General features: G+C 50.8%; 2 protein-coding genes across 2 annotated transcripts; one reads left to right on the top strand and one right to left on the bottom strand.

Annotated features, from left to right (window-relative positions):
• Positions 1-12973: 12973 nt before the first annotated feature.
• Positions 12974-23399, top strand: AGMAT (agmatinase). The gene is made up of 7 exons (XM_040326778.1): positions 12974-13352; positions 16491-16693; positions 18298-18346; positions 19741-19936; positions 20115-20294; positions 21546-21630; positions 23059-23399. The coding sequence occupies exons 1-7, from the start codon at positions 13012-13014 to the stop codon at positions 23130-23132; spliced, it is 1128 nt and encodes a 375-aa protein (XP_040182712.1). The 5' UTR covers positions 12974-13011; the 3' UTR covers positions 23133-23399.
• A 5901-nt stretch (positions 23400-29300) lies between these two features.
• Positions 29301-53417, bottom strand: DNAJC16 (DnaJ heat shock protein family (Hsp40) member C16). The gene is made up of 15 exons (XM_040326759.1): positions 53301-53417; positions 46006-46195; positions 44775-44841; positions 43593-43926; positions 42354-42538; positions 42165-42269; positions 41564-41722; positions 39889-40019; positions 38672-38852; positions 38385-38567; positions 36015-36091; positions 35690-35770; positions 35493-35591; positions 33615-33782; positions 29301-31980 (listed from the first exon to the last, which is right to left on the bottom strand). The coding sequence occupies exons 2-15, from the start codon at positions 46170-46172 to the stop codon at positions 31581-31583; spliced, it is 2337 nt and encodes a 778-aa protein (XP_040182693.1). The 5' UTR covers positions 46173-46195; positions 53301-53417; the 3' UTR covers positions 29301-31580.
• Between the last annotated feature and the right edge of the window lie 18672 nt (positions 53418-72089).

The following is a 72089-nucleotide window of genomic DNA, read 5'->3' as shown; positions in this document are numbered from 1 at the left end:
TGTCTAAACCGCTGGCAACAAAAGTAAGTACACCCCTCAGTCACGTTTGAGTAAATCTTTTCATGGCCCCCCCCCCCCCACCCCCATCCCTCAATTGTCTCCCCTTCCTGGAATGTCCACAGCTACATATCATCCTATATCATGTACATACAGTGTCTGACAAAAGTAAGTACACCCCTCACATTCCTTGTATCTTTTCATGTGACAACACTGAAGAAATGACACTTTGGGCCGGATTCAGATACAATGGTGTATCTTTCCGGGTGGCGTAACGTATCTCAGATACGTTACGCCGCCGTAAATTAGGGCGCAAGTTCCGTATTCAGAAAGAACTTGATCCCTAAGTTACGGCGGCGTAACGTATGTGTGTCGGCGTAAGCCTGCCTAATTCAAATTTGGATGATGTGGGCGTGTTTTATTTAAATTCACTGTGAGCATGCGCACTGGGTATTTGACGTTTTTTTACGAACGGCGCATGCTCCGTTCGTGAAAGAATCCCAGTGCGCATGCTCGAAATTATGCCGCAAATCGTCATTGCTTTAGACGTGAACGTAAATTACATCCAGCCCTATTCGCGAACGACTTACGCAAACGACGTAAAATTTTCAAAACTCGGCGCGGGAACGACGTCCATACTTAACATAGGATACGCCTCATATAGCAGGGGTAACTTTACGCCGGAAAAAGCCAAACGTAAACAGCGTAAAAAAAAAAATGCGCCGGGCGGACGTACGTTTCTGAATCGGCGTATCTACATCATTTGCATATTGGACGCGTAAATCTACGGAAGCGCCACCTAGCGGCCAGCGTAAATATGCAGCCTAAGATACGACGGCGTAGGAGACTTACGCCGGTCGGATCTTAGGCATTTCTATGCGTAACTGATTCTCTGAATCAGGCGCATAGATATGACGGCGTAACTCCGTTCTGAATCCGGGCCACTGTATCTACAATGTTGTGTAGTGAGTGTACACGGGGGAGGGAGGGGTGTACATGGGGGGGAGGAGTGTACACAGGGGGGAGGGGTGTACACGGGGGGAGGAGTGTACACGGAGGTAGGAGTGTACTCAGGGGAGGGAGGGGTGTTGTGTAGTGAGTGTACACGGGGAGGGAGAGGTGTACACGGGGGGAGGAGTGTACACAGGGGGAGGGGTGTACACAGGAGGAGGGGTGTACACAGGGGGGAGGGGTGTACACAGGAGGAGGGGTGTACACAGGGGGGAGGAGTGTACACGGGGGGAGGGGTGTACACGGGGGGGAAGGGTGTACACGGGGGGGGAGGGGTGTACACGGGGGGGAGGAGTGTACACGGGGGGAGGAGTGTACACGGGGGGAGGTGTGTACACAGGGGGGGAGGAGTGTACACAGGGGGGAGGGGTGTACACAGGGGGGAGGAGTGTACATGGGGGGAGGGGTGCACACAGGGGGGGAGGAGTGTACACAGGGGGGAGGGGTGTACACAGGGGGGAGGAGTGTACAGGGGGGGAGGAGTGTACATGGGGGGGAGGGGTGCACACAGGGGGGAGGAGTGTACATGGGGGGGAGGGGTGTATCTACAATGTTGTGTAGTGAGTGTACGGGGGGGGGGTGTTGTGTAGTGAGTGTACACGGGGAGGGAGAGGTGTACACGGGGGGAGGAGTGTACACAGGGGGAGGGGTGTACACAGGAGGAGGGGTGTACACAGGGGGGAGGGGTGTACACAGGAGGAGGGGTGTACACGGGGGGAGGGGTGTACACGGGGGGAGGGGTGTACACGGGGGGGAAGGGTGTACACGGGGGGGAGGGGTGTACACGGGGGGGAGGAGTGTACACGGGGGGAGGAGTGTACACGGGGGGAGGTGTGTACACAGGGGGGGAGGAGTGTACACAGGGGGGAGGGGTGTACACAGGGGGGAGGAGTGTACAGGGGGGGAGGAGTGTACATGGGGGGAGGGGTGCACACAGGGGGGGAGGAGTGTACACAGGGGGGGAGGGGTGTACACAGGGGGGAGGAGTGTACAGGGGGGGAGGAGTGTACATGGGGGGAGGGGTGCACACAGGGGGGAGGAGTGTACATGGGGGGGAGGGGTGTATCTACAATGTTGTGTAGTGAGTGTACGGGGGGGGGGTGTTGTGTAGTGAGTGTTCAGCTTGTATAACAAATAACTCAACACACAGCCAGTAATGTCTAAACCGCTGGCAACAAAAGTCAGTACACCCCCTAAGTGAAAATGTCCAAATTGGCCCCCAATTAGCCATTTTCCCCTCCCCCCGGTGTCATGTGACTCATTAGTGTTACAAGGTCTCAGGTGTGATAAATTTGGTGTTATCGCTCTCACTCTCTCATACTGGTCACTGGAAGGACAACATGGCGCCTCATGGCAAAGAACTCTCTGAGGATCTGATATAAAGAATTGTGTCTCTACATAAAGATGGCCGAGGATATAAGAAGATCGCCAAGACCCTGAGACTGATCTGCAGCCCGAGGGGCCGGGACCACCCAGCAGTATAACAGGACGGGTTCCCCTCCCCCGCCTCGCCATGGTCCTCCGAGGAAGGTGAGGTCACGTGATCAGCGTCATATCCAGAGGTTGTCTTTGGGAAATAGACGTATGAGTGCTGCCAGCATTGCTGGGGGAGGTGGTCAGCCTGTCAGTACTCAGACCATACGCCGCACACTGCATCAAATTGGTCTCCAGAAGGAAGCCTCTTCTAAAGATGATTCACAAGAAAGAGACAAGCAGACTAAGGACATGGATTACGGGAACCGCGTCCTGTGGTCTGATGAGACAAGATAAAGTTATTTGGTGTCAGATGGTGTCAGGCGTGTGTGGGGGAGGGGCCAGGTGAGGAGGACAAAGACAAGTGTGTCTTCCCTACAGTCAGGCATGGTGGGGGGAGGGTCATGGTCTGGGGCTGCATGAGTGCTGCCGGCACTGGGGGGCTACAGATCATTGAGGGGACCATGAATGCCAACATGTACTGTGACATACTGAGGCAGAGCATGATCCCCTCCCATCAGAGACTGGGCCGCAGGGTAGTATTCCAACATGATAACCACCCCAAACACACCTCCAAGACCCCCACTGCCTTGATAAAGAAGCTGAGGGTAAAGGTGATGGACTGGCCAAGCATGTCCCCAGACCTAAACCCTATTGATCATCTGTGGGGGGGAGGGGGAGGAGCGCAAGGTCTCCAACATCCACCAGCTCTGTGATGTCATCATGGGGGAGGGGGAGATTCATTAAAATATTAATTATATTATTATTATTATTAATAATAAATAAATAATAATGCAAAAAAAATGATAATAATAACTGCAGATAGATCGGGGTCCCTGCAGATAGATTGGGGTGCCTGTGGATGGGGCGGGTTCCCTGTAGACAGATCGGGGCCCTGCGGATGGATCTTGATCCCTGTAGGCAGAGCAGGGTCCTTGCAGATGGATTGGGGCCCTGCAAAAGTATTGGGGTCCCTGTAAAGAGATCAGAGTCCCTGTAGATAGATCGGGGTCTCTGCAGATGTATTGTGGTCCCTGTAGATAGATCAGGGTCCCTGTAGATAGATCGGGGTCTCTGAAGATAGATTGGGGTCCCTGTAGATGGGGTGGGGTCCCTGTAGACAGATCGGGGCCCTGCGAATGGATCAGGGTCCCTGTAGATGGGGTGGGGTCCCTGTAGATGTATCGGGGTCCCTGTAGATAGATCGGGGGCTCTGCAGATGTATCGGGGACCCTGTAAAGAGATCGGGGTCCCTGTAGACGGATCGGGGTCCCTGTAGAGAGATCGGGGTCCCTGTAGATAGATCGGGGTCTCTGAAGATAGATTGGGGTCCCTGTAGATGGGGTGGGGTCCCTGTAGACAGATCGGGGCCCTGCGAATGGATCAGGGTCCCTGTAGATGGGGTGGGGTCCCTGTAGATGTATCGGGGTCCCTGTAGATAGATCGGGGGCTCTGCAGATGTATCGGGGACCCTGTAAAGAGATCGGGGTCCCTGTAGACGGATCGGGGTCCCTGTAGAGAGATCGGGGTCCCTGTAGATAGATCGGGGTCTCTGAAGATAGATTGGGGTCCCTGTAGATGGGGTGGGGTCCCTGTAGACAGATCGGGGCCCTGCGAATGGATCAGGGTCCCTGTAGATGGGGTGGGGTCCCTGTAGATGTATCGGGGTCCCTGTAGATAGATCGGGGGCTCTGCAGATGTATCGGGGACCCTGTAAAGAGATCGGGGTCCCTGTAGACGGATCGGGGTCCCTGTAGAGAGATCGGGGTCCCTGTAGACGGATCGGGGTCCCTGTAGAGAGATCGGGGTCCCTGTAGACAGATTGGGCACACCTGCTGATTTTTTGAGAGGGGAATGAGGGACACCTATCAGCAAAAGTATGCAGGCATAGGACACACCCCTTGCCACGCCCCCTTAAAGGAGAATTACACACAAAAACAGATAAGTTAAATCCAACAGTAATTTTTTTTTCTCTTCTTTTACTTTTATATTTGTTTTTGAAATGTATCATTTTTTTGAAAGATAAAAAGTGCATTTTATATACAACTCTACAGAGATCAGAGCTACATGAGGGACAGATGAGGGGGGATGGATGGACAGAGGGATGCAGGGTCGGAGGGACGGAGGAACCAGGGCCGGCCCCACTATGGGACCCGATGGTACCATTGTACCAGGCAGCACTTTCAGGGGGGCAGCAAATTTTCTGGCTGCACGCCATCCCATTCCGCCAGCTCCACTCTCCACTCCACTGTGGGGCTAATTGCCGCCCGATCGCTCCTCCCGTTCCGCTCTCCGCTCCACTGTGGGGTTAATTGCATGTATAGAGCCATAACAGGTCCTCTTTATACTCCTATATACATGTATAGAGCCATAACAGGTCCTCTTTATACTCCTATATACATGTATAGAGCCATGACAGGTCCTCTTTATACTCCTATATACATGTATAGAGCCATGACAGGTCCTCTTTATACTCCTATATACATGTATAGAGCCATGACAGGTCCTCTTTATACTCCTATATACATGTATAGAGCCATGACAGGTCCTCTATATACTCCTATATACATGTATAGAGCCATGACAGGTCCTCTTTATACTCCTATATACATGTATAGAGCCATGACAGGTCCTCTTTATACTCCTATATACATGTATAGAGCCATGACAGGTCCTCTTTATACTCCTATATACATGTATAGAGCCATGACAGGTCCTCTATATACTCCTATATACATGTATAGAGCCATGACAGGTCCTCTTTATACTCCTATATACATGTATAGAGCCATGACAGGTCCTCTATATACTCCTATATACATGTATAGAGCCATGACAGGTCCTCTTTATACTCCTATATACATGTATAGAGCCATGACAGGTCCTCTTTATACTCCTATATACATGTATAGAGCCATGACAGGTCCTCTATATACTCCTATATACATGTATAGAGCCATGACAGGTCCTCTTTATACTCCTATATACATGTATAGAGCCATAACAGGTCCTCTTTATACTCATATATACATGTATAGAGCCATGACAGGTCCTCTATATACTCCTATATACATGTATAGAGCCATGACAGGTCCTCTATATACTCCTATATACATGTATAGAGCCATGACAGGTCCTCTTTATACTCCTATATACATGTATAGAGCCATGACAGGTCCTCTTTATACTCCTATATACATGTATAGAGCCATAACAGGTCCTCTTTATACTCATATATACATGTATAGAGCCATGACAGGTCCTCTTTATACTCCTATATACATGTATAGAGCCATGACAGGTCCTCTATATACTCCTATATACATGTATAGAGCCATGACAGGTCCTCTTTATACTCCTATATACATGTATAGAGCCATGACAGGTCCTCTTTATACTCCTATATACATGTATAGAGCCATGACAGGTCCTCTTTATACTCCTATACATGTATAGAGCCATGACAGGTCCTCTTTATACTCCTATATACATGTATAGAGCCATGACAGGTCCTCTTTATACTCCTATATACATGTATAGAGCCATGACAGGTCCTCTATATACTCCTATATACATGTATAGAGCCATGACAGGTCCTCTTTATACTCTATATACATGTATAGAGCCATGACAGGTCCTCTTTATACTCCTATATACATGTATAGAGCCATGACAGGTCCTCTTTATACTCCTATATACATGTATAGAGCCATGACAGGTCCCCTTTATACTCCTATATACATGTATAGAGCCATGACAGGTCCCCTTTATACTCCTATATACATGTATAGAGCCATGACAGGTCCTCTTTATACTCCTATACATGTATAGAGACATGACAGGTCCTCTTTATACTCCTATATACATGTATAGAGCCATGACAGGTCCTCTTTATACTCCTATATACATGTATAGAGCCATGACAGGTCCTCTTTATACTCCTATATACATGTATAGAGCCATGACAGGTCCTCTATATACTCCTATATACATGTATAGAGCCATGACAGGTCCTCTTTATACTCCTATATACATGTATAGAGCCATGACAGGTCCTCTTTATACTCCTATATACATGTATAGAGCCATGACAGGTCCTCTTTATACTCCTATATACATGTATAGAGCCATGACAGGTCCTCTATATACATGTATAGAGCCATGACGGGTCCCCTTTATACTCCTATACATGTATAGAGCCATGACAGGTCCTCTTTATACTCCTATATACATGTATAGAGCCATGACAGGTCCCCTTTATACTCCTATACATGTATAGAGCCATGACAGGTCCTCTTTATACTCCTATATACATGTATAGAGCAATGACAGGTCCTCTTTATACTCCTATATACATGTATAGAGCTATGACAGGTCCTCTTTATACTCCTATATACATGTATAGAGCCATGACAGGTCCTCTTTATACTCCTATATACATGTATAGAGCAATGACAGGTCCTCTTTATACTCCTATATACATGTATAGAGCTATGACAGGTCCTCTTTATACTCCTATATACATGTATAGAGCCATGACAGGTTCTCTTTATACTCCTATATACATGTATAGAGCCATAACAGGTCCCCTTTATACTCCTATATACATGTATAGAGCCATGACAGGTCCCCTTTATACTCCTATACATGTATAGAGCCATGACAGGTTCTCTTTATACTCCTATATACATGTATAGAGCCATGACAGGTCCTCTTTATACTCCTATATACATGTATAGAGCCATGACAGGTCCTCTTTATACTCCTATACATGTATAGAGCCATGACAGGTTCTCTTTATACTCCTATATACATGTATAGAGCCATGACAGGTCCTCTTTATACTCCTATATACATGTATAGAGCCATGACAGGTCCTCTTTATATTCCTATATACATGTATAGAGCCATGACAGGTCCTCTTTATACTCCTATATACATGTATAGAGCCATGACAGGTCCTCTATATACTCCTATATACATGTATAGAGCCATGACAGGTCCTCTTTATACTCCTATATACATGTATAGAGCCATGACAGGTCCTCTTTATCCTCCTATACATGTATAGAGCCATGACAGGTCCTCTTTATACTCCTATACATGTATAGAGCCATGACAGGTTCTCTTTATACTCCTATATACATGTATAGAGCCATGACAGGTCCTCTTTATACTCCTATATACATGTATAGAGCCATGACAGGTCCTCTTTATACTCTTATACATGTATAGAGCCATGACAGGTCCTCTTTATACTTTTATATACATGTATAGAGCCATGACAGGTCCTCTTTATACTCCTATATACATGTATAGAGCAATGACAGGTCCTCTTTATACTCCTATATACATGTATAGAGCCATGACAGGTCCTCTTTATACTCCTATATACATGTATAGAGCCATGACAGGTCCTCTTTATACTCCTATATACATGTATAGAGCCATGACAGGTCCTCTTTATACTCCTATATACATGTATAGAGTCATGACAGGTCCTCTTTATACTCCTATACATGTATAGAGCCATGACAGGTCCTCTTTATACTCCTATATACATGTATAGAGCCATGACAGGTCCTCTTTATACTCCTATATACATTTATAGAGCCATGACAGGTCCTCTTTATACTCCTATATACATGTATAGAGCCATGACAGGTCCTCTTTATACTCCTATATACATGTATAGAGCCATGACAGGTCCTCTTTATACTCCTATATACATGTATAGAGCCATGACAGGTCCACTTTATACTCCTATATACATGTATAGAGCCATGACAGGTCCTCTTTATACTCCTATATACATGTATAGAGCCATGACAGGTCCTCTTTATACTCCTATATACATGTATAGAGCCATGACAGGTCCTCTTTATACTCCTATACATGTATAGAGCCATGACAGGTCCTCTTTATACTCCTATATACATGTATAGAGCCATGACAGGTCCTCTTTATACTCCTATATACATGTATAGAGCCATGACAGGTCCTCTTTATACTCCTATATACATGTATAGAGCCATGACAGGTCCTCTTTATACTCCTATATACATGTATAGAGCCATGACAGGTCCTCTTTATACTCCTATATACATGTATAGAGCCATGACAGGTCCTCTTTATACTCCTATATACATGTATAGAGCCATGACAGGTCCTCTATATACTCCTATATACATGTATAGAGCCATGACAGGTCCTCTTTATACTCCTATATACATGTATAGAGCCATGACAGGTCCTCTTTATACTCCTATACATGTATAGAGACATGACAGGTCCTCTTTAGTTCTCATGATATAAAATAATGGATGTGGGGGCCTTTTAGTTGGCGTGATTTTTTTTTGGGGGGGGGCAGCATTTCATTCTTGGTACCAAGCAGCACAAGGTCTTGGGCCAGCACTGGGAGGAACGGTGGGACGGTGGGACAGAGGGACGCAGGGACGGAAGGATGGAGGAACGGAAGGATGGAGGAACGAGGGGACGGAGGGGCAGAGGGATGGAGGGACAGAGGGACGCAGGGTCGGAGGAACGGTGGGACAGAGGAACGAGGGATGGAGGGACAGTGGGGCGGAGGGATAGAGGAACCCAGGGTCGGTGGGATAGAGGGACGCAGGGTCGGAGGGATAGAGGGACGCAGGGTCGGAGGGATAGAGGGACGCAGGGTCGGTGGGATAGAGGGACGCAGGGTCGGTGGGATAGAGGGACGCAGGGTCGGAGGGATAGAGGGACGCAGGGTCGGTGGGATAGAGGGACGCAGGGTCGGAGGGATAGAGGGACGCAGGGTCGGTGGGATAGAGGGACGCAGGGTCGGTGGGATAGAGGGACGCAGGGTCGGAGGGATAGAGGGACGCAGGGTCGGAGGGATAGAGGGACGCAGGGTCGGAGGGATAGAGGGACGCAGGGTCGGTGGGATAGAGGGACGCAGGGTCGGAGGGATAGAGGGACGCAGGGTCGGAGGGATAGAGGGACGCAGGGTCGGAGGGATGGAGGGACGCAGGGACGGAGGAACGAGGGACGGAGGGATAGAGGGACGCAGGGTCGGTGGGATAGAGGGACGCAGGGTCGGAGGGATAGAGGGACGCAGGGTCGGTGGGATAGAGGGACGCAGGGTCGGTGGGATAGAGGGACGCAGGGTCGGTGGGATAGAGGGACGCAGGGTCGGTGGGATAGAGGGACGCAGGGTCGGTGGGATAGAGGGACGCAGGGTCGGAGGGATGGAGGGACAGTGGGGCGGAGGGATAGAGGAACCCAGGGTCGGTGGGATAGAGGGACGCAGGGTCGGAGGGATAGAGGGACGCAGGGTCGGTGGGATAGAGGGACGCAGGGTCGGTGGGATAGAGGGACGCAGGGACGGAGGGATAGAGGGACGCAGGGTCGGTGGGATAGAGGGACGCAGGGTCGGTGGGATAGAGGGACGCAGGGTTGGTGGGATAGAGGGACGCAGGGTCGGAGGGATAGAGGGACGGAGGGATAGAGGGACGCAGGGTCGGAGGGACGCAGGGTCGGAGGGACAGAGGGACGCAGGGACGGAGGGATAGAGGGACACAGGGTCGGAGGGACGCAGGGTCGGAGGGATAGAGGGACGCAGGGTGGGAGGGATAGAGGGACGCAGGGTGGGAGGGATGGAGGGACGCAGGGTCGGAGGGATAGAGGGACGCAGGGTCGGAGGGATAGAGGGACGCAGGGTCGGAGGGATAGAGGGACGCAGGGTCGGAGGGATAGAGGGACGCAGGGTCGGAGGGATAGAGGGACGCAGGGTCGGAGGGATAGAGGGACGCAGGGTCGGTGGGATAGAGGAACGAGGGTCGGAGGGATGGAGGAACGAGGGTCGGAGGGACGGAGGGATAGAGGGACACAGGGACGGAGGGATAGAGGGACGCAGGGTTGGAGGGATAGAGGGACGCAGGGTCGGAGGGACGCAGGGTCGGAGGGACGCAGGGTCGGAGGGACGGAGGGACGGAGGGATAGAGGGACACAGGGACGGAGGGACAGAGGGACGCAGGGTTGGAGGGATAGAGGGACGCAGGGTCGGAGGGACGCAGGGTCGGAGGGTCGGAGGGACGGAGGGATAGAGGGACACAGGGACGGAGGGATAGAGGGACGCAGGGTTGGAGGGATAGAGGGACGCAGGGTCGGAGGGACGCAGGGTCGGAGGGATAGAGGGACGCAGGGTGGGAGGGATAGAGGGACGCAGGGTCGGAGGGACGCAGGGTCGGAGGGATAGAGGGACGCAGGGTCGGAGGGATAGAGGGACGCAGGGTCGGAGGGATAGAGGGACGCAGGGTCGGAGGGATAGAGGGACGCAGGGTCGGAGGGACAGAGGGACGCAGGGTCGGAGGGACAGAGGGACGCAGGGTCGGAGGGACGCAGGGTCGGAGGGATAGAGGGACGCAGGGTCGGAGGGATAGAGGGACGCAGGGTCGGAGGGATAGAGGGACGCAGGGTCGGAGGGATAGAGGGACGCAGGGTCGGAGGGATAGAGGGACGCAGGGTCGGAGGGATAGAGGGACGCAGGGTCGGAGGGACGCAGGGTCGGAGGGACGCAGGGTCGGAGGGTCGGAGGGACGGAGGGATAGAGGGACACAGGGACGGAGGGATAGAGGGACGCAGGGTTGGAGGGATAGAGGGACGCAGGGTCGGAGGGACGCAGGGTCGGAGGGATAGAGGGACGCAGGGTGGGAGGGATAGAGGGACGCAGGGTCGGAGGGACGCAGGGTCGGAGGGATAGAGGGACGCAGGGTCGGAGGGATAGAGGGACGCAGGGTCGGAGGGATAGAGGGACGCAGGGTCGGAGGGATAGAGGGACGCAGGGTCGGAGGGACAGAGGGACGCAGGGTCGGAGGGACAGAGGGACGCAGGGTCGGAGGGACAGAGGGACGCAGGGTCGGAGGGACAGAGGGACGCAGGGTCGGAGGGACGCAGGGTCGGAGGGATAGAGGGACGCAGGGTCGGAGGGATAGAGGGACGCAGGGTCGGAGGGATAGAGGGACGCAGGGTCGGAGGGATAGAGGGACGCAGGGTCGGAGGGATAGAGGGACGCAGGGTCGGAGGGACGCAGGGTCGGAGGGACGCAGGGTCGGAGGGATAGAGGGACGCAGGGTTGGAGGGATAGAGGGACGCAGGGTCGGAGGGATAGAGGGACGCAGGGTGGGAGGGATAGAGGGACGCAGGGTGGGAGGGATAGAGGGACGCAGGGTGGGAGGGATAGAGGGACGCAGGGTCGGAGGGATAGAGGGACGCAGGGTCGGAGGGATAGAGGGACGCAGGGTCGGAGGGATAGAGGGACGCAGGGTCGGAGGGATAGAGGGAAGCAGGGTCGGAGGGACGCAGGGTCGGAGGGATAGAGGGACGCAGGGTCGGAGGGATAGAGGGACGCAGGGTCGGAGGGATAGAGGGACGCAGGGTCGGAGGGATAGAGGGACGCAGGGTCGGAGGGATAGAGGGACGCAGGGTCGGAGGGATAGAGGGACGCAGGGTCGGAGGGATAGAGGGACGCAGGGTCGGAGGGACGCAGGGTCGGAGGGACGCAGGGTCGGAGGGACGCAGGGTCGGAGGGATAGAGGGACGCAGGGTGGGAGGGATAGAGGGACGCAGGGTCGGAGGGACGCAGGGTCGGAGGGATAGAGGGACGCAGGGTCGGAGGGATAGAGGGACGCAGGGTCGGAGGGACGCAGGGTCGGAGGGATAGAGGGACGCAGGGTCGGAGGGATAGAGGGACGCAGGGTCGGAGGGATAGAGGGACGCAGGGTCGGAGGGATAGAGGGACGCAGGGTCGGAGGGATAGAGGGACGCAGGGTCGGAGGGATAGAGGGACGCAGGGTCGGAGGGATAGAGGGACGCAGGGTCGGAGGGATAGAGGGACGCAGGGTCGGAGGGACGCAGGGTCGGAGGGACGCAGGGTTGGAGGGATAGAGGGACGCAGGGTTGGAGGGATAGAGGGACGCAGGGTCGGAGGGATAGAGGGACGCAGGGTGGGAGGGATAGAGGGACGCAGGGTGGGAGGGATAGAGGGACGCAGGGTCGGAGGGATAGAGGGACGCAGGGTCGGAGGGATAGAGGGACGCAGGGTCGGAGGGGCTTTGCCCCAAATCAGGGAAAGTCCCTTGAAATCCGGGACAGTTGGGAGCTCTGGGATCGGGTTCCCCAAGGGTCTCAAACTGGTGGCCCTCCAGCTGTTGTAAAACTACAAGTCCCATCATGCCTCTGCCTGGGGGAGTCATGCTGGTAACTGTCATTCTTGCAATGCCTCATTGGACTTGTAGTTTTGCAACAGCTGGAGGGCCACCAGTTTGAGACGCCTGCGAGTTTAGGACTGTGGGCGGGGCCTCCAGAAGACGTTACAAAGTCACGTGACGAGGAATTTAATACCCCCCCTCCCCCCCCCCCGGGGTGTCCTGTGTCTTTATTTAGGGAGACGGGAGGCGTGTTGGTGGGCGGGGCCCCATGGGGCAAAGGGCCCGGAGGGGGAGGGGGAGGGGGAATCGTACTTTGAGTCCAGGAGACAGTACAACCGTCATGGCCAATCTCCGGAGAATCTGCAATCTCCTCCGGACCTGTGGCCCCCAGGGGCCCGCCTGTGGCCCTCTGTCCCCATGGAGGCAGTCGGTGGCCCTGCGATGGTCCTCGCGTTTCTCGGTGGCGCGGCCCCCCCACAGGTGGGCGGAGTTCCGGGGAACCCCCCGGCGGAGCCTTTCGGACAAGAAGTTTAACGCCCCCCTGAGCGCGGAGTTCGTGGCCCGCCCCTCGGGGGTGTGCACTATGATGAAGCTGCCCTACCAGGAGTCGGCGGAGGGGCTGGACGCCGCGTTTATCGGGGTGCCGCTGGACACCGGGACCTCAAACCGACCCGGAGCCAGGCGAGTACACCCCCCAAAATCCAGAGATTCCCCATCAGATACGGACCGATCAATATATAATCAATACCCAATCAGATATTTATACGATTGGAGGAGGCCGACCACACACACTACAACCTCTGCAATCCCCTCCATGATCACCAATACAACCTGATTGTACGATCTCCTCTACCATCCCCCATACAACCTGATTGTACAATCGCCTCTACCATCCCCCCATACACACTACAATCTGATTGTACAATCCCCTCTACCATCCCCCCATACACATTACAACCTGATTGTACAATCCCCTCTACCATCCCCCCATACACATTACAACCTGATTGTACAATCCCCTCTACCATCCCCCCATACACATTACAACCTGATTGTACAATCCCCTCTACCATCCCCCCATACACATTACAACCTGATTGTACAATCCCCTCTACCATCCCCCCATACACATTACAATCTGATTGTACAACCTGAACGGTCACAGATTGAATTCCACAAGCTCTCCCATGACAACGATCCGAATTCTTCTCTACGGAGACGGTTCAAATCTCCACTCCGAGTCTCCCGAAGCTCGAAAAAGTTCCAGCGCTTTTTTTTGTAGCTTTAAAAGGGCAGATTTGCGCGTTTTTGGCGTCTTTGTTCCCATAGAAATTAATAGAAAGCGATTTTCTGCTCGAATGGAAAAATGTATAAAATAAATACACAAATAACTAAAACTCATCATAAATAAAAGATACAGAAAATAAATGTATAATATGTAATAATGAATGAAAAAAAATATAATAATAAATAACCGCCAACTAATAATCATAATATTACACACCCAACACAAATCACTAATAATAATTTAGAGAATAATACTTTATTTATTTTTATTTTATTATTTCTTAAGAGTTCGGGGTTTATTATTTATTTATTATTACACAGTATTCATTTATTGGATTTATTTATTATTTATGATTATTTTTAACCCCCTAGTCCTAATCTTAACATTAATAACTGCAACCCCCAACACCTAATCCTAACCCATAATCCTAACACATAAACCTAACCCCAAATCCTAATCCTAATTCTAACCCCTAATCCAAATTCAAACCCCAACTCCAACTCCTAACCCCTAATCCTAACACATAAACCTAACCCCAACTCCTAACCCCTAATCCTAATCCTAATTCTAACCCCAACTCCTAATCCTAACCCAAATTCTAACCCCTAATCCTAATTCAAACTACAAATCCTAACCCTAACCCCAACTCCTAACCCCTAATCCTAATCCTAACCCCTAATCCTAACCCCTAATCCTAATCCTAATTCTAACCCCAACTCCTAATCCTAACCCAAATTCTAACCCCTAATCCTAATTCAAACTACAAATCCTAACCCTAACCCCAACTCCTAACCCCTAATCCTAATCCTAACCCCAACTCCTAACCCCTAATCCTAACCCCAACTCCTAATCCTAACCCTAATTCTAACCCCTAATCCAAATCCTAATCCTAATTCTAACCCCTAATCCAAATTCTAACCCCTAATCCTAATTCAAACCCCAACTCCAACTCCTAACCTCTAATCCTAACCCCTAATCATAATTCTAACCCCTAATCCTAACACATAAACCTAACCCCAACTCCTAATTCTAACCCCTAATCCTAATCCTAACCCCTAATCCTAATCCCTAATCCTAATTCTAACCCCAACTCCTAATCCTAACCCAAATTCTAACCCCTAATCCTAATTCAAACTACAAATCCTAATCCTAACCCCAACTCCTAACCCCTAATCCTAACCCCAACTCCTAATCCTAACCCTAATTTTAACCCCTAATCCAAATTCTAACCCCAACTCCAAATCCTAACCCTAATCCCAACTCCTAACCCCTAATCATAATTCTAACACCTAATCCTAAGGCCCCAACTCCTAACCCCTAATTCTAACCCCTATTCCTAATCCTAATTCTAACCCCTAATCCAAATTCTAACCCCTAATCCTAACCCCCAACTCCAAATCCTAACCCCAACTCCTAACCTCTAATCCTAACCCCTAATCATAATTCTAACCCCTAATCCTAACACATAAACCTAACCCCAACTCCAAATCCTAACCCCTAATCCTAACCCCCAACTCCTAATCCTAACCCCAACTCCAAATTCTAACCCCTAATCCTAACCCCCAACTCCAAATCCTAACCCCTAATCCTAACCCCCAACTCCTAATCCTAACCCCTAATCCTAACCCCAACTCCAAATCCTAACCCCAACTCCTAACCTCTAATCCTAACCCCAACCCCTAATCCTAACCCCTAATCCTAACACATAAACCTAACCCCAACTCCTAATCCTAACCCCCAACTCCTAATCCTAACCCCCAACTCCTAATCCTAACCCCTAATCCTAACCCCAACTCCAAATCCTAACCCCAACTCCTAACCTCTAATCCTAACCCCAACCCCTAATCCTAACCCCTAATCCTAACACATAAACCTAACCCCAACTCCTAATCCTAACCCCCAACTCCTAATCCTAACCCCCAACTCCTAATCCTAACCCCTAATCCTAACCCCAACTCCAAATCCTAACCCCAACTCCTAACCTCTAATCCTAACCCCAACCCCTAATCCTAACCCCTAATCCTAACACATAAACCTAACCCCAACTCCTAATCCTAACCCCCAACTCCTAATCCTAACCCCCAACTCCTAATCCTAACCCCTAATCCTAACCCCAACTCCAAATCCTAACCCCAACTCCTAACCTCTAATCCTAACCCCAACCCCTAATCCTAACCCCTAATCCTAACACATAAACCTAACCCCAACTCCTAATCCTAACCCCCAACTCCTAATCCTAACCCCCAACTCCTAATCCTAACCCCTAATCCTAACCCCAACTCCAAATCCTAACCCCAACTCCTAACCTCTAATCCTAACCCCAACCCCTAATCCTAACCCCTAATCCTAACACATAAACCTAACCCCAACTCCTAATCCTAACCCCCAACTCCTAATCCTAACCCCCAACTCCTAACCTCTAATCCTAACCCCAACTCCTAATCCTAACCCCCAACTTCAAATCCTTTTTAATTGGAAAGCAGAGGGGACTGGCAGGGATTTCCCATAAAGTGATATTTTTTGTTCCCCAGGTTCGGGCCGCGCCACATCCGGGCGGAGTCCTCCATGGTGAGACGATACAACATCACCACACGATCGGCCCCGTACGAGTCGATCATGGTGGCGGACATCGGCGACGTCAACGTGAATCTGTACGACCTGAAGGACAGCTGCCGGCGGATCAGAGAGGCCTACCAGAAAATCATGGCGACGGGGTGTATACCGCTAACAATGGGTAGGGGGCGCCTTTTATTTCACGTGCAAAGTAATGACCCCACCCCGCTCATTGGGCCACACCCACTTTACATAAGCCACACCCCTCTGTTCACCTGTTTGGTTTTCCATGGACAATTCTAGAATGTCTACTTCACTTCACATCGGGATAAAGGTCTGTCAGCAAATAACTCTAATAAAAATAATAAAACAACAGCAACAATAATAATAATAGTAATAATAATAATAATAAAAATAAATAATAATAACATTAACGCTAATAATATATGATCTTTTTTACATTTTTATTTTAATTGTTCCTTTACTGGTTTCTTTTTTGTTTATTTTATTTTTTACACTTTGTTTTTCTTTCACTTTTTTTTATTTTACTTATTTTTTTTAATTTTTATTTTACTTCATTTAAAAAAAAAACAATTTTTAAAAATACAATAATAGTAACAATAATAAAAACAATAAAAACAATAATAATAATATTAACGCTAATGATACATTTTTTTTTACATTTTTCTTTTTTTTTACTTGTTTTTTTAACATTTTTCTTTTATTTATTTTTTTTACATTTTTCTTTTACTTATTTTTTACATTTTTCTTTTTAAAAATACAATTATAGTAGTAGTAATAATAATAACAATAATAATAAAATAATAAAAACAATAATAAAAATTAATAATAATAATAACATTAACGCAAATAATATATTATCTTTTTTACATTTTTCTTTTTATTGTTCCTTTACTGGTTTCTTTTTATGTTGATTTTATTTTTTACAATTTGTTTTTCTTTCACTTTTTTTTACATTTTTCTTTTACTTATTTATTTTTTACATTTTTCTTTTTAAAAATACAGTTATAGTAATAATAATAACAAAAATAATAAAAACAATAATACAAATAAATAATAATAATAATAACATTAACGCAAATAATATATTATCTTTTTTACAATTTTCTTTTTATTGTTCCTTTACTGGTTTCTTTTTTGTTTATTTTATTTTTTACATTTTGTTTTTTTTTTATTTTTATTTTACTTATTTATTTATTTTTTACATTTTTCTTTTACTTCATTTTTGTTAAATTTTTCATTTTAAAAATACAATAATGGTAATAATAATAATAAAACAATAACAATCATAACAATAAAAACAAAATAATAAAAAATAACAATAATAAAATAATAATATTAATAATAAAAAAAAAAAATAATAATAAAAAATAACAATGATTATAATAATAAAAGTACAAATTATATAAATAATAGTAATAATAAGGGGGGATTAGATGGGGACTCTGTTATAAGGGGGGGCTCTGAAAGGGACTCTGGTGGGCTCATGTTTATTCTTAATTTGTTTGCTTTTATACTGAAGATTTTTTTTCACTGTTGTACTAAATCATATACTGATAAAATAAAAAAACAAGTAAAACATATATTCATTTATATTGTAATAAACATATATATATTTATATTTGTTTATAATTTTATTTAATTTTTTTAGCCCTCGATAATTTATAAAGGTTTGGAGCCCCCTCCCCCCCCCCCCCCGGCTGTATATGATAGGGTCGCTGTCGCTGATACAGATGGTGAATGATGTTATTTTTGTCTTCATAGGAGGAGATCACACCATCACTTACCCCATCCTTCAGGCCGTAGCAGAAAAGTAAGTCGTTATTGTCACTACTGATCAGCAATAACCAAACCGTCAGTAGAAGGTCATTTAAGTTCTGTAAGTTGGGAGGCGGGACCAATGAGCCCAACCCCCGCCTCCATCAATGAGCCTTCCCTCCTCCACCTCCATCAATGAGCCTTCCCTCCCCCCACCTCCATCAATGAGCCTTCCCTCCCCCACCTCCATCAATGAGCCTTCCCTCCCCACCTCCATCAATGAGCCTTCCCTCCCCCACCTCCATCAATGAGCCTTCCCTCCCCACCTCCATCAATGAGCCTTCCCTCCCCACCTCCATCAATGAGCCTTCCCTCCCCACCTCCATCAATGAGCCTTCCCTCCCCACCTCCATCAATGAGCCTTCCCTCCCCCACCTCCATCAATGAGCCTTCCCTCCCCCACCTCCATCAATGAGACTTCCCTCCCCCACCTCCATCACTGAGCCTTCCCTCCCCCCACCTCCATCAATGAGTCTTCCCTCCCCACCTCCATCAATGAGTCTTCCCTCCCCACCTCCATCAATGAGTCTTCCCTCCCCACCTCCATCAATGAGCCTTCCCTCCCCACCTCCATCAATGAACCTTCCCTCCTCACCTCCATCAATGAGTCTTCCCTCCCCACCCCCATCAATGAGACTTCCCTCCCCCACCTCCATCAATGAGCCTTCCCTCCCCCACCTCCATCAATGAGCCTTCCCTCCCCACCTCCATCAATGAGCCTTCCCTCCCCATCTCCATCAATGAGCCTTCCCACCCCCACCTCCATCAATGAGCCTTCCCTCCCCCACCTCCATCAATGAGCCTTCCCTCCCCCACCTCCATCAATGAGCCTTCCCTCCCCACCTCCATCAATGAGCCTTCCCTCCCCACCTCCATCAATGAGCCTTCCCTCCCCCACCTCCATCAATGAGCCTTTCTCCCCACCTCCATCACTGAGCCTTCCCTCCCCACCTCCATCATTGAGCCTTCCCTCCCCCACCTCCATCAATGAGCCTTCCCTCCCCCACCTCCATCAATGAGCCTTCCCTCCCCCACCTCCATCAATGGGCCTTCCCTCCCCACCTCCATCAATGAGCCTTCCCTCCCCACCTCCATCAATGATCCTTCCCCTCCCCACTCCATCAATGAGCCTTCCTTCCCCACCTCCATCAATGAGCCTTCCCTCCCCACCTATATCAATGAGCCTTCCCTCCCCACCTCCACCAATGAGCCTTCCCTCCCCCCACCTCCATCAATGATCCTTCCCCCTCCACCTCCATCAATGAGCCTTCCCTCCCCACCTCCATCAATGAGCCTTCCCTCCCCCACCTCCATCAATGAGCCTTTCCTCTCCCACCAATGAGAATACAATTTAACATGACGATCCTTGTTTGTGTTGCCCCGCTTCAGGCACGGTCCGGTGGGCTTGGTACACGTGGACGCGCACACCGACACGGGCGACATGGCGCTCGGCGAGAAGATCTACCATGGGACGCCGTTCCGACGTTGCGTGGATGATGGTCTCTTGGACTGCAAGAGGGTGGTCCAGATTGGAATCCGAGGCTCCTCCTACAGCGCCGACCCCTACAAATTCTGCAGAGACCAGGTATGTTGGCACCACCCACTTCAAAGGGGAACCCCCCCAACCCCCATCCCCTAAATTTAGTCTGGAGGCCTTGGAGAAAAGAAAAGACCACAAAACGATGCCACCTTCCCAGCCCACGTTGGCGATGAGAGAATCCACCCCTGTGAAGCCCGGAGTCTCACCGCCTCATGTCTTTCAGGGGTTCCGGGTCGTCTTCGCCGAGGATTGCTGGTTCAAGTCTTTGGTTCCTCTAATGTCGGAGATTCGCCAGCAGATGGGGGACAAACCCGTTTACATCTCTTTTGACATTGACGGAATCGACCCGTCGTTCGCCCCCGGCACCGGAACACCGGAGGTTGCTGGACTCACAACACACCAGGTAGGCAAAACCAGCCCCCGGGCGGGTAGAGGGAGGCTTCTCCTGATTGGAGGTGGCCAATGCAACCCGGGCCTAAGCTGGTCTTCCATGACAATTCCGAGATGGGGGGGTTCTGGATCATTAACGTTGGCTCTAAGGCTGTGGTCTCCAAACTCTGACCTGCATTTATCCGTTCCTAGGGACACTATTCCTTCTACAGACACCAATGATGGGACACTATTCCTCCCACTGACACCAATGATGGGACACTATTCCCCCCACTGACACCAATGATGGGACACTATTCCTCCCACTGACACCAATGATGGGACACTATTCCTTCTACTGACACCAATGATGGGACACTATTCCTCCCACTGACACCAATGATGGGACACTATTCCTCCCACTGACACCAATGATGGGGACACTATTCCTCCCACTGACACCAATGATGGGACACTATTCCTCCAACTGATACCAATGATGGGACACTATTCCTCCCACTGATACCAATGATGGGACACTATTCCTCCCACTGACACCAATGATGGGACACTATTCCTCCCACTGACACCAATGATGGGACACTATTCCTCCCACTGACACCAATGATGGGGCACTATTCCTCCCACTGACACCAATGATGGGGACACTATTCCTCCCACTGACACCAATGATGGGACACTATTCCTCCAACTGATACCAATGATGGGACACTATTCCTCCCACTGACACCAATGATGGGGCACTATTCCTCCCACTGATACCAATGATGGGACACTATTCCTCCCACTGACACCAATGATGGGACACTATTCCTCCCACTGACACCAATGATGGGGACACTATTCCTCCCACTGACACCAATGATGGGACACTATTCCTCCCACTGACACCAATGATGGGACACTATTCCTCCCACTGACACCAATGATGGGACACTATTCCTCCCACTGACACCAATGATGGGACACTATTCCTCCCACTGACACCAATGATGGGACACTATTCCTCCCACTGACACCAATGATGGGACACTATTCCTCCCACTAAAGATGTGGCATTGTTCACGTCCACTGATATCAGGACATTTGGCAATACTCTGCGCGTGTGAAGACGTGCCGCAGGTCTTTAGGACCCCGCAGGCTCCGCGGCACATCTGTACACGCCCCGGATATTCAAAGATGTCGGCGGGGGAGAGGCGGGGCCAATGTATTCTGGGACTGAAGTTCCTCATTAAGATAAAACTTTTCTTGTTTTCCCCTCCAGGCTCTGGAGATTATCCGCGGCTGCCGGGGAATGAACATCGTAGGTTGTGACCTGGTGGAAGTTGCCCCAATCTACGACCCGTCAGGTGGGTGTCGGCTCCTCAGATTTCGGGTCATTGTGGCGCCTCCTCGGCTCGGTATTATGGAGACGGATTGCAATTCAGGGACAAAAAAAACCCGTCCACAGGAGGGGATGGTGGGCTACTGGGCCTAGGAGTATAAAATCGCCCGTCTAACCCCAGGGGTGTCAAACTCAAGTTCATCGCGGTCCGCATCAGCGGTTTGGTTGTCCTCAAAGGGTCGGTTGTATCTGGGGTGCGCTACATCCAGAGTGCAGGGTTCAGGGGTGCAATTTGTACAGAGGGCAGGGTTTAGGAGTGCGTTGTGTCCAGTGTGCTACGTACAGAGTGCACTAAGTGCAAAGTTCAAGGGTGCGCAGATTGCAGAGTTCAGGTGTGCGTTACGTACAGAGTACAGAGTTTAGGGGTGCGCGGTGTACAGAGTGTAGGGTTAAGGGGTGTGCTACGTACAGAGTGCAGGGTTCAGGGGTGCGTTATGTACAGAGTTTAGGGGTGCGCGGTGTACAGAGTGTAGGGTTTAGGGGTGTGCTACGTACAGAGTGCAGGGTTCAGGGGTGTGTTATGTACAGAGTTTAGGGATGAACTATGTACAGAATACAGAGTTTAGGGGTGCGCTATGTACAGAGTGTAGAATTCAGGGGAGAGTTATGTACAGAGTGTAGAGTTTAGGGGTGCGCTATTTAGAGAATGCAGAGTTTAGGAGTGCCCCATGTACAGAGTGCAGAGTTTAGGGGTGCGCTATGTTCAAAGTTTAGGGGTGCGCTATGTGCAGAGTTTAGGAGTGCGCCATGTACAGAGTGTAGAGTTTAGGGGTGCGCTGTGTAGAGTTTAGGGGTGCGCTATGTACAAAGTGTAGAGTTTAGGGGTGCGCTATTTGGAGAATGCAGGGTTTGGAGTGTGCTATGTACAGAGTTTAAGGGTGCGCTATGTACAGAGTGTAGAGTTTAGGGGTGCGCTGTCTAGAGAATGCAGAGTTTAGGGGTGCGCTATGTACAGAGTTTAGGGGTGCGCTATGTACAGAGTAGAGTTTAGGGGTGCGTTATGTAGAGTTTAGGGGTGCGCTAGTACAGAGTGCAGCATTTAGGGGTGCGCTATTTAGAGAATGTAGAGTTTAGGGGTGCGCCATGTACAGAGTGCAGGGGGTACAAACCCCTCCCTCTCCCCCCGGGAGCCACTTAGCAAAGCTGTTCCTTGTAAAAAGAAGTGACGGGGGAGCGGAGGGTGGGGACCCGGAGGTGGCAGAATGGAGTCACGTCGCGGCTGTAAAACCGTGTGCGAGGGCCACATGACAAGGCCTGGAGGGCCCCGATTCAGCCTTGGGCCCTCTCTTTGACACATGCGTCTCAGAGTCAGCTCAGTACAAGAGCGCCCCCCAGTGGGGACTCCGAGTACAAGGGTTTCCCAATCACTAATTACGATCGTTGAATGTTGCAGGGAACACGGCTCTGACCGCAGCCAACCTCCTGTTCGAAATGCTGTGCGTTCTCCCCAATGTGAAGACCTTCTAAGAACGTTCTGACCGAGACGGGACAGCAGGCGGCGCTCCGACAAGAAGAACACGAAAAAGAAAGGCGCTTTGCTGCAGGATTCCCAATCTTTACACATCGCAAACAATCCCTGGACCTCCATCCGAAAATGAAAAAACAGCCAATCAGATTTCGCTTCGCAGAACGCTAAGAGCCGGAAGCGGGTTCTCGGGAACGCACACTGCGCTGTTGTTTTTATCCTTTTAAATCTGTGGCTTTGATTAAAAAAATAAAACAAATAAAATGTAAGTTCTTGTTCAGACACTTCCTGTTGCAAGGTGACAACACTGCTGCCGTCTCCCAAATGTACTCCTGCGTTGTCACCCTCTCTCATGCGCCCCCTTGGTGGAGACGACACAAGGCATTGCTCGGGCAAGTCACAGAACGGCATCCCCGGGAACGACCAAGCTGTCCCCTCTGAGCCTTTCTGTGCCCCAACATAGCAACAAACACAGAAAAAACGCGCTGCATGGAAGATGAACGTGTACACATGTGGGGGTGGGGTGTCTCTAACGTACACCGTGAGCTTCTCACACTGTGCATTAGACGCTGCAGCAAGTCAGATAGAGCTCCGCCTCATTTCCTGGCTGGAGGCGGGGACACCCAGCATCATCTAGCGCTGACCCCCCCCCAGCCTGACCATCCCTGGCTCCGCCCCTTTCATTCATTAGCCTTCAGTTCTTCCGATCATAGAGGCAGGGGCAGACTGACCATTCAGGCACTGCCCGAGGGCCCCATGCCACTAGGGGGGCCCTCCCATCAGGGTTGCCAGCCTCAGTAAAACCAGGAACAGCATGTCAAAATCTCCCCCCCAGTGTAACATGCAGGGGGTCCAGAACTGTTAGGGGGTGTCTGGGTAACAAACTGTGGGGGCTGTGCAATGTAAAGGGGCCCAGAAGTGCAAGGTGCTGTGTAATGTAAAGGGGCCCAGAGGTGCAGGGTGCTGTGTAATGTAAAAGGGGCCCAGAGGTGCAGGGTGCTGTGTAATGTAAAGGGGTCCAGAGGTGCAGGGTGCCGTGTAATGTAAAGGGGTCCAGAGGTGCAGTGTGATGTAAAGGGGTCCAGAGGTGCAGGGTGCTGTGTAATGTAAAGGGGCCCAGAGGTGCAGGGTGCTGTGTAATGTAAAAGGGGCCCAGAGGTGCAGGGTGCTGTGTAATGTAAAGGGGTCCAGAGGTGCAGGGTGCTGTGTAATGTAAAGGGGCCCAGAAGTGCAAGGTGCTGTGTAATGTAAAGGGGCCCAGAGGTGCAGGGTGCTGTGTAATGTAAAAGGGGCCCAGAGGTGCAGGGTGCTGTGTAATGTAAAGGGGTCCAGAGGTGCAGGGTGCTGTGTAATGTAAAGGGGTCCAGATGTGCAGGGTGCTGTGTAATGTAAAGGGGCCCAGAGGTGCAGGGTGCTGTGTAATGTAAAAGGGGCCCAGAGGTGCAGGGTGCTGTGTAATGTAAAGGGGTCCAGAGGTGCAGGGTGCTGTGTAATGTAAAGGGGTCCAGATGTGCAGGGTGCTGTGTAATGTAAAGGGGCCCAGAGGTGCAGGGTGCTGTGTAATGTAAAAGGGGCCCAGAGGTGCAGGGTGCTGTGTAATGTAAAAGGGGCCCAGAGGTGCAGGGTGCTGTGTAATGTAAAAGGGGCCCAGAGGTGCAGGGTGCTGTGTAATGTAAAAGGGGCCCAGAGGTGCAGGGTGCTGTGTAATGTAAAAGGGGTCCAGAGGTGCAGGGTGCTGTGTAATGTAAAGGGGCCCAGAGGTGCAGGGTGCCGTGTAATGTAAAGGGGTCCAGAGGTGCAGTGTGATGTAAAGGGGTCCAGAGGTGCAGGGTGCTGTGTGATGTAAAGGGGTCCAGAGGTGCAGGGTGCTGTGTGATGTAAAGGGGCCCAGAGGTGCAGGGTGCTATGTAAAGGGGCCCAGAGGTGCAGGGTGCTGTGTAATGTAAAGGGGCCCAGAGGTGCAGGTTGCTGTGTAATGTAAAGGGGCCCAGAGGTGCTATATAATATAAAGGGGCCCAGAGGTGCTATATAATGTAAAGGGGCCCAGAGGTGCAGGGTGCTGTGTAATGTAAAGGGGCCCAGAGGTGCAGGGTGCTGTGTAATGTAAAGGGGCCCAGAGGTGCAGGGTGCTGTGTAATGTAAAGGGGCCCAGAGGTGCAGGGTGCTGTGTAATATAAAGGGGCCCAGAGGTGCAGGGTGCTGTGTAATATAAAGGGGCCCAGAGGTGCAGGGTGCTGTGCAATGTACAGGGGCCCAGAGTGCTGTGTAATGTAAAGGGGCCCAGAGGTGCAGGGTGCTGTGTAATGCAAAGGGGCCCAGAGGTGCAGGGTGCTGTGTAATGTAAAGGGGCCCAAGGAGCATAATCTATTGCCTGGGGGCCCCATGAGTCTTCAGTCCGCCCCTGCATAGAGGGATTTATTGCCCAGCCGGAGGACACAGCAGAAGGTTGCATGCCGAGAGCGCGGTCAGGGCTTCTCATTGGACCGGCTCCTGATCATATGACCGCTCTTGGGAGCCAATCACAGCAGTCACATGATACAGACTAAGCCCCGCCCCGCCTCTAGGCAATTAAAAAGGTTGAGAGGTTTCCACTTCCTGTTACCAATGACACCACGCCATACGTCACACGGTAAAATAGTTTATTTCAGAGTTCAATGCAGTAATAATCTTAAACAAAAATAAAAATAAAAAATACAAATGACCTTATAAGTTAAATTATATAAAAAAAAACACTAAAAATAAGTTATTTTCTAAATAAAAAAAAAAAAAAAAGTGCAAAGTCTTCTGCCAGAAATAATTGAATATTCATTGATTTTCGATTTTCTAGTGTTTTTTATTTCTCCTGTTAAAAGGGGAGGGGGAGGGGTGAAGGGTAAGAAAATGTCATAGACACCCTTTCTGTACCGGAGACCCCACCCACAAGACGGGTGAATATGTAGGGAGAGCCAAATCAAAAAAAATGTTATGCAATTACTCAATGAAAAAGGAACGGAGCCCCAGTATGACATTTCCAGTTCATGTAAAACGTTGCATTGCTAATTATGGGACAGCTGAAGACTGCGCTGCTCCGCCCCGCGCGGCTTCGTCTGTGAGGCTTTCTGCACACAAAAACCGTTTACCGGACTCAAAAACTGTAAAAAAAAAAAAAAAAAAGTGCGCCCCCCGGGGTCAGGTCACCCTACAGACTGGAGTCCTCACCCCATAAATCAGGTGAGCCTAGGAAGCAAATAAAAAAAAATACAGGAAGGATACGGGAAGAACGAATGATACGGGAAGAAGGAAGAGAGGTACGAAAAGAAGAATGCATGATACGGGAAGAAGAAAGAATAAATGAAGGAAGAAAGAATAAATGAAGGAAGAAAGAATAAATGAAGGACGAAGGGTACGGGAAGAAGGACGAAGAATGGATGATACGGGAAGAATAAATGAAGGAAGAATAAATGTAGAAGGAAGAAGGGTACAGGAAGAAGGATGCAGGATCAACGATACGGGAAGAAGGACGAAGGGTACGGGAAGAAGGACGAAGAATGGATGATACGGGAAGAATAAATGAAGGAAGAATAAATGAAGAAGAGTACGGGAAGAAGGATGCAGGATCAACGATACGGGAAGAAGAACGAAGGACGAAGGATACGGGAAGAAGAACGAAGGATACGGGAAGAAGGACGAAGAATGGATGATACGGGAAGAATAAATGAAGGAAGAATAAATGAAGAAGAGTATGGGAAGAAGGATGCAGGATCAACGATACGGGAAGAAGGACGAAGGGTACGAGGGGAAGAAGAAGAAGGACGAAGGGTACGAGGGGAAGAAGAAGAAGGACGAAGGGTACGAGGGGAAGAAGAAGAAGGACGAAGGGTACGAGGGGAAGAAGAAGAAGGACGAAGGGTACGAGGGGAAGAAGAAGAAGAAGAAGGACGAAGGGTACGAGGGGAAGAAGAAGAAGAAGAACGAAGGGTACGAGGGGAAGAAGAAGAAGAAGGACGAAGGGTACGAGGGGAAGAAGAAGAAGAAGGACGAAGGGTACGAGGGGAAGAAGAAGAAGAAGGACGAAGGGTACGAGGGGAAGAAGAAGAAGAAGGACGAAGGGTACGAGGGGAAGAAGAAGAAGAAGGACGAAGGGGACGAGGGGAAGAAGAAGAAGAAGGACGAAGGGTACGAGGGGAAGAAGAAGAAGAAGGACGAAGGGTACGAGGGGAAGAAGAAGAAGAAGGACGAAGGGTACGAGGGGAAGAAGAAGAAGAAGGACGAAGGGTACGAGGGGAAGAAGAAGAAGAAGAAGGACGAAGGGTACGAGGGGAAGAAGAAGAAGAAGGACGAAGGGTACGAGGGGAAGAAGAAGAAGAAGAAGGGTACGAGGGGAAGAAGAAGAAGAAGGACGAAGGGTACGAGGGGAAGAAGAAGAAGAAGAACGAAGGGTACGAGGGGAAGAAGAAGAAGAAGGACGAAGGGTACGAGGGGAAGAAGAAGAAGAAGGACGAAGGGTACGAGGGGAAGAAGAAGAAGAAGAAGGACGAAGGGTACGAGGGGAAGAAGAAGAAGAAGAAGGACGAAGGGTACGAGGGGAAGAAGAAGAAGAAGGACGAAGGGTACGAGGGGAAGAAGAAGAAGAAGGACGAAGGGTACGAGGGGAAGAAGAAGAAGAAGAAGGACGAAGGGTACGAGGGGAAGAAGAAGAAGAAGAAGGACGAAGGGTACGAGGGGAAGAAGAAGAAGAAGAAGGACGAAGGGTACGAGGGGAAGAAGAAGAAGAAGAAGGACGAAGGGTACGAGGGGAAGAAGAAGAAGAAGAAGGACGAAGGGTACGAGGGGAAGAAGAAGAAGAAGAAGGACGAAGGGTACGAGGGGAAGAAGAAGAAGAAGAAGGACGAAGGGTACGAGGGGAAGAAGAAGAAGAAGAAGGACGAAGGGTACGAGGGGAAGAAGAAGAAGAAGGACGAAGGGTACGAGGGGAAGAAGAAGAAGAAGAAGAAGAAGAAGAAGAAGAAGAAGAAGGACGAAGGGTACGAGGGGAAGAAGAAGAAGAAGAAGAAGAAGGACGAAGGGTACGAGGGGAAGAAGAAGAAGAAGAAGAAGGACGAAGGGTACGAGGGGAAGAAGAAGAAGAAGAAGGACGAAGGGTACGAGGGGAAGAAGAAGAAGAAGAAGGACGAAGGGTACGAGGGGAAGAAGAAGAAGAAGAAGAAGGACGAAGGGTACGAGGGGAAGAAGAAGAAGAAGAAGAAGAAGAAGGACGAAGGGTACGAGGGGAAGAAGAAGAAGAAGAAGGACGAAGGGTACGAGGGGAAGAAGAAGAAGGACGAAGGGTACGAGGGGAAGAAGAAGAAGGACGAAGGGTACGAGGGGAAGAAGAAGAAGAAGAAGGACGAAGGGTACGAGGGGAAGAAGAAGAAGAAGAAGAAGGACGAAGGGTACGAGGGGAAGAAGAAGAAGAAGAAGAAGAAGGACGAAGGGTACGAGGGGAAGAAGAAGAAGAAGAAGAAGAAGGACGAAGGGTACGAGGGGAAGAAGAAGAAGAAGAAGGACGAAGGGTACGAGGGGAAGAAGAAGAAGAAGAAGGACGAAGGGTACGAGGGGAAGAAGAAGAAGAAGAAGGACGAAGGGTACGAGGGGAAGAAGAAGAAGAAGAAGGACGAAGGGTACGAGGGGAAGAAGAAGAAGAAGGACGAAGGGTACGAGGGGAAGAAGAAGAAGAAGGACGAAGGGTACGAGGGGAAGAAGAAGAAGAAGGACGAAGGGTACGAGGGGAAGAAGAAGAAGAAGGACGAAGGGTACGAGGGGAAGAAGAAGAAGAAGGACGAAGGGTACGAGGGGAAGAAGAAGAAGAAGGACGAAGGGTACGAGGGGAAGAAGAAGAAGAAGGACGAAGGGTACGAGGGGAAGAAGAAGAAGAAGGACGAAGGGTACGAGGGGAAGAAGAAGAAGAAGGACGAAGGGTACGAGGGGAAGAAGAAGAAGAAGGACGAAGGGTACGAGGGGAAGAAGAAGAAGAAGGACGAAGGGTACGAGGGGAAGAAGAAGAAGAAGGACGAAGGGTACGAGGGGAAGAAGAAGAAGAAGGACGAAGGGTACGAGGGGAAGAAGAAGAAGAAGGACGAAGGGTACGAGGGGAAGAAGAAGAAGAAGGACGAAGGGTACGGGAAGAAGAAGAAGGACGAAGGATACGGGAAGAAGAAGGACGAAGGGTACGGGAAGAAGAAGGACGAAGGGTACGGGAAGAAGAAGGATGAAGGGTACGGGAAGAAGAAGGACGAAGGGTACGGGAAGAAGAAGGACGAAGGGTACGGGAAGAAGAAGGACGAAGGGTACGGGAAGAAGAAGGACGAAGGGTACGGGAAGAAGAAGGATAAGGGAAGAAGGACGAAGGATAAATGAAGAACGATGAAACGTCAGATGAGTATTTCATGAAAACTCAGCAGGAAAATGCTTTCTTATATCCAGAACCAGGAAAAGAAGCCTTCAGGATGGAGGTTCACTATCTGAGAGTGAAAAGTGAAGATGAAGATCCGAAGTCCTTAAATCGTACCGACAAAAACTTTGGCATAAATTAGGAAAACGTACAACTCTTCTGGTGGGGGGTAAAACCACCCCAGGATGATCTTGGATAGTCCTTCGATGACTGGACTGACAACCCCCCCCAAAAAAAAAAAAAAAAGCTACATTCAATGGCGTTGTATGAAATGATCCTTATTGGCTCAGATGGTTGAATTCCCTTCAGTCCACACCGCCATTTTTTTTTTCTTTTTTAATGTGTGCGTCAAAAAAGGCAAAAAACGGGGTACAAATAAAAAACACACAGGAATAAAAGGTCACCTTGCAGCTTGGCGGTTCCTGCAATATTCAGTCAGCAGGTGGCGCCACACAGGTACATTATACCCCCCCCCCTCCTCTCCAACTACAGTACTTCCTATCTACGAGATTCTACTCAATCGCTACGTTGGACGCGGTGGTGCTAGAGCCGTTATAAAGACTGTACAGAATGTCCTAATCCATAAACTCTGGAGCAAAATAGTTTAAAAATGTTCTATAAAGTGTCTTTTTTCACTGGACTCCGGTGACCTGAAGGATGAAAAAAAAAAAAGAAGTTCCCGCCTAGCTTTATTGCTCGTCCACAAAAAGTGAACTCAAAAATAGCTGCAAGATAATAAAAAAGACGAATAGATGTTATAGAGCGCAGAAGGACTTCGCTTTGCATTGATAATGGCAGATTATTCACTAGGAACCCGGATTTCCCCCCCCCCACCCCCTCCCCACTTTTCTAATCAGGTCTTACTGAGGCAAGACTGACCTCTACAGGTGAATGTTATAGCAAAAGAACAGAGGGAAGAAGGTTCGAATTTTGGGGAGCTTCACATGGATGTAGTACTCAGATCCTCCAGCAGGCGGGCTCTTGAGGCAACTGCACATATATGCAGTACTTGGATCCTCCAGTAGGTGGGCTTTAGAGGCAGGTGGGGTAATGAGGCAGCAGCGCATGGATGCAGTACTCGGGTCCTCCAGCAGGCGGGCTCTTGAGGCAGCAGCGCATGGATGCAGTACTCGGGCCCTCCAGCAGGCGGGCTCTTGAGGCAGGTGGGCTTTAGAGGCAGCTTCACATAGATGCAGTGCTTGGGCCCTCCAGCAGGCGGGCTCTTGAAGGAGCTGTACATGGATGCAGTCCTCGGGTCCTCCAGCAGGTGGGCTCTTGAGGCAGCTTCACATAGATGCAGTACTCGGGTCCTCCAGCAGGCGGACTCTTGAGGCAGCAGCATATAAATGCAGTACTCAGGTCTTCCAGCAGGCGGACTCTTGAGGCAACTGCACATACATGCAGTACTTGGATCCTCCAGTAGGTGGGCTTTAGAGGCAGCTTCACATAGATGCAGTCCTGGGGTCCTCCAGCAGGTGGGCTCTTGAGGCATCGGCACATACATGCAGTACTCAGATCCTCCAGTAGGTGGGCTCTTGAGGCAGCTGCACATGGATGCAGTACTCAGATCCTCCAGTAGGTGGGCTCTTGAGGCAGCTTCACATAGATGCAGTACTCGGGTCCTCCAGCAGGCGGGCTCTTGAGGCAGCAGCATATAAATGCAGTACTCAGGTCTTCCAGCAGGCGGGCTCTTGAGGCAGCAGCATATAAATGCAGTACTCAGGTCTTCCAGCAGGCGGGCTCTTGAGGCAGCTTAAAGCTTTTTCCTTTTTTTTGATTGGATGTAGCTGAAAACAGAACTTAAGACACAAGCAGGCAGTGAGTGGCATAGTCAATGGCGTTGGTATAGAGCGACCCCCTTTTTAAAGCGCAACAAAGCGAGCGCCCCTTGGGTCAGTTTCTTGCTCCTGGCAAATATTTGGGGGAGGGGGAGGCCATTAAAAGCGCATAGATCTCCCTGGCAGGATAAATGTCTTGTGTTCACAGTTTAAAAAAAAAATAGGGGGGGGGACTGGAGGTCCCTCCCCCCCGCAGGTGTTTGTCAGTCAAGCATGGGCCAAGAGGGGATATAAAACCTTTGCAAAGATCCCTCTAAGAGCCGCTCCATCCATAAGGAAAGCTTATTTAATTTCTTTTTGATGTGGCCGGAGCCGGAGCCCAGCGAGATCTTGCGGAGGGTGTCGCAGCCGCCGCCGCCGGGTGAGCAGTGCTCCGCCTCGTCCAGCAGCTTCTCGTCCTCCAGCGTGGACTGCGCCTTGAAGAGGCAGAAGTACTTCTTGTGGCCGTTCAGGGCCAGCACATAGCCGGTGTAATCCCGCTCCAGGAAGTGCTCGTCGTATTGGTAGGCGATGGGGGCCGCGTCCTGGGCGAACTCCAGGAGGTATTCCATCCATTCCCGGTGCTTCTCCAGGTTCAGGAAGGAGAAGTGGAGGGAACTGCTCCTGAAACGGGAGAAGGCGGAGTCATTACACTGAGATAACGGCATATATACGGGTCCAATCAGATCAGAGGGACACGCCCCTGATCAGTGCCACAGCCAATCAGGAGACAGATATGATTGGATCGGCTTCAAAGTGCGAAGCTTCACATGGCTCGTTGTATGGTTTTCAGTGCCCACCTTCTGCTGTACTTACCTAGACCAGTGACTCAAAGAGACCTTCTGTGCACCCCAGTGTCATCTAGTGACCTTCTGTGCACCCCAGCGTCGTCATGTGACCTTCTGTGCACCCCAGCGTCGTGTGACCTTCTGTGCACCCCAGCGTCGTCATGTGACCTTCTGTGCACCCCAGCGTCGTCATGTGACCTTCTGTGCACCCCAGCGTCGTCATGTGACCTTCTGTGCACCCCAGCGTCGTCATGTGACCTTCTGTGCACCCCAGCGTCGTCATGTGACCTTCTGTGCACCCCAGTGTCGTCATGTGACTCCATGTGACCTTCTGTGCACCCCAGTGTCATCTAGTGACTCCGTGTGACCTTCTGTGCACCCCAGTGTCATCTAGTGACTCCGTGTGACCTTCTGTGCACCCCAGTGTCATCTAGCGACTCCATGTGACCTTCTGTGCACCCCAGTGTCGTCATGTGACTCCATGTGACCTTCTGTGCACCCCAGTGTCATCTAATGACTTTGTGTGACCTCCTGTGCACCCCAGTGTCATCTAGTGACTCCATGCGACCTTCTGTGCACCCCAGTGTCATCTAGTGACTCCAAGTGACCTTCTACATACCCCAGTGCCATCTAGCGTCTCCCGTCTCACCCCAGTGCCCTCTAGCGTCTCCCGTCTCACCCCAGTGCCATCTAGCGTCTCCCTCCTCACCCCAGTGCCATCTAGCGTCTCCCTTCTCACCCCCAGTGCCATCTAGCGTCTCCCTTCTCACCCCCAGTGCCATCTAGCGTCTCCCTTCTCACCCCAGTGCCATCTAGCGTCTCCCTGCTCACCCCAGTGCTATCTAGCGTCTCCCTTCTCACCCCAGTATCAGAGACTCCAAGTGATGACTTTTTAGACACACAGACCTCGTCTTCCCCAAGAATGGATTTCCTTTTACTTTGGTGAGATTTTCTCTCACTTCCTGTTGTGCCTCTTGAAAAGTCAGTAAAGGGAAAGCATCCAAGATATACCGTATATAAAAACTAAATAATAAAAAAAAAATTGGGATAAGAATTCCCAAGTTTAGTCAAAGCTTAAAATTCCAAAAGTACAAAACCTCGGAGTATCGCTCATAACGCTTCCAATAGCAAACAATCATTGGTCAATGCAGTCATGTGACAGCGCTGACCACTGAGAAACGACTGAGGTTTCCTCTTCTGGTAAGGTGTCCCAGAAGAAACAAGTGCTTCTCATTAGTCAGCGTGGTCATGTGGTCACACTGACCAATGAGCATTTGCCACCGCAAGCATGGATGGTGACCACTCATTCCAGGACTTTGTATGAACCACTACATTGGCAGCACAGAGCAACATGGCCGCTATGTGAAGCGGAGTCTGGAGGCGTGGCCAGGATTTGGAATTTTATTTTCCATGAAAAGGTGAACGTTCCCTTTAAGCGGAGACCTCTAGTATGGGTTCTCCTGCACTCACCCGGTAAACATGTACACTTCCTGGGCGAACCTCTGCAGCAGGCTGGCCTTGGTGGAGTTGGAGAGGATGAGGACGACGTTCATGTGACCCGGACGCAGCTTGACGAGGTTACTCATATAATTCACATCCGTCAACTCCGTCACTTCCACAAAACCTTTCCTGGGAACCCTGGAGAGGAAAAAAGGAAATACAGGATTTCTGGGGCTCACGGAATCTCACAAGTTACCTTCCACGCTTTTTTTTTTGCAGGCTGTGCTTAACGCGGCTATCGTGCAGTAAAAAAAAAAAAAAAGAAAGTGTACAGGACAATGCAGGGAGCACAGGAAATAACTCACTCTATATCAATATAAATGCTGCACCAAAATCACAAACAAATGATAGGAGTACCCTCTGCTGGTAAGAGGCTGCATTACCTGGTGCTCTCCCTGTTGTAGCTATGACCCCCTCTGCTGGTAAGAGGCTGCATTACCTGGTGCTCTCCCTGTTGTAGCTATGATCCCCTCTGCAGGTAAGAGGCTGCATTACCTGGTGCTCTCCCTGTTGTAGCTATGATCCCCTCTGCTGGTAAGAGGCTGCATTACCTGGTGCTCTCCCTGTTGTAGCTATGATCCCCTCTGCTGGTAAGAGGCTGCATTACCTGGTGCTCTCTGTGTTGTAGCTATGATCCCCTCTGCTGGTAAGAGGCTGCATTACCTGGTGCTCTCTGTGTTGTAGCTATGATCCCCTCTGCTGGTAAGAGGCTGCATTACCTGGTGCTCTCCCTGTTGTAGCTATGATCCCCTCTGCTGGTAAGAGGCTGCATTACCTGGTGCTCTCCCTGTTGTAGCTATGATCCCCTCTGCAGGTAAGAGGCTGCATTACCTGGTGCTCTCCCTGTTGTAGCTATGATCCCCTCTACAGGTAAGAGGCTTCATTACCTGGTGCTCTCCCTGTTGTAGCTATGATCCCCTCTGCTGGTAAGAGGCTGCATTACCTGGTGCTCTCCCTGTTGTAGCTATGATCCCCTCTGCTGGTAAGAGGCTGCATTACCTGGTGCTCTCCCTGTTGTAGCTATGATCCCCTCTACAGGTAAGAGGCTTCATTACCTGGTGCTCTCCCTGTTGTAGCTATGATCCCCTCTGCTGGTAAGAGGCTGCATTACCTGGTGCTCTCCCTGTTGTAGCTATGATCCCCTCTACAGGTAAGAGGCTTCATTACCTGGTGCTCTCCCTGTTGTAGCTATGATCCCCTCTGCTGGTAAGAGGCTGCATTACCTGGTGCTCTCCCTGTTGTAGCTATGATCCCCTCTACAGGTAAGAGGCTTCATTACCTGGTGCTCTCCCTGTTGTAGCTATGATCCCCTCTGCTGGTAAGAGGCTGCATTACCTGGTGCTCTCCCTGTTGTAGCCATGATCCCCTCTGCTGGTAAGAGGCTGAATTATTTGGTGTCCTCCTTGCTGTAACTTTGAGCCTCCTCTGCTGGTGAGAGGCTGCATTACCTGGAGCTCACCCTGTTGTAACAATACGCCCTCTTTGCTAGTGAGAGGTGGCATTACCTGGTGCTCTCTTTACTGAAACTACGACAACCTCCCACGCAGGTGAGAGGTGGCATTACCCAGTGCACTCTTTGCTGTAACTATAAGCCCTCTCTGCCAGTGAGAGGTGGTATTACCTGGAGTTCTCCTAGCTGTACCAATGAGCCCCCTCTGCAGTTGAATGGTGGCATTACCTGCTGCTCTCCTTGCTGCAACTATGAGCCCCCCTACAGGCGAGAGGTAACAAAACCTGATACTCTCCTTGTAATAACTATGGGCTCCCTCTGCAGGCGAGAGGCGGAATTACCTTCTGCTCGCCTTGCTGCAACTATGAGCCCCCTCTGCAGGCGAGAGACGGCATTACCTGGTGCTCTCTTTGCTGTAATTGGCCTCTGAGCTTTTGTCTTTGTCACCCGGCTCTTCTTTGTCGGAAGGAACGGAATTTTGCTCATCACCGGAGTCACTATACGGGAAATAAGAAATGGAAAACGTTCTTCACAGCTGTAGGACGCATCCTTCATAGAACTTCCAGTTAGAGGGACAACAATGTATAGTACATACCTGAACGCCTGAACGATGACCGTACCAAACAGGATGAAGAGGGCGGAGAAAATCAGCGACAAAAGTGGCATCATCTCCCTCCTGTACAGAGACCGAGCCGGAGGAGAGGAACGAGAGAGAGAGAGAGAGAGAGAGAGAGAGAGAGAGAGAGAGAGAGAGAGAGAGAGAGAGAGAGAGAGAGAGAGAGAGAGAGAGAGAGAGAGAGAGAGAGAGAGAGAGAGAGAGTTATCTGCACAGTTATCTGCACCCACTTTCGGAAATACTTCCGGGAATACTCTCCTCTGGATGAAGGGAACAAAAACTGACCAAAAAGGGGAGAACTTACCAGTTATTGTGGAGAACGCTCTCCCACGCATCTGACCAATAGTCAACCGCGGTGTAGATCCAGCGCAAGAAAAACATCTGCAGACAAAAAAAGATGAAATTCTGTAAAAAAATCTGATTGAATTTATAATAAATAAACCCTGACGACCACAAATCACTAAATGATGCAAAAAGTAACCCCTTCAGGACCGGCAGTTATACCCCCCTTCCTGTCCAGGACAATTCTCAGCGCCGTCACACATGACAATTGCGCGGTCATGCAACGCTGCACACATACGACATTTTTATCACACAAATAGAGCTTTCTTTGGTGGTATTTAAAGTGACTGTAAAAAGGTTCTATTTTTTTGCACAGTGTGGCCCCGATCCTCCTTTTCTGGGGTCCCACGGCGGCTCTCGCATTAGATAACCCTCTCTCTGGGAAGTGCTCTCCTGAGTGGGTTACCTTGCGGGCGCGCTCCGAGTCCATAGCTGCTGAATCTACGACTCGGCCGCATCATTGTATTTGATTGACAGCAGCGGGAGCCAATGGCTGCCCTGCTATCAATCTATCCAAATCGAGAGCCGACAACCCGCGGAGAGAGCGACGGCGGGGACGTGCCAACAGAAATTCAGGGCTCAGGTAAGTAAAATGGGGGGGGGGGGCGCGCGGACACCGCAAGGCGTTTTTTCACAGGATGCGTTAAGGTGAAAAAACATGAACCTTTACAACCCCTTTAACAAACATTGATGAACACATGAATGGCAATATTCCAACCCATAATCCGATATACATCTGGCCAATTAGAAGAGGGAAGGTCTGGACAGCCGCACTCCAATAAAAACAAAAGGACAAACCACAGCAGGGTACAGGATAAAAAACTGACGCGTTTCACACTCTCAACAGTGCTTAGTCGTAGCTAAACCGGAAATGGCGTCGGGTCATTGCTTCCGGGTTACTACATCACAGAGCCCAACAAACCCGATCCGGTCTTTGTATAGCTCTGTGATCAGGACTCCCATTGGGACAGGGGAGCCACAGAAGGCGTTCCCTCCCAGTAAAGCAATCAAGTGTAGTTGGCCACCTCCCTCATCTAGAATTACTTATCTTAGGTCGAAGCCCCCGCAGCCGTCCTTGTACACCACTCCAGTGGCCGACATCACTCACGGGGGTTACTTCCGGGTATCGCGGCTCCAGCGCTGTGATTGGCCGGAGCCGTGATGACGTTGTGCGCGGGAGTGTCATCGCGGCTCCAGCCAATCGCAGGCTCCGCCGACTTCATCGTGGCTCCAGCCAATCGCAGGCTCCGCCGACTTCATCGTGGCTCCAGCCAATCGCAGGCTCCGCCGACGTCATAGCGGCTCCAGCCAATCGCAGGCTCCGCCGACGTCATCGCGGCTCCAGCCAATCGCAGGCTCCGCCGACGTCATCGCGGCTCCAGCCAATCGCAGGCTCCGCCGACGTCATCGCGGCTCCAGCCAATCGCAGGCTCCGCCGACGTCATCGCGGCTCCAGCCAATCACAGCTCTGCTGACAGCAGCACCCCAGCTGCTGGTGACGGCACACGGATTGAAGCAACGACACATACGTGCCATTGCTTCAGTTTGCCCCAGGGCGCATGTGCCGATGACATTGGCACATGCCGGGGACATGGGGATATCCTGGGTAGCTACCGGTAAGCCTTCTCTTTGCCCGGGGGTTCTTGGCTCTTGATTGGATAGATAGCAGCGCAGCCATTGGCTCCCGCTGCCGTCAATCAAATCCAATGACGCCGGGGGTTGGGGCCCAAGTCCTGCATTCTGTGGCCATGGAGAGTGCTTCCCAGAGTGGGGGTTATCGGATGCGGGGAGGAGCCGAGAGAGCCGCTGAGGGACCCCAGAAGACGGTGTGGCAGTGGAGGCAAGTATGATATGTTTGTTAGTAAAAAAAAAAAAAAAAAAGTACAAATTTCGAACCTTTAGTATCAATTTAAATAATCGGTGCTCAACCTGTGGCCCTCCAGCTGAACTACAAGTCCCATGAGGCATTGCAATACTGATAGTTACAAGCATGACCTCCAAAGGCAGAAGCACGTTGGGAATTGTAGTGCGACAACAGCTGGAGGGAAGCAGGTTGAGCACCCATGCTTTAAATCAGGGGGTCTTCAAACTATGGCCCTCCAGCTGTTCAGGAACTACAATTCCCATCATGCCTAGTCATGTCAGAGATTTACAATACCTCTTGTGATGTGTAGTTCCACAACAGCTGGAGGGCCGCATGTTGAGCACCCCATGCTTTAAATGAACAAACTCTGCAGAAGTAATGATTTCTCCTTTCCGAATTCACACATTGAACAAGCACCCCCATCTTCCTGCCTATCCCATGTACCCCCCCCCATCATCGTGTACCTACCGGGGCCAGCTCATCGTTCAGATCAGACAAGTTGGTTTCGGAGGAGAGGACGCTCGGGTCTTTCCTCAGCCGGTCCAGGAAGTCGAGCAAAGAGAACTTGTTGTCCTCACTGCCGGTCCAGATGGGAGCCAAAGTCTTATAGACGATTCTACCTGCAGAATTCCTCCGCTCCAGTATGGAAACCTGCGGGGGGGGGGAACAAAGATTCCAAAAGGAAGCCGGTCACATGACTTGGTGAAAAAAAATTCAGCAAAAAAATAAAATAAATTCCCTTGTGGTGTACATACCGACGACTGCGCAGAGTGAATGTCCTCCCCCAGAAGAGAGCTGGCGAGCTCCCCCTGGCGCTCTTTGTAGACGTGGACGAATCGCAGCGTGTCTTTGGTGTTGGCGGAAGCAAAAGCCAGGAAGGACTCGTAGGTTTTCCGGAACAGCTCACCCTCCCCCGTCAGAAGAACAACACAGAACCTTCAAAAATATTACAAGAAAGACAAATCAATATAAAAAAGGCAAAACTGCTATCCTATTCCTATCCCAGCACTACCGCCGCTATCCCCGGCACCACCGCTATCCCCAGCACCGCCGCTATTCCCGGGCACTGCCCCTATCCCCGGCACTGTCCCTTTCCCCGGCACCACCGCTATCCCTATCCCAGCACTACCACTATCCCCGGCACTACCGCTACCGCTATCCCCCGGCGCTACCGCTATCCCCCGGCGCTACCGCTATGCCTAACCCCGGCACTACTATCCCTATCCCAGCACTACCACTATCCCCAGCACTACCACTATCCCCAGCACTACCGTTAACCCAGCACTACCGTTAACCCAGCACTACCGCTACCCCTAGCACTACCGCTACCCACTAAATGGTCAGACTGCAGCTAGGCTGCAAACGCGGTTGGGGACTGCAGCTATGCTGCATATGGGGATGCGGTCGGGGACTGCAGCTATGCTGCATATGGGGATGCGGTTGGGGACTGCAGCTAGGCTGCATACGCCGTTGGGGACTGCAGCTAGGCTGCATACGCCGTTGGGGACTGCAGCTAGGCTGCATACGCCGTTGGGGACTGCAGCTAGGCTGCATACGCCGTTGGGGACTGCAGCTAGGCTGCATACGCCGTTGGGGACTGCAGCTAGGCTGCATACGCCGTTGGGGACTGCAGCTAGGCTGCAGGACCAGATCTGGGAGCTGGTTACAAGGGACTGCTGAAAATGACCACCGACTGCAGCCGCTGAGCAGTGTATTAGGACAGTTCCTTCTACAATTCAGCGTTTCCCCTGCTGGGCCCTGAGGGCCACAGGTTGGGCATAGACAGTTGCTGAAAGACTTGGTGACCAATGCAGGGTACCGATGCCAGAAACATTCTAGAATCTGCAGAGACAGGTAAGTATTTCAGCATTCCGTTAGGAACACTTACTGAGAAGATTTGGGCATTGGAACCGATAATCTAACCACAGATGAATGATCGGCGGCGTAACCGTCTCTATGCGGTGATACTCACTTGCGCTGCCGGTGAGACTTCCGCACGGGACACAGCTCCTGGAACAGCTTCTGATTGGTCAGCCGGGCCGCCAGAAGGAACTTGTTTGTAGAGATGAAGTCGTCAATGACCTGTTTTTTCATTCCTCGCGCCTGAAAAAAGAGAACAGAGCCGAATCGTCTCATTATATCCATCAACAGCGATCCGGGATCCTCGCTGAACGTTTATAAATCTATGGGGTCCGATGTGCAGAACTATACACACAGCACATCACTTATACTATGTTCTTGTTCCTAACTGATAGTTTGTTGTATTTGGGGGGGGGGGGGGGGGGGATTTTTAAAAAGGCCCAAATAAGAAAAAATGTTGTGCAGCCGAGTCTTAGCAGCAGGAGAGAGAACCTGTGCTTCCCATGTAGTATACAGTAACTGATTTGCTTTAATCACCTTTTTGCAGGAGCACATAGAGGACCCCCACTAGGCTCATTCAGCAATGGATGTCAGTGCCCACAAAACTCCAGAGTCCCTCCTTCCAGGGCCAGGGAGAGGAACGAGATCAGTGGTGGGGGGGGGGGGGGGGGAAGAGAGGTACGAGATCAGTGGTGGAGGGGAAGAGAGGAACGAGATCAGTGGTGGAGGGGAAGAGAGGTACGAGATCAGTGGTGGGGGAGAGGAACAAGATCAGTGGTGGAGGGGAAGAGAGGAACGAGATCAGTGGTGGGGGAGAGGAACGAGATCAGTGGTGGGGGAGAGGAACGAGATCAGTGGCGGGGGAGAGGAACGAGATCAGTGGCGGGGGAGAGGAACGAGATCAGTGGCGGGGGAGAGGAACGAGATCAGTGGCGGTGGAGGGAAGAGAGGAACGAGATCAGTGGCGGTGGAGGGAAGAGAGGAACGAGATCAGTGGCGGTGGAGGGAAGAGAGGAACGAGATCAGTGGCGGTGGAGGGAAGAGAGGAACGAGATCAGTGGCGGAGGGGAAGAGAGGAACGAGATCAGTGGTGGAGGGAAAGAGAGGAACGAGATCAGTGGTGGAGGGGGAAGAGAGGAACGAGATCAGTGGCGGAGGGGAAGAGAGGAACAAGATCAGTGGCGGAGGGGGCAGAGAGGAACGAGATCAGTGGCGGAGGGGGAAGAGAGGAACGAGATCAGTGGTGGGAGGGAAGAGAGGTACGAGATCAGTGGTGGGGGGGAAGAGAGGTACGAGATCAGTGGTGGGGGGGGAAGAGAGGTACGAGATCAGTGGTGGAGGGGGAAGAGAGGTACGAGATCAGTGGTGGGAGGGAAGAGAGGAACGAGATCAGTGGTGGGAGGGAAGAGAGGAACGAGATCAGTGGTGGGAGGGAAGAGAGGTACGAGATCAGTGGTGGGAGGGAAGAGAGGTACGAGATCAGTGGTGGGAGGGAAGAGCGGTACGAGATCAGTGGTGGAGGGAAGAGAGGAACGAGATCAGTGGGGGAGGGAAGAGAGGAACGAGATCAGTGGAGGGAAGAGAGGAACGAGATTACTGGTGGGGGGGGGGGGGGGGGGGGGGGGGGGGGGGACGAGATCAGGGGGGGGGGGGGGGGGGGGGTTTATAGGTACGAGATCAGTGCACTCCTCCACCAGGCGCACGTACAAGTGTCCCGACCGGGAGGACATCGCAGGACGTCCACCCGCAAGAATAAGATTCCTCTATACAAAGCACGGATAACATACCTGCACCACATCGGCCGGCTTGTGGATGTGCTCTTTGAAGACCAGCATGGTCGGGGCGTACATGTTGATATTGTATTGGCTGCTCATCTGTTCCGCCTCTCTTTGGCCGAGGTCCACGTAGCCAAATGACAGGTAATCTTTATAGGCAAACGCAGTGAGCTGACAGAAGAAGGACACAGAAGGGTCATTAGAGGAATGATAAATTGATAAATGGAGACACACAAGCATTCATATACAGCGCATTCCGGAAAGTATTCACAGCACTTGTCTGGGCTTTGCTCCCAAGCTGTGTGTGTCCATAGACGCACAGAGCATACCTTGGCCCCGCCCCCTCACTTAGCATGCACCCGGAATTCCGCTTTAACCCCCCCCCCCCCCCATATACTGGTACTGCACACTGCTTTGGCCTTAATCCTGATTGTATTGCGAAACGCTCGTTAACCGCGTTACTCACAATCCGAGGTTCCACTGTACCCGAAATATTATTATTGGGTCTCGGAGCAGTCCCTGTACCAGGTCACATGACCTCTTATAGTAGAACATGTGACAGTTCGCAATGTCGCGTCTCACCCCCTCCCCTGGAGAACGGTCTCACTCCTACCTTGTAGATGAGGGGCACCGGGGGCATCTGATCAAACAGCAGCACATGCGGTTTATTCTCTTGCTTCCAGTTGGAGAGGAAGCGGACGTAGTTTTTATCCGTTATCTGGAAGCAGAAGATAATAATAATAAAACATATGAAGAGGTCCGTCCCGTAGTCGGGGGGATTCCTCGGGGGAGGGGCTCTCACCTTGTCCACCAGATTCCCCGGGAGGAGACTTTCCACAAAGTGTCGCAGGTTTTCCCTCAACACCGCGTTGTGGAAGAAGGAGATCTTCCCGTTTATGACGCCCAGGATGGACGGGGTGCTGTGTGCGCCGAGGTGGTGGGCGAGCCGCCTCTCGTACCCAGCATGCACCACTCCGATCCCTACACCTGAAAAACACACACACATGGGGTTCACTTATTATATTCAACAAATCAAATGAGATCTCAAAACCAGATATAGATAAAAACTATCCGGTACTTCTCCGGGCTCACAGAGGTGATCAAATACCACCAAAAGAAAGCTCTATTTGTTTGGGAGCCACGTCGCACAGGCCGCGCAATTGTCAGTTAAAACGACGCAGTGCCGAATCGCAAAAAAGGGGCAAGGTCCTTTAGCTGCATAATGGTCCGGGTCGTCCACCCCCCAAAAAATAAATAAATAAAAAAACATTGGCCCGGATTCACATACATCGGCGCATATTTATGCCGCCGTAGCATATCTTTTTTACGCTACGCCGGCGCGGCGCAGAGAGGCAAGCACAGTATTCACAAAGCACTCGCTCCCAAATCTACTCTGGGTTTCCTCGGCGTAGGTGGAAGTGGGCGTGAGCCATGCTAATGAGGCGTGACCCCATGTAAATGATGGGCCTAGCGCCATAGAAGTACTTAAAACGAACGTCCCGTGGACGCATCCCAGTGCGCATGGTCAGAATCACGTCGGAACTACTCCCTAAGATACGACGGATCACTGCCTAAGGCGTGAACGTAACCTACGCCTAGTCATATTCACGTCCAACGTAAACAACGTAAAATACGTCGGCTTGTGTTCCGTGGTGCAGCCCTTTGCATGGATGCTGCTGACTTACACCTGCTTTATAACTTTATGCCAGACGTAGGACTTACGCAAACCGCGTATATTATGCGCCGGGCGCACGTACATTTGTGAATCGGCGCATCTCCCTCATTTGCATATGTGAATAAAAAAATCAATGGGAGCGCCAAATACGTCCAGTGTAAATATGCGCCGGCATAGGAAAGATACGGTCGGTCGTAGGAAGCCTATTTTCAGGCGTATCTAGTTTTGTGGGCACGGCGCACAGATATGACGGCGCATATTTACTCTTTCGTGGTGTATCTCGAGATACGTTGGCGTAAGTGCTTTGTGAATCCGGGGCCATTGAGATCTGAGGCAATCATGAAAACATGGCCCGAGCGCACATACCCAGCCCCTCCAGCTCCTGCACCACCTCCTTCCAGACGGGCTCGATGTGGATGCAGCTGAAGCACCAATCGGAGGTGATCTTGATGAGGTAGGGTTTGCGGAAGCTGTCTGGGACCACCTCGTTGATGTAGTGGGAGAACTGGAGGAGATACTTCTCGTCGGTGGAGTCTCGGCGCTCGGAGTTGAAGGGGAAGTGGAAGAAGGACTCGTCGAAGTAGAAGCTGTCGTGGAAGTGCCGGAAATGGTGGTGGTGCTGCTGCTGGCTGTAGCCCTGGTTCTCTCCCATGTCTCCATAGCGGTCGTAGTTGGTCCTCTTCTCCTCGCTGGACAAAATCTGAAAAGATCATTTCATAAAATCATGAATGAGGACTCAGACAGGTGAAGTTCTTATATTTTCCTTCCCTCATCAACAGAACGGTATTTTTAAAAGGATAAGTTCACCTTTTGTAACATGTTATATCAGGGTTTGACAAATTTGCTTGGAATCTAGGAGCCAGCTAAAAAGTTAGGAGCCAAAAAACACGCCCCGTCCCAACGAGCTTGCGCACAGAAGCGAACACATACGTGAGTAGCGCCCGCATATGTAAACGGTGTTCAAACCACACACGTGAGGTATTGCCACGATCGTTAGATTGAGAGCAATAATTCTAGCTCTAGTCCTCCTCTGTAACTCAAAACATGCAACCTGTAGAATTTTTTAAACGTCACCTATGAAGATTTTTAAAGAGCAGAGGTTTGTCGCCATTTGAAGAGCGGACGCAATTTTGAAGCATGACATGTTGGGTATGAATTTACTCGGCGTAACATTATCTTTCACAATATAAAAAAAAAAAAAAAAAAAATGGGCCAACGTTACTGTTGTCTGTATTTTTTAAGGGCAGATAATTGCTGGTGGGAGGGGCCAGCAGGGGGACGGGGGCTTCCTGAAATAATCTCACAGCCCCCCCCCGGCCTCAGTACTCCTAATGCAAGCAGTGGGCGGGCTCATGGGAGGAGCTATGCAAATATCAAACTGACTTAATGGGTGGGCATCAGTCTGCAAAGTAGGCTCTGTCAGCACGCAGACCCGCCCTAGGTAACGCCCACACGTGATGCTAAACCTTCACGATTGAAAAAAAATATATATATTAGAATTATAGATCAATAAAGAATATTAAAAGAAAACAATGTTTCTATGGAAACCTCATAAGCTTTGCTGACTTGGATGAATTTGTCTTCTGCTCCGGGGTTCTTGTTTTTATCCGGATGCCTGAAACAAAGAAAACGTTTCTATTAATACAAAACACACCACACACCCTCCAATCCAATCCATGCCGCCCTCTGCTGTGGTGGGGATGGTGAATAATTCCCAGAATGGCCCCGACATCCCACAGACACAACCCACCCATCCCACAGACACAACCCACCCACCCATCCCACAGACACACACATCCCACAGAAACACACAACCCACAGAAACAATCCATCCCACAGACACAACCCACACATCCCACAGACACATCCCACACATCCCACAGACACATCCCACAGACACACACACATCCCACAGACACAACCCACCCACAGACACACACATCCCACAGACACATCCCACAGACACAACCCACCCACCCCACATCCCACAGACACAACCCACCCACCCCACATCCCACAGACACAACCCACCCACCCATCCCACAGACACACACATCCCACAGAAACACACAACCCACAGAAACAATCCATCCCACAGACACACACATCCCACAGACACATCCCACACATCCCACAGACACATCCCACAGACACACACACATCCCACAGACACAACCCACCCACAGACACACACATCCCACAGACACAACCCACAGACACACACACATCCCACCCACCCCAGACACAACCCACCCACCCCACATCCCACAGACACAACCCACCCACCCCACATCCCACAGACACAACCCACCCACCCCACATCCCACAGACACAACCCACCCACCCATCCCACAGACACAACCCACACACCCACCCACCCCACAGACACAACCCACCCACCCACCCACCCCACAGACACAACCCACCCACCCATCCCACAGACACAACCCACCCACCCATCCCACAGATCCCACAGACACAACCCACCCATCCCACAGACACAACCCACCCACCCATCCCACAGACACAACCCACCCACCCATCCCACAGACACAACCCACCCATCCCACAGACACAATAACCCGCAGACACGCCCCACCCACCCACCCACACATCCCACGCTACAGACACGTCCCACATCCCACGCTACAGACACGTCCCACACACACAGCGCACAGACACACACACCGCTATTAATAATGACAGGAATAAGAATGATGGAGGATTTTGGAGGACGGGGCGGCCCCCACTGTCGGCTCTGTGTAGTCTGAACGCTCACCATTCCCGGGCCAGCTTCTTGTACGCCTTCTTAATGTCGGCTTGGCTGGCGGTCCGGCTCACTCCCAGGACGCGGTACGGATCAAAATCGGCGGCGGACAGGATGTTGAGGGCGAGGATGAAGAACACCAGGAGCCGCAGGAGAAGGCGCAGGTTTCTGTGGCCCATTTCTCACGATGTCTCAATAATACCTGGAAAAGACGGGGAAAAAAAATATTAGATCTGTGTTATTCACAGCAGGGGGCGCCCACCGGCCTCACATTCACCTTCATATGATACCCGAGGTCTCCTCCTCCCCCATGTGACATCTCTGGGTACCCAAGGTCTCCTCCTCCCCCATGTGACATCTCTGGGTACCCGAGGTCTCCTCCTACCCCCATGTGACGTACCCGAGGTCTCCTCCTACCCCCATGTGACATCCCCGGGTACCCGAGGTCTCCTCCTCCTACCCCCATGTGACATCTCTGGGTACCCGAGGTCTCCTCCTGCCCCCATGTGACATCTTCGGGTACCCGAGGTCTCCTCCTACCCCCATGTGACATCTCTGGGTACCCGAGGTCTCCTCCTGCCCCCATGTGACATCTTCGGGTACCCGAGGTCTCCTCCTGCCCCCATGTGACATCTCCGGGTACCCGAGGTCTCCTCCTCCTGCCCCCATGTGACATCTCCGGGTACCCGAGGTCTCCTCCTACCCCCATGTGACATCTCCGGGTACCCGAGGTCTCCTCCTACCCCCATGTGACGTACCCGAGGTCTCCTCCTACCCCCATGTGACGTACCCGAGGTCTCCTCCTACCCCCATGTGACATCTCTGGGTACCCGAGGTCTCCTCCTGCCCCCATGTGACATCTTCGGGTACCCGAGGTCTCCTCCTGCCCCCATGTGACATCTCCGGGTACCCGAGGTCTCCTCCTCCTGCCCCCATGTGACATCTCCGGGTACCCGAGGTCTCCTCCTACCCCCATGTGACGTACCCGAGGTCTCCTCCTACCTCCATGTGACGTACCCGAGGTCTCCTCCTACCTCCATGTGACGTCTCTGGGTACAAAAACGTAAATGTATTTTATTGGGATTTTATGTGAGAGACACAAAGTGTCACATAATTGTGAAGTGGAAGGAAAACGATACAAATAAATCTGTGAAAAGTGTGGGGGGAGGGGCATTTGTATGGCGCCCCCCGGAGTCAATACTTTGTAGAACCCCCTTTCTCTACAAGTCTTTTTGGGGGTGTCTCTACCAGCTTTGCACATCTAGAGAGGAACATTTCTCCTCCATTCTTCTTCTCTGTAATATATCTCATCTCTGTCAGATTGGATGGAGAGCGTCTGTGATCAGCAATTCTCAGGTCTTGCCGCTTGGGAGATTTTTTTTTATAACCCAACCCTGCTTTATACTTCTCCACAACTTCACCCCTGACCCGTCTGGTGTGTTCCTCGGCCTTCATGATGCTGTTGGTTCACTGAGGTTCTCTAACAAACCTCTGAGGGCTTCACAGAACAGCTGTATTTATACGGAGATTATATGACACACAGGTGGGACTCTATTTACTAATCAGATGACTTCTGGAGAAATGCGAAATCTGGGAGGATAAAATATCCAAATCATAATGTAACCGACAGTGTCAGAGAGAAGGGCGAGCAATGAGGGGGAGGGGGGACAGAGGCGACAGGTGATAGGAGGAGGACAGAGGTGACAGGTGATGTGATGTAATCCAGGTACAGAACATAGTAGGTGACAGAGATGACAGATGATGGGGGTGGAGGCGACAGGTGAGAGATGATGGGGGTGGAGGCGATGGGGGTGGAGGTGACAGGTGATGGAGGGGACAGGTGATGGAGGGGACAGGTGATGGAGGGGACAGGTGATGGAGGGGACAGGTGACAGATGATGGGGGTAGAGGTGACAGGTGATGGAGGTGGAGGTGACAGATGATGGGGGGGACAGGTGATAGGGGTGGAGGTGATGGAGGGGACAGGTGACAGATGATGGGGGTAGAGGTGATGGGGGTAGAAGTGACAGGTGATGGGGGTAGAGGTGACAGGTGATGGAGGGGACAGGTGACAGGTGACAGATGATGGGGGTGGAGGTGACAGATGATGGGGGGGACAGGTGATGGGGGTGGAGGTGATGGAGGGGACAGGTGAGAGATGATGGGGGTAGAGGTGATGGGGGGTGGAGGCGACAGGTGATGGGGGGGTGGAGGTGACAGGTGATGGGGGGGTGGAGGTGATGGAGGGGACAGGTGATGGGGGTGGAGGTGACAGGTGATGGGGGTGGAGGTGACAGGTGATGGGGGTGGAGGTGACAGGTGATGGGGGTGGAGGTGACAGGTGATGGGGGTGGAGGTGACAGGTGATGGGGGTGGAGGTGACAGGTGATGGGGGGGTGGAGGTGACAGGTGATGGGGGGGTGGAGGTGACAGGTGATGGGGGGGTGGAGGTGACAGGTGATGGGGGGGTGGAGGTGACAGGTGATGGAGGTGACAGGTGAGAGATGGTGGGGGGAACAGGTGAGAGATGATGGGGGGGTGGAGGTGACAGGTGATGGGGGGTGGAGGTGATGGGGGGGGTGGAGGTGACAGGTGATGGGGGGGGGACAGGTGAGAGATGATGGGGGGGGGACAGGTGAGAGATGATGGAGGGGGACAGGTGAGAGATGATGGAGGGGGACAGGTGAGAGATGATGGAGGGGGACAGGTGAGAGATGATGGAGGGGGACAGGTGAGAGATGATGGAGGGGGACAGGTGAGAGATGATGGAGGGGGACAGGTGAGAGATGATGGAGGGGGGACAGGTGAGAGATGATGGAGGGGGGACAGGTGAGAGATGATGGGGGGTGGAGGTGACAGGTGATGGAGGGGGACAGGTGAGAGATGATGGGGGGGACAGGTGAGAGATGATGGGGGGGGACAGGTGAGAGATGATGGGGGGTGGAGGTGACAGGTGATGGAGGGGGACAGGTGAGAGATGATGGGGGGTGGAGGTGACAGGTGATGGAGGGGGACAGGTGAGAGATGATGGGGGGGGGGACAGGTGAGAGATGATGGAGGGGGACAGGTGAGAGATGATGGGGGGGACAGGTGAGAGATGATGGAGGGGGGACAGGTGAGAGATGATGGGGGGTGGAGGTGACAGGTGATGGAGGGGGACAGGTGAGAGATGATGGGGGTAGAGGTGACAGATGATGGGGGGTGGAGGTGACAGGTGATGGAGGGGGACAGGTGAGAGATGATGGGGGGGGACAGGTGAGAGATGATGGAGGGGGGACAGGTGAGAGATGATGGAGGGGGGACAGGTGAGAGATGATGGAGGGGGACAGGTGAGAGATGATGGGGGGTGGAGGTGACAGGTGATGGAGGGGGACAGGTGAGAGATGATGGAGGGGGGACAGGTGAGAGATGATGGGGGGTGGAGGTGACAGGTGATGGAGGGGGACAGGTGAGAGATGATGGGGGGTGGAGGTGACAGGTGATGGAGGGGGACAGGTGAGAGATGATGGGGGGTGGAGGTGACAGGTGATGGAGGGGGACAGGTGAGAGATGATGGGGGGGGGACAGGTGAGAGATGATGGAGGGGGGACAGGTGAGAGATGATGGAGGGGGGACAGGTGAGAGATGATGGGGGGGACAGGTGAGAGATGATGGGGGGGGACAGGTGAGAGGTGATGGAGGGGGACAGGTGAGAGATGATGGGGGTGGAGGTGACAGATGATGGGGGGTGGAGGTGACAGATGATGGAGGGGGACAGGTGAGAGATGATGGAGGGGGGACAGGTGAGAGATGATGGGGGGGGACAGGTGAGAGATGATGGGGGGGGACAGGTGAGAGATGATGGGGGGGGACAGGTGAGAGATGATGGGGGGGGGACAGGTGACAGATGATGGGGGTGGAGGTGACAGATGATGGGGGTGGAGGTGACAGATGATGGGGGGTGGAGGTGACAGGTGATGGAGGGGGACAGGTGAGAGATGATGGAGGGGGAGGAGGTGAGAGATGATGGGGGGGGACAGGTGACAGGTGACAGATGATGGGGGTGGAGGTGACAGATGATGGGGGGGACAGGTGACAGATGATGGGGGTGGAGGTGACAGATGATGGGGGGGACAGGTGATGGGGGTGGAGGTGATGGAGGGGACAGGTGAGAGATGATGGGGGTAGAGGTGATGGGGGTAGAAGTGACAGGTGATGGGGGTAGGAGGTGACAGGTGATGGGGGCTGGAGGTGACAGGTGATGGGGGGGTAGAGGTGACAGGTGATGGGGGGGTAGAGGTGACAGGTGATGGGGGGGTAGAGGTGACAGGTGATGGGGGGTAGAGGTGACAGGTGATGGGGGGTGGAGGTGACAGGTGATGGGGGGGTAGAGGTGACAGGTGATGGGGGGGTAGAGGTGACAGGTGATGGGGGGGTAGAGGTGACAGGTGATGGGGGGGTGGAGGTGACAGGTGATGGGGGGGTAGAGGTGACAGGTGATGGGGGGTGGAGGTGACAGGTGATGGGGGGGTGGAGGTGACAGGTGATGGGGGGTGGAGGTGACAGGTGATGGGGGGTGGAGGTGATGGGGGGTGGAGGTGACAGGTGATGGGGGGTAGAGGTGACAGGTGATGGGGGGTGGAGGTGACAGGTGATGGGGGGTGGAGGTGACAGGTGATGGGGGGTAGAGGTGACAGGTGATGGGGGGGTGGAGGTGACAGGTGATGGGGGGGTAGAGGTGACAGGTGATGGGGGGGTGGAGGTGACAGGTGATGGGGGGGTGGAGGTGATGGGGGGTGGAGGTGACAGGTGATGGAGGTGACAGGTGAGAGATGATGGGGGGGTGGAGGTGACAGGTGATGGGGGGGGGAACAGGTGAGAGATGATGGAGGGGGGAACAGGTGAGAGATGATGGAGGGGGAACAGGTGAGAGATGATGGAGGGGGGACAGGTGAGAGATGATGGAGGGGGACAGGTGAGAGATGATGAGGGGTGGAGGTGACAGGTGATGGGGGGGGGAACAGGTGAGAGATGATGGAGGGGTGGAGGTGACAGGTGATGGGGGGGGTGGAGGTGATGGGGGGGGTGGAGGTGACAGGTGATGGGGGGTGGAGGTGACAGGTGATGGGGGGGGGAACAGGTGAGAGATGATGGAGGGGGAACAGGTGAGAGATGATGGAGGGGGGACAGGTGAGAGATGATGGAGGGGGACAGGTGAGAGATGATGAGGGGTGGAGGTGACAGGTGATGGAGGGGGACAGGTGAGAGATGATGGAGGGGGAGGAGGTGAGAGATGATGGGGGGGGACAGGTGACAGGTGACAGATGATGGGGGTGGAGGTGACAGATGATGGGGGGGACAGGTGACAGATGATGGGGGTGGAGGTGACAGATGATGGGGGGGACAGGTGATGGGGGTGGAGGTGATGGAGGGGACAGGTGAGAGATGATGGGGGTAGAGGTGATGGGGGTAGAAGTGACAGGTGATGGGGGTAGGAGGTGACAGGTGATGGGGGGTGGAGGTGACAGGTGATGGGGGGGTAGAGGTGACAGGTGATGGGGGGGTAGAGGTGACAGGTGATGGGGGGGGTAGAGGTGACAGGTGATGGGGGTAGAGGTGACAGGTGATGGGGGGTGGAGGTGACAGGTGATGGGGGGGTGGAGGTGACAGGTGATGGGGGGGTAGAGGTGACAGGTGATGGGGGGTGGAGGTGACAGGTGATGGGGGGGTGGAGGTGACAGGTGATGGGGGGTGGAGGTGACAGGTGATGGGGGGTGGAGGTGACAGGTGATGGGGGGTGGAGGTGACAGGTGATGGAGGGGGACAGGTGAGAGATGATGGAGGGGGAGGAGGTGAGAGATGATGGGGGGGGACAGGTGACAGGTGACAGATGATGGGGGTGGAGGTGACAGATGATGGGGGGACAGGTGACAGATGATGGGGGTGGAGGTGACAGATGATGGGGGGGACAGGTGATGGGGGTGGAGGTGATGGAGGGGACAGGTGAGAGATGATGGGGGTAGAGGTGATGGGGGTAGAAGTGACAGGTGATGGGGGTAGGAGGTGACAGGTGATGGGGGGTGGAGGTGACAGGTGATGGGGGGGTAGAGGTGACAGGTGATGGGGGGGGTAGAGGTGACAGGTGATGGGGGGGGTAGAGGTGACAGGTGATGGGGGGTAGAGGTGACAGGTGATGGGGGGTGGAGGTGACAGGTGATGGGGGGGTGGAGGTGACAGGTGATGGGGGGGTAGAGGTGACAGGTGATGGGGGGTGGAGGTGACAGGTGATGGGGGGGTGGAGGTGACAGGTGATGGGGGGTGGAGGTGACAGGTGATGGGGGGTGGAGGTGATGGGGGGTGGAGGTGACAGGTGATGGGGGGTAGAGGTGACAGGTGATGGGGGGTGGAGGTGACAGGTGATGGGGGGTGGAGGTGACAGGTGATGGGGGGTAGAGGTGACAGGTGATGGGGGGGTGGAGGTGACAGGTGATGGGGGGGTAGAGGTGACAGGTGATGGGGGGGTGGAGGTGACAGGTGATGGGGGGGTGGAGGTGATGGGGGGTGGAGGTGACAGGTGATGGAGGTGACAGGTGAGAGATGATGGGGGGGTGGAGGTGACAGGTGATGGGGGGGGGAACAGGTGAGAGATGATGGAGGGGGGAACAGGTGAGAGATGATGGAGGGGGAACAGGTGAGAGATGATGGAGGGGGGACAGGTGAGAGATGATGGAGGGGGACAGGTGAGAGATGATGAGGGGTGGAGGTGACAGGTGATGGGGGGGGGAACAGGTGAGAGATGATGGAGGGGTGGAGGTGACAGGTGATGGGGGGGGGTGGAGGTGATGGGGGGGGTGGAGGTGACAGGTGATGGGGGGTGGAGGTGACAGGTGATGGGGGGGGGGAACAGGTGAGAGATGATGGAGGGGGAACAGGTGAGAGATGATGGAGGGGGGACAGGTGAGAGATGATGGAGGGGGACAGGTGAGAGATGATGAGGGGTGGAGGTGACAGGTGATGGAGGGGGACAGGTGAGAGATGATGGGGGGGGAGGAGGTGAGAGATGATGGAGGGGGACAGGTGAGAGATGATGAGGGGTGGAGGTGACAGGTGATGGAGGGGGACAGGTGAGAGATGATGGGGGGGGGGGAACAGGTGAGAGATGATGGAGGGGGGACAGGTGAGAGATGATGGGGGGTGGAGGTGACAGATGATGGGGGGTGGAGGTGACAGATGACAGGCCGGGCACGCCGGTTTCTCGGGTGACATGACCGGAAATGATGTAATCCGGGTGACATTCGGTGTGCGGCTCCCCTCCCCCTCCTCCTCACCTCTCCGGTTCGGTTCGGTTCTCGGTTCCCTCCTGAGTCCGCTCCGCTCACCTCCCCATCTCCGGCCCGCAGCTCTCCTCACACACACGGAACCGGAAGATGGACCTCCAGACCCCGCCCACAACTTCCCCTCACTGACAGCCGTCTCCGCCAATCAGCGGCTCCCGTCCCTGACGGACAGCCTGAGCTCCCTGTCAGCATCGCCATGGAGACCGGCGGAGTCCCGCCTCCCCTTACCCACGTGACATGCTTGCCCTGCGCCCTCTGGTTACTATGGAGACCGCTCTGCAACCGTCCGCCATCTTCCCCGATTAACTCCTTCCCGTCCTCTGATAGGACAGAGTGACAGGCCACGCCCCCACTTCGCCTCACAGCAATTATTAAAGTGACAAATAATCATTTAATAAATAAAAATAATAAATAAATATTTAAAAGAGCAATAAAAAGAAATATAAGACCACCTCATGTGTGTATTTACGTTATTGATAAATACAGTTCGGGATTGTAGACAGAGGAGCTTACACTCTAACGTCCCCTCCCCCTACACAGTCACACATTATTATTATTATATATAGACAGTATCTCACAAAAGTAAGTACACCCCTCACTCCCAACACACAGCCATTAACCACTTCAGCCCCGGACCATTTGGCTGGCCAAAGACCGGGCCACTTTTTGCGATTTAACTGAATTGCGCGGTCGTGCGACGTGGCTCCCAAACAAAATTTACGTCCTTTTTCCCCCACAAATAGAGCTTTCTTTTGGTGGTATTTGATCACCTCTGCGGTTTTTATTTTTTGCGCTATAAACAAAAATAGAGCGACGATTTTGAAAAAAATGCAATATTTTTTACTTTTTGCTGTAATAAATATCCCCAAAAAATATATAAAAAAACAATTTTCCCTCAGTTTAGGCCGATACGTATTCTTCTACATATTTTTGGTAAAAAAAAATCGCAATAAGCGTTTATCGGTTGGTTTGCGCAAAAGTTATAGCGTTTGCAAAATAGGGGATAGTTTTATTGCATTTTTATTATTATTGTTTTTTTTACTAGTAATTATTTTTAACCCTCTTGGGCATGGAGGTCACCAGAGCTTCATAGGTTGTCACTGGAGTCTCTTCCCCTCCCCCATGATGACATCACGGAGCTGGTGGGTGTTGGAGACCTTGCGCTCCTCCCCCTTTCCCCCCACAGATGATCAATAGGGTTTAGGTCTGGAGACATGATTGGCCGGTCCATCACCTTTACCCTCAGCTTCTTTAGCGAGGCAGTGGTGGTCTTGGAGGTGTGTTTGGGGTGGTTATCATGTTGGAATACTACCCTGTGTCCCATTGCATAGACAGCAGGATCGTGATCAGGAGAGGAGCTCCTCTATCCGCCATATCTGAGGGCCTCTATCCCCCATACCTGGGGGGGGGGGGTTGATTGAAGAATGAAGGTTCCTAAGTTCCTCCTGCTTTATCCGCAGGAGCTGTTTTCTGGGGTCCTGGACCCCCCACGAGGAACGGGAGAGCCTTGGAACCAAATGCAGGTGCTCCTGGGGGGTGGTGCCCTTTAAGACTTCATTCAAAGTGATTGGGTGACTCTAGAGCAAGAAAGAAAGAAAGAAAGAAAGAAAGAAAGAAAGAAAGAAAGAAAGAAAGAAAGAAAGAAAGAAAGAAAGAGAAAAAACGAAAAAAAATAAATAATAAAAATAAATTAGGTAAATAAATAATACATGAAAAAATAATAATAAAAATAAACAAAAGTCAGTAACCCCAACACCTATCCCTAATATTAACCCCTAACCTTAAATAAAATTGAAAGAATATGAAAAAAGACATTAAGTAATAATAAATAATAATAATAAAAAAAACTAACCAACCCAACCCTTAACCCTAATAATAACCCCAACCCTAATCCTAGACCCTAATATTAACCCCTAACCTGGACCCTAAAGGAAGAAAAAAAAAAAGAAAGAAATAAAGAAAGAAAGAAAGAAAGTAGGAAGAAAGAAAGAAAGAAAGAAAGAAAGAAAGAAAGAAAGAAAGAAAGGAAATAAATAAATAATAATAATAAATTAGGTAAATAAATAATACATGAAAAAATAATAATACAAATAAACAAAAGACACTAACCCCAACACCTATCCCTAATATTAACCCCTAACCTTAACCCTAAACCCCTAACCTAAAAAAATATAGAAAGAATGTCAAAAAAATAAATAAGTTATAATAAATAATAATAATAATAATAATAATAATAATAATAATAATAATAGTAATAATAATAATAATAATAAATAATGTAATAAACCCTAACCTTTAAACCCTAACCCTTAACCCCTTACAAAAAAATAATACAAAAAAATAAATAATTTCAAATAATAATATTAATACATAAAAAATAAACAAAAAATTAACAAAAAACGTATACCTTAATATTAGCCCCTTATCCTAAACCCTAACCCTAATATTAACCCCTAACTTTAACCATAACATAACAAAATAAAAAAATAAATAAAAAATGTAAATACATTTATAATAAATGATGGAATTAAACCTAACCTTTAAACCCTAACCCTTAATCCCTTACAAAAAAAATAAGGAATAAATACAATAAAAATGAAAGCAAATTAAAAAGCTAGAAGTTAACATTTAAACCCTAACCCTTAAAAAAATAAATAAAAAGGAATAAGTAAATAATAATTACAAATAATAATAATACATCAAAAAATTAAAAAAAACTAAAAACATATACCTTAATATTAGCCCCTAATCCTAAACTCTAACCATAGTATTAACCTCTAACCTTAACCCTAACCTAACAAAATAAAAAATAAATAAAAATGAATAAATAAATTATAATAATTAATTATGTAATTAACCCTAACCTTTAAACCCTAACCCTTAATTCCTTACAAAAAAAAAAGAAAAAAAAAAGGAATACATAAATAAAAAATGAAAGCAAATGAAAAAGCTAAAAGCTAAACTTTAAACCCTAACCCTTAACCCCTTACAACAAAAAGGAATAAATAAATAATAATTACAAATAATAATAATACATTGAAAATAATACATTAAAAAAATAAATACAAATAAATAAACAAAAAACGTATACCTTAATATTAGCCCCTAATCCTAAACCCTAACCCTAATATTAACCCCTAACCTTAAGAAAGGAATAAATAAATAAAAAATGAAAGCAAATGAAAAAGCCAAAAAACATAGCAACAAATGATGAAACAGATGTTATCTTTCTCTATTGGCTAATGAAAAAACGCCAAAGCACAAAAAAAAATAAAAAAACGCTGTATACAAACGCTCAAGAATGCGCATGCAAACATTTGGAAAAAAACAACGCTCAGATGTGAACGCAGCCTTAAGCGTACTGCAGCGACACCGGCTGCACTGGCGTTTTTCTTTTTATCATTTTTGTGGTGCGTTTTTGTAGCGGCACCATTCATATAAATGGGCACTACAAAAAACGCGCCAAAGAAGCTCACGCTGCAAAAACGCCCTGCGTTTGGAGTGACGTTTAAAAAAATAAATGGCATCACGAACGCGCCCGTGTTCTGCCGCGATTCTGGAATAGCGCCCAGAATCGCACGTTTTTTTCCAGTTACGCTCAGGTGGGAATGCCGCCTTTATACAAATAAGGGATAGAGAAGAGTTCCAATGGATGGGATCCGGTTCCGAGGTTCCCCCCCCCCCGGTTAGTCGGTGAGAGTCGGTGAGAGGCGGTAGCGCGTTCCTCTCCTCGGCCGGCCACGAATGTTATTTATGGAGGGAAGACATTGCGGCGGTCGCTGTGGGACATTTGGCGATAGTTTGGAGCGATTTTAGCCGCAGAATGTTGTTGTTTTCTTTGCCGAGAGGAAGAATTCCTCCGTCTATTACTCAGCACCTCCAAGGCTTTGAAGCGGCCGCCAGTAAAGCACAAAGAAGAAGCTGAACACATAAATACTGGAGGACGGCAGCCGATGTCGGGAAAGGCCGAGGGGGGTAATTGATGGTCTTGGCACAGCTGGGATCTGGTAGGGATATACGGACGGACATATGGCGGCGGCGGCGGTGGCGGCAGGTGTCTCTGGCTGGCTGGGTGCACCTGTGATCCTTGTACTGTACAGATGTGCGATGGGGCCGAGCCGCGGGAAAGGCCACCGTCCAAAACGTATTCAATATTCCCGGGTCAAATTCTGGTTCTCCTGCAATAAAGTACCGGACGTCACGGCGCAATTCTGCTTTTGTACCGCCAACCGCGCCGGAAATGGAGGCATTTACCGAATTTGTGGGTAACTAATCTTCACACCTTGCTATATGGCCCCCCCCACGATGGAGTTCAGGTGTCTCCAGTCCATCATACAAAGATATTGAAGACCAGTGGCGGCTGGTGCTCAAATTGGTTTTTTTTGGGGGGGGGGGGGAGCAAACAAACTGGAAAAAAAACATCAATTGCAGCCACTGTGCCCATCAAACGCAGCCACTGTGCCCATCAAACGCAGCCACTGTGCCTATCAATTGCCGCCAGTTTGCCCCATCAAATGCCGCCAGTTTGCCCCATCAAATGATGCCAGTTTCCCCCCTCAAATGCCGCCAGTTTGCCCCATCAAATGATGCCAGTTTGCCCCAACAAATGCCGCCAGTTTGCCCCATTAAATTATGTCCGTTTGCCCCATCAAATGATGCCAGTTTGCTCCATCAAATAATGCCAGTTTGCCCCATCAAATGCCGCTAGTTTGCCCCATCAAATGCAGCCAGTTTCCCCCCTCAAATGATTCCAGTTTGCCCCCATTAAATGCAGCCAGTTTGCCCCCTCAAATGATGCCAGTTTGCCCCATCAAATGCTGCCAGTTTGCCCCATCAAATGCCGCCAGTTTGCCCCATCAAATGATGCCAGTTTGCCCCATCAAATGATGCCAGTTTGCCCCATCAAATGATGCCAGTTTCCCCTATCAAATGATGCCAGTTTGCCCCATCAAATGCCACCAGTTTGCTCCCTCAAATGCTGCCAGTTCATTGGTGCCATGCTACTGGTTCTGTTAAGTGGCAATAGACCTGGAATTATGAAAGTACCATCAGTTGAAAGGTCAACTAGCCGCAGCTTACAGAACCTAGCCACAGATGATGAAACCCCTAGCTGGAAAGATCATTGGCATCATTCTACTGGCTCTACCAAGTGGCAATGGCCTTGATAGAGGAAGGCACCATCAGATGAAAAGTCGACTAGCTTAAGGTCAAGGAACCCAAAGCAGGAAAGATCATTGGTGCCATGCTACTGGCTCTGCCAAGTGGCAATGAACCTGGAACTATGAAGGCACCATCAGATGGAAGGTCAACTAGTCACAGATCAGTGAACCCCTTGCTTTCTGAAAAGATCATTGGTTTCATGCTACTGGGTCAACCAAGTGGTAAATGACCTGGAATTATGAAGGCACCATCAGATGGAGAATCAACTAGCCACAGATCAAGGAACCCCTATCTGGAAAGATCATTGGTGTCCTAATTCTGGCTCTGCCAAGTGGCAGTGGACAGGGAACTACAAAGGCCCCATCAGTTGAAAGGTCAACTAGCCCCAGCTTAAGAAACCCCTAGCTGAAAGGTCATTAGTGTCATGCTACTGGCTCTGCCAATGGGCAATAGACCTAGAACTATGAAGTCACCATCAGTTGGAAGGTCAACTAGCCACAGATCAAGCTTGCTGAAAAGATCATTGGTGTCATGCTACTGGGTCAACCAAGTGGTAATGGACCTGGAACTATGAAGGCACCATCAGTCGGAAGGTCAACTAGCCACAGCTTACAGAACTCCTAGCTACAAAGATCAATGGTGTTATGCTACTGGCTCTGCCAAGTGGCAATGGACCTGGAACTATGAAGGCACCATCAGTCGGAAGGTCAACTAGCCACAGCTCAAGGTACCCCTAGCTTGCTGGAAAGATCATTGGTGTCATGCGTACTGGGTCAACCACCACTTGGTTGACCCAGTAGCATGACACCAACGACCTTTCCAGCTAGGGGTTCCTCAATGTATGGCAAGCTGACCTTCCTTCTGATGGTGCCTTCATATTTCCCTGTCCATTGACCTGCAACTACGAAGGCACCATCAGATGGAAAGTCAATTAGCCACAATTCAAGGATCCATTAGCAGAAAAGATCATTTGTGTCATGCTACCGGCTCTACCAAGTGGCAACAGACCTGGAACTATGAAGGTCAACTATCCACAGCTCAAGGAACCCCAAGCTTGAAAGCCCCTCTGCTATTAGGGTCATTGATGGATTTGCCCCTACTTACACCCTACCAGTTCAGTACCTACCATACTTAGTACCCCCATGGCACCGAGAGCAACTTTCTTCACCCAGATGGACATGGGTCTCTTTTCTCTCTACCTGCATCTCATGGAAGGTTGTGTGGTTCCACCCAGGGCCACTGATAGGGGGGGGGGGCACCAGTCCTCCTGTAGGGGGCCCAGCTACACAGCGAACAGCAGGGGGGAATCGGTGTGGTCAGGCAGAGGGGCAATTACAGAAGGGTGCCCCGTGTGGCTCTCTGCAGCCTGCCAGGTAGGCTGTACGGCCCCCCCCCCCCCGGTCAGCAGCCCTGGTTCCCATCTGGGTCATCACCACCTAACCAGATGTAAGTCATTTTTAACTTTTTTTGTTTTTCCTCCAATCAACAAAATTTATTTGTATTATTAACCTTATTATTACAGATTGTGGCCCAGATTCTCGTAGATGGGCGTAAAACTGCGGCGGCGTAACGTATGTCATTTACGTTACGCCGCCGCAAGTTTTACAGGCAAGTGCTTGATTCACAAAGCACTTGCCTGTAAAGTTGCGGCGGCGTAGCGTAAATCCCCCGGGGCAAGCCCGCCTAATTCAAACAAGCCGGGTTAGGGGGCGTGGATCATTTAAATTAGGCGCGTTCCCGCGCCGAACGTACTTGCGCATGCGCCGCCACTAAAATTTCCAGACGCGCATTGCACTAAATGACGTCGCAAGGACGTCATTGGTTTCGACGTGAACGTAAATGGCGTCCAACCCCATTCACGGACGACTTACGCAAACAGCGTACATTTTTCAATTTCGAAGCAGGTAACGACGGCCATACTTAACATTGGTTGCCCCTCATATAGCAGGGGCAACTTTACGCGTCGCAAATCATACGTAAACGTCGTAACTTCACTGCGTCGACCGCGCGTACGTTCGGGAATTCGCGTATTTTGCTAATTTGCATACTCGACTGGGGAAAACGACGGAGGCGACACCTAGCGGCGGAAAAAAAAATTGCATTTAAGATCCGACAGCGTAAGAGCCTTACACCTGTCGGATCTGATGGATATCTATGCGTAACTGATTCTAAGAATCAGTCGCATAGATACGACGGCCCAGATTAGGACTTACGACGGCGTACATTGCGTTGCGCCGTCGTAAGCCCTTTGAGAATCTGGGCCTGTATTTATTTATTTTTTTACCTCCACTCTTCCTCCCAGAACTGATAAAAGCTGGAAAGCCGCTGTTGTCGGGCTCCTCGTTGTGATTGAAAAGCTTAGTAAAATGTGAAATATCGCGGCTGCCCAAGAACACAGAAACTAAAAGGCTTTGGAAATGACCGCACAAGGGGGCCGCGATCGCCCGCTGACATCCATCTATTTCACAGATTTATACGGCCAGTAAAACAGCATCTGTCTGTCACCGAGAAATTCTGCGGGAAAACAAATGTCTATCAGTTTTCTGAAGGCTTTTTATACATGCATATTGTAGAGTGCAGGCGAGGTCAGAAGGTTGTGATTTATTGGCGGCGCTACCTATAGCCCCCATATGTACGCCCTCCCCCCATGGCCCCCCATATCAATCACATTCTCCCTTTTTACTGCTAGTTATTACTCACCGCAGAAGACAGGCCCAACACTTAACACGACTGGAGACTTGAAACTTTTTTATTTACGGCCCTTCATGTTCATATTAACTTCTGTATTCTGGTAAAGTTCCAGTCAGTGCCTGAAAAAAAAAAAAACACAATCTCAAGTGGCAGTGGGTCCGCAAGGGGCGCAAACTGAAAAAAAAATCAATTGCCGCCACTGTGCCCATTAAACACATATACTGTGCCCATCTAATGCCACCAGTTTCCCCCCAAATGCCGCCAGTTTCACCTCAAATGCAGCCAGTTTCCCCCCCAAATGCAGCCAGTTTCCCCCCCAAATGCAGCCAGTTTCACCTCAAATGCAGCCAGTTTCACCTCAAATGCAGCCAGTTTCCCCCCCAGCCAGTTTCCCCCCAAATGCAGCCAGTTTTACCTCAAATGCCGCCAGTTTCACCTCAAATGCCGCCAGTTTTCTCCCAAATGCCACCAGTTTCCCCCCAAATGCCACCAGTTTCCCCCCAAATGCAGCCAGTTTCCCCCCAAATGCCACCAGTTTTACCTCAAATGTAGCCAGTTTCCCCCCAAATGCAGCCAGTTTGTCCCCAAATGCAGCCAGTTTCCCCCCCAGCCAGTTTCACCTCAAATGCAGCCAGTTTTACCTCAAATGCCGCCAGTTTCACCTCAAATGCCGCCAGTTTTCTCCCAAATGCCACCAGTTTCCCCCCAAATGCCACCAGTTTCCCCCCAAATGCCGCCAGTTTTACCTCCCCCAAATGCCACCAGTTTTACCTCAAATGTAGCCAGTTTCCCCCCAAATGCAGCCAGTTTGTCCCCAAATGCAGCCAGTTTTCCCCCAAATGCAGCCAGTTTGTCCCCAAATGCTGCCAGTTTCCCCCCAAATGCCGCCAGTTTCACCTCAAATGCAGTCAGTTTCCCCCTCAAATGCAGTCAGTTTCCACCCAAATGCCGCTAGTTTCACCTCAAATGCAGCCAGTTTCCCCCCAAATGTCACCAGTTTCACCTCAAATGCAGCCAGTTTCCCCCTCAAATGCAGCCAGTTTCACCTCAAATGCAGTCAGTTTTCTCCCAAATGCCGCCAGTTTCACCTAAATTGCAGCCAGTTTTCCCCCAAATGCCGCCAGTTTCACCTCAAATGCAGCCAGTTTCCCCCCAAATGCAGTCAGTTTCACCTCAAATGCAGCCAGTTTTCTCCCAAATGCCGCCAGTTTCCCCCCAAATGCAGCCAGTTTCACCTCAAATGCAGCCAGTTTCACCTCAAATGCAGCCAGTTTCCCCCAAATGCCGCCAGTTTCCCCCCAAATGCAGCCAGTTTGTCCCCAAATGCCGCCAGTTTGTCCCCAAATGCAGCCAGTTTGTCCCCAAATGCCGCCAGTTTCACCTCAAATGCAGCCAGTTTCCCCCTCAAATGCAGTCAGTTTCCACCCAAATGCCGCTAGTTTCACCTCAAATGCTGCCAGTTTCCCCCCAAATGTCACCAGTTTCACCTCAAATGCAGCCAGTTTCCCCCTCAAATGCAGCCAGTTTCACCTCAAATGCTGCCAGTTTCACCCCAAATGCTGCCAGTTTCCCCCCAAATGTCACCAGTTTCACCTCAAATGCAGCCAGTTTCCCCCTCAAATGCAGCCAGTTTTCTCCCAAATGCAGTCAGTTTCCACCCAAATGCCACTAGTTTCACCTCAAATGCCACCAGTTTCCCCCCAAATGCAGCCAGTTTTCCCCCAAATACAGCCAATTTCCCCCCAAATGCTGCCAGTTTGTCCCCAAATGCCACCAGTTTGTCCCCAAATGCCACCAGTTTGTCCCCAAATGCCGCCAGTTTCCCCCCAAATGCCGCCAGTTTCCCCCCAAATGCAGCCAGTTTGTCCCCAATGCCCGCCAGTTTGTCCCCACTGCTGTTATTCAGATGGCTGGCGCTCAACAGTGGGCCGGACACCTGAATGGGGGCAGCAGTGGTGACAATAGATAGATTCATGCAATGCATGAATCTATGTACTGTTGAGTGACGGGTGCAGGAGAGAGGGGGCGGCGCTCCTGCACCCACTAAGGACGCACCGCGACTGGCGCTGCCCCCCCTCTCACCAGCCACCCCTCTATCACCAATAGATAGATTCATGCATTGCATTGCATGAATCTATCTATGGTCGCTGCTGCCACCCCCTATTCAGGTGTCCGGACCCTTTGCGGGCGCCGGGCACCTGAATTACAGCGACGGGATACTTTCCCTGACCCTCGAAAGAAAGAAGGTAAAGGAGGGAGATCTGTGCTCCATTAGCTTCAATGGAAGGCAGGTGAGAAAACAGGGGACCCTTGAGATCTCATTAAAGAGAACATGTCTTAAAAATAGTGTATCACATAGGGGCCTGGTTTGCAGCTGTGCTAATGTAATAAAAAGACGGTTTTATGCAACCCACTAGAGCAGCCTTCAAACTTTTTACCCCAGAGGAGCCTTTGAAATAAATAAGAGGGTGTCTTTGAACCCCTGTTAAGATTAGTGCAGCAGAAGTCATAAGGAAACTACGGCTTTCATTGGTGGTCGGTGGAAGGAATGGTCCCCCACAGTGCTGGTTACGGTTAGCTGGAAAAATCATTGGTGTTATGCTACTGCCTCTGCCAAGTGACAATGATCTTGGAACTATGAAGGCGCCATCAGATGGAAGGTCAACCAGTCATGGATCAAGGAACCTCTAGCCGGAAAGATCATTGGTGCCATGCTACTTGCTCTGCGGAGTGGCAAAGGACAATGAACTATGAAGGCGCCATCAGATGCAAGGTCAACTAGCCACAGATGATGGAACCCCTAGCTGGAAAGATCATTGGTGTCATTCTACTGGCTCTACCAAGTGGTAATGGCCTTGATAGAGGAAGGCACCATCAGATGAAAGGTCGACTAGCTAAAGGTCAAGGAACCCATAGCAGGAAAGATCATGGGTGTCATGCTATTGGCTCTGCAAAGTGGCAATGGACCTGGAATTATGAAGACACCATCAGATGAAAGGTCAACTAGCCACAGATCAAGGAACCTCTAACAGGAAAGATCATTGGTGACATGCTACTGGCTTTGCCAAGTGGCAATGATCCTTAAACTATAAAGGCACCATCAGATGAAAGGTCAACCAGCCACAGATCAAGGAACCCCTAGTTGGAAAGATCATGGGTGTCATGCTATTGGCTCTGTCAAGTGGCAATGGACCTGGAATTATGAAGGCACCATCAGATGGAAGGTCAACTAGCCACAGATGAAGAACCCCAAGCTGGAAAGATCATTGGTGCCATGCTACTGGCTCTGCAAAGTAGCAATAGCCTAGAACTTTGGAGGCACCATCAGATGGAAGGTCAACTAGCCACGGCTCAAGGAACCCCTAGCTGGAAAGATCATTGGTGTCATTCTACTGGCTCTACCAAGTGGCAATGGCCTTGATAGAGGAAGGCACCATCAGATGAAAGGTCGACTAGCTAAAGGGCAAGGAACCTATAGCAGGAAAGATCATTGGTGTCATGCTATTGGCTCTGCCAAGTGGCAATGGACCTGGAATTATGAAGGCACCGTCAGATGAAAGGTCAACTAGCCAGAGATCAAGGAACCTCTAACAGGAAAGATCATTGGTGTCATGCTACTGGCTTTGCCAAGTGGCAATGGACCTGGACTTATAAAGGGACCATCAGATGAAAGGTCAACTAGCCACAGATGAAGAACCCCCTAGCTGGAAAGATCACTGGTGCCATGCTACTGGCTCTGCCAAGTGGCAATAGCCTAGAACTTTGGAGGCTCCATCAGATGGAAGGTCAACTAGCCACGGCTCAAGGAACCCCCTATTGGAAAGATCATTGGTGTCATGGTATTGGCTCTACCAAGTGGCAATGGCCTTGATAGAGAAAGGCACCATCAGATGGAAGGTCATCTCGCCACGGCTGGAGGAACCCTAGGCTTACTGGGACACACATACCACCTCCTAAATCTTTTCTTTTGCCTTTTCCCCCTTTTTTCTTTCTCTTTTTCTTTCGATCTGCCTGACCCCTCTTTTCCTTTATAACCCAAACCTTACCAACTTATGAGCCATCAATGCCAAAATGGCAGCACCAGGTGTCTCAGTAGTACCTGAAATTCAAACTTCCCTTCTCGCTCCATCTTACCTTTGCACATTTTCTCACTTGTATACTGTAAAGTTACCCCCCCCCCCCCATTGTCTTTGTACAGAGAAATTGTCAAGAATAACAATTGAACAAGAAAACTATCAAGCTGAATGAATAAATAATGAATCCGCTTTTCAGACTGTTAATGGAAGAACTCCGGGGAGAGGTTTGTCGAGAAATAGTGACAAAGTGCCATCTAGTGGCTTTTAGTGGCACAGCATTGGTATTAGTTTTATCACAACGCACATAAGCGCCCCTTGGTTTCGCACATTCCTGAAAGTGCATTTTGTGCATGAAGATAAAAAAATACTTTTGTTTGTAGCTCCACCCACAGCCCCCCTTATACTCACCCAGCCCCCTCTTTATCCAGCGATGTGCATGAGACCATCAGCTTTCCCAGATCTCTCTCCTCATTGGCTGACACAGTAGCAGAACCAGTGCCCGCCAGAAGAACCCACCAGCAGTACCAGTACCAGCCAGCAGTATCAGTACCAGGCAGCAGTACCCACCAGCAGTACCAGTACCCACCAGCAGTATCAGTACCCACCAGCAGTACCAGGCAGCAGTACCCACCAGCAGTATCAGTACCCACCAGCAGTATCAGTACCAGCCAGCAGTACCCACCAGCAGTACCAGTACCCACCAGCAGTACCCGCCAGCAGTACCAGTACCCACCAGCAGTATCAGTACCCACCAGCAGTACCAGACAGCAGTACCTGCCAGCAGTATAAGTACCCATGAGCAGTACCAGGCAGCAGTACCCACCAGCAGTATCAGTACCCACGAGCAGTACCAGGCAGCAGTACCCACCAGCAGTATCAGTACCAGCCAGCAGTACCCGCCAGCAGTACCAGTACCCACCAGCAGTATCAGTACCCACCAGCAGTACCAGGCAGCAGTACCTGCCAGCAGTATCAGTACCCACGAGCAGTACCAGGCAGCAGTACCCACCAGCAGTATCAGTAACAGCCTGCAGTACCCACCAGAAGTACCCACCAGCAGTACCAGTACCAGGCAGAAGTACCTGCCAGCAGTACTCACCAGCAGTATTAGTATCAGCCAGCAGTACCAGTACCCACCAGCAGTATCAGTACACACCAGCAGTATCAGTACCAGGCAGCAGTACCCGCCAGCAGTACCCACCAGCAGTATCAGTACCCACCAGCAGTACCCACCAGTAGTATTAGTACCCACAAGCAGTACCAGACAGCAGTACCCACCAGCAGTATCAGTAACAGCCTGCAGTACCCACCAGCAGTACCAGTACCAGGCAGAAGTACCCGCCAGCAGTACCCACCAGCAGTATCAGTACCAGCCAGCAGTAACCGCCAGCAGTACCAGTACCCACCAGCAGTATCAGTACCCACCAGTAGTACCAGTACCAGGCAGCGGTACCCACCAGCAGTACCCACCAGCAGTATCAGTACCAGCCAGCAGTACCCGCCAGCAGTACCAGTACCCACCAGCAGTACCAGCCAGCATTACCAGTACCCCCCCAGCAGTACCAGTACCCACCAGCAGTACCAGCCCTGGAGGACAGCCAGCAGCAGCCACCAGCCATAACCGCCTGGGGGGCAGCAGCAACCAGCTGTAGGAATCCTGAGGAAGAAGTGAAGATGGAGGTCAGTTGAGGTTCAGGTAAACCGCTGTGCATCACTGTGAAAGCAGCCTTAGGCCCCTGTCTGTTTTTCAGGCGGATCCAATCGGACCCTCCATTCACCTCTATAGAGCGGCAGATGTAAATGGACTCGTGTCTGTTTACACCCGCCGATCTGCAATCCGATCTGTCCCCTTCTGTCTGGGCGGATCGAAGGCCCCTTAGGGTAGAGCGGGCTGCGTCCGTGTCTGCTCTACAGAGTGGACACCGACCTGCCTTCCCCCCCCGCTATGCTCATTGTGGCCCGCGGCCGGTTACCAAGTCGCTAAAGTGGCCCCTCGCTCCACAAAAAGTTGGGCACCCCTGTTCTATAACTTCTAAGGAGATATGGAGACCATTTGAGGTACATATTATTCCATCATGGACATCTTTGAAGGGACGGCAATAAGGGACGTTTGTCTTACGGGGACGGCACCGAGTCAGGCAAATAAATACTTCCCCACAGAGCGGCCTTTTTCTTGCCTCCTCCTGCCGTATGAATGGGAAGTTTATGAAGGAAATATGGCTTACAGAATCGATGACACGGAGGATGCCTTGAGCGTCCGAAGCCTCAAAGCCCCCTCTGTGTCGGAGATGAAAGGGCGATTTACTCATCGCTTCGCAGAGATAAAGATGCGATTCAGCAAACATTTGATGAGCCGAAACAAACAGAGCTGACGATGGTGACGCCGAGTTCCTGACTCACAGAGCCCGCCTGTTCACCTGACCGTACGGGGCCCCCCCCCCCGGACCCCCACCATCGGCCCTGGACCCCCGCCATCGGCTTCCTCGGAAAACGGGTCGCTGTTCTTCATGGAACATCATGTGAGAGGATATGTAACCTGCGGTTTTCAGAGGAGGAACGTTCGACTCTTATAAAACCAGATCTGGACACCTACGCTGGATATGGAACACGAGGGCCCCATATGAGGCCGGAAAATGTATTCTAATGTAACCAAACCCCAACACTCAAAAAGTCCCTTCTATTGCCCCCCCCCCCCCCCAAAGCCTCCTTCAATCCCCTGGGGTTTGACTTCCTGCAAGAGGGTGACTACATTCCTTCTCCATGGTCTCACTGTATGGAAGAACGTAGTCACCTTCTGTTCATTGCTCCTGTGATGGATTATGGGCTGTGGACTATGGACAGGAGACTAGGGACTATGTACTATGAATTATGGGCTGTGGACTATGGACAGGAGACTAGGGACTATGTACTATGAATTATGGGCTGTGGACTATGGACCATGACCTACAGACTTTGTACTATGGACTGTGGACTATGGACATGAGACTAGGGACTATGAATTATGGGCTGTGGACTATGGACAGGAGACAATGGACTAGGTACTATGAATTATGGACTGTGGACTATGGACCATGACCTACAGACTTCTGGAGGGGGAGGCGGCTTCACTCTGCTCGCTGTGCCTGCGCTGGGCCAAGACCGCTCAGACAACCGGTGGCCACTAGACTCTTCAACACCTTCTTGATTTTCCGGGGGGGGGGGGTCAATTGCCCCCCCTTGCCCTATGAAGCGGATGCCCATGGAATCGGCAAACATTGGTTGAAGTCTGAGCCGTGTATGAGGTCACCTCGGAGGATGGGCTCCTTCTGACTCGCATTGGGGGATTGCACTAAAAGCCAAATCTGTATCTTCCTAAAGGAAGGAATGCGGCATTGTACGGGAAACAAGCGTCCCTCCTCCGGCACAATCTCCCATCTTTTGCTGTAAGTGGATAATAAGTTTCCCCGCATGTTGGGACGGTAATAAAGCATCTCCAATGGCTTCACACAACGTTTCTCCGGACACATATTGGCATTAAATTTCACATTCAGCAAATTTATCACTTGTTATCCCTCATGCTGAAAATCTGCCCCCCTCCCCCTCCTCAATGCCAGTTTTCACAGAAGCCTAGTCGTGGTGACGATGATGAAGGCCATGTGAGGCGGAGCGACTCGTCATCCTCGCTCAACGTCGGCAAAAATAAAAATCACTAGAACGCACTAGGAGGGAGTATTCATTTTCAGTTGGAGGAATAGTGTCCCGTCATTGGTGTCAGTGGGAGGAATAGTGTCCCATCATTGGTGTCAGTGGGAGGAATAGTGTCCCATCATTGGTGTCAGTGGGAGGAATAGTGCCCCATCATTGGTGTCAGTGGGAGGAATAGTGTCCCATCATTGGTGTCAGTGGGAGGAATAGTGTCCCATCATTGGTGTCAGTGGGAGGAATAGTGCCCCATCATTGGTGTCAGTGGGAGGAATAGTGTCCCATCATTGGTGTCAGTGGGAGGAATAGTGTCCCATCATTGGTGTCAGTGGGAGGGGAATAGTGCCCCATCATTGGTGTCAGTGGGAGGAATAGTGTCCCATCATTGGTATCAGTGGGAAGAATAGTGTCCCATCATTGGTGTCAGTGGGAGGAATAGTGTCCCATCATTGGTATCAGTGGGAGGAATAGTGTCTTCTGTTCTTCCGGTCCTTGGATGCCCTCTATGGCCGCCTGCAACACTGGGGCTCCCTTGAGGCATTTAGACACCTAGATATCCTGTCATGTATTTGGATCAATATTTCTAGGAGATATAGAAGGCTTGTACCTCATAATCGGACAGCATCCCCTGAAGAAGCCCGATATATATGGGGCAAAACATGTTGGGAAGTCTATCTTGTAGCGCTGTTCTGATAAAAAAATATAACTGTATCTATCGTACTGTTATGTTTTAATATTTTTTATTTTGCTTTTCAAAATGAAAAAATCTTTTACACGGTATGTTTGTTTAATACAGTTTTATCAAACAGCACTACAAGATAGACTCCCCAACATGTTTCGCCCATATATCGGGCTTCTTCAGGGGATGCTGTACCCGCCAACTGTTATGTTTTTAAATATTTTTTATTTTGCTTTTCAAAATAAAAAAAAAATCTTTTACACATTATATTTGATATTATTGTAACTTACTGCCAATTCCTTTACTCTTCATCGACAAAACAAGGTCGCCGGGGGGGGGGGGTGCTCCTTTCTTGGTGACCTCCCGGGGTCAATGCTGCTGTGAAGGTCGGACTATGGATCAATGTTTGACTTCCCCCCTCGAAGAACAATGACGCATTAACAGTGTGTTATGAGTCTGTGTTTTTGGTTTGTGGGCCCCCTGGCTGTTAAAAAAAAAGACTAATAAATGGGGCCCCTTATACAACCTCCGCGCGCGGGGGGGGGGACTGATTTCGTAACGCACCGTGCTAATCGCAGACGGACCCGCTCTCTCTCCCCCCGAGTTTGTCTTGTTCCCTTTAAGCGCGTTCATTCCTTTTTCGGCCTTGAAAAAACCTAATTTAACGCCACACACCACAAAGTCCGGGCGCACAGAGGGCCCTTTCAGCCGGCGGGGCTTTGATGCCGCGTTCCGACATGTTTTCATCATGTGTCCCGTACATTTCACAAATTAGACTGTGACTAGGTCAGCACAATTAGGAGTCTTTATGGAGCGCCCAGCGGCTCGGGTCGTCACATGGACAGGATTTCCCAATGCAGGGCTAAGCCCGCTGTCCCTGCTGCCCCCTCCCGGACCCCCAGGGGGGAGATTTATTGCCCTTACAGCCCCAGGAAGTGCAGAGTGTGCCGAGTCAAAAGAGACATTAATATCGGAGAGGGGAACCTGCGATGCCCAAAGCCACAGGAGAATAAAGATGCTCTGTTGAACGGAAATGTCTCGTTTTCGGGGCGGAAAATTCATTTTAAAAAAAGATACAACGCTAAAATGTCATGTAGAGTAAAGATACAACGCTAAAATGTCATGTAGAGCAGGGAGGCGCCGTGGATTTATATTCAAGTGCAAAAAAAAATACTCAATAAAGGGACATTAATATTTGTTTGGCTCACGAGGATTCTGGTGAACATTGAAGTGAGAAGAATCGATCAATCATCTGCCGCCAGAACCCGACGTCTGTCACTGGACTGGAAAGAGGCGACGACCAGTCCGGGGAAACCAGAAGCAACTTCCGCCCCCCGAGTCGCTCCGATCCACCTTATAGGTGTGTACAGGGTTGGTGCCGCCCCTTTTCCCTGCCCACATTTTTAATAAGGCACACATCAAATGCAGCCTCACCAGCGCCCATCAAATGCAGCCTCACCAGCGCCCACCAAATGCAGCCTCACCAGTGCCCACCAAATGCAGCCTCACCAGCGTCCATCAAATGTAGCCTCACCAGCGCCCATCAAATGTAGTCTCACCAGCGCCCACCAAATGCAGCCTCACCAGCGCCCACCAAATGCCGCCTCACCAGCGCCCATCAATGCAGCCTACCAGCGCCCATCAAATGCAGCCTCACCAGCGCCCACCAAATGCAGCCTTACCAGCGTCCATCAAATGTAGTCTAACCAGCGCCCATCAAATGCAGCCTCACCAGCGCCCATCAAATGCAGCCTCACCAGCGCCCATCAAATGCAGTCTCACCAGCGCCCATCAAATGCAGCCTCACCAGCGCCCATCAAATGCAGTCTCACCAGCGCCCATCAAATGCAGTCTCACCAGCGCCCATGAAATGCAGCCTCACCAGCACCCATCAATGCAGCCTCACCAGCGCCTATACAGCCTACCTGACAGGGCCCCCCCCCCCCCTCAAATATAAAAAATACATTTTCACAATAAATATGCTAAAATCATTCTTAGCGGACACACAGATAACAGAGAAGCTGTGTGAATTAGCCTTTTTTTTTAAGTTTTCAAACATTTTATAAGAGAGGGGAGAGAGAGAGGGAGAGAGAGAGCGAGAGAGGGAGGGAGGGGAGAAAGAGGGGGAGAGAGAGGGGGAGAGAGAGAGAGGGAGGGAGGGGAGAAAGTGGGGGAGAGAGAGGGGGAGAGAGAGAGAGGGAGGGAGGGGAGAAAGTGGGGGAGAGAGAGGGGGAGAGAGAGAGAGGGAGGGAGGGGAGAAAGTGGGGGAGAGAGAGAGAGGGAGGGAGGGGAGAAAGAGGGGGAAAGAGAGGGAGAGAGAGAGAGAGAAAGAGGGGCAGAGAGAGGGGGAGAGAGAGAGAGAGAGAGAGAGGGAGGGAGGGATGGGAGAAAGAGGGGGAGAGAAGAGGGGAGAGAGAGGGGGAGAGAGAGAGAGGGAGGGGAGAAAGAGGGGGAGAGAGAGGGGGAGAGAGAGGGAGGGAGGGGAGAAAGAGG

Source organism: Rana temporaria, chromosome 10 (genome assembly GCF_905171775.1).
Source record: "Rana temporaria chromosome 10, aRanTem1.1, whole genome shotgun sequence".
Lineage (NCBI taxonomy): Eukaryota > Metazoa > Chordata > Amphibia > Anura > Ranidae > Rana > Rana temporaria.
This window is presented reverse-complemented; position numbering and strand designations above follow the sequence as displayed.

Bases quoted from the DNA above. Each gene is read 5' to 3' on its own strand.
- DNAJC16 (XM_040326759.1), bottom strand. From the start codon at position 46,172: ATGGGCCACAGAAACCTGCGCCTTCTCCTGCGGCTCCTGGTGTTCTTC. The intron at 40,020-41,563 runs GTATGTTATCCG...CTCTTTTTTCAG, and splicing joins AGCCGGCCGATGTGGTGCAG to GCGCGAGGAATGAAAAAACA. The intron at 38,568-38,671 runs GTATGTACACCA...CCCCCCCCGCAG, and splicing joins TTCACTCTGCGCAGTCGTCG to GTTTCCATACTGGAGCGGAG.
- AGMAT (XM_040326778.1), top strand. From the start codon at position 13,012: ATGGCCAATCTCCGGAGAATCTGCAATCTCCTCCGGACCTGTGGCCCC. The intron at 13,353-16,490 runs GCGAGTACACCC...TTTGTTCCCCAG, and splicing joins TCAAACCGACCCGGAGCCAG to GTTCGGGCCGCGCCACATCC. The intron at 19,937-20,114 runs GTATGTTGGCAC...CATGTCTTTCAG, and splicing joins ACAAATTCTGCAGAGACCAG to GGGTTCCGGGTCGTCTTCGC.